Source organism: Malania oleifera, chromosome 6 (assembly GCF_029873635.1).
Source record: "Malania oleifera isolate guangnan ecotype guangnan chromosome 6, ASM2987363v1, whole genome shotgun sequence".
Classification (NCBI taxonomy): domain Eukaryota; kingdom Viridiplantae; phylum Streptophyta; class Magnoliopsida; order Santalales; family Ximeniaceae; genus Malania; species Malania oleifera.
In genome coordinates this window covers 43,120,101-43,191,345 of record NC_080422.1, presented here as the reverse complement: position 1 = coordinate 43,191,345, position 71,245 = coordinate 43,120,101, and the positions used below count along the sequence as shown (strand labels likewise).

The window sequence follows — 71,245 nt, the reverse complement described above, 5'->3', positions numbered from 1 at the left end:
TCCAAAGGTTGCATGAGGAACTTATGCACATGATCAAACACATGTTAGCATTCTCGCCTACTTTCAAAAAGAAAGAAGTAGAAATGCAACACCTTGTGGCTCAATAATGTTCTCTCAAACAAATCCAACAACAACAGCATAGACATGTGGGGATACATCCTCTATTTTTTCCGTATACTTTGGCTTTATCTCTTCTTAGCTAACGTATCAGCTTATATCGCTACAGGCATCCTTCAGAGATAGTGACTCCTTTCTCCATCTCAAAAAGAGGCAACACACTCAAAGGCCAATCCAAACCCAAGGGGTTGGACTAATAGCAGCTCCCACAATACAAAAGAATGATAAGCAAAAAGTTGGAGAATCAAGTATCATATATCAAAAGCCACATATCAAAATTTTGGAGAAAGAAAACTCTATCTCAAAACTTCTTGTTGAAATGGCTAATCCCTTGCAGCAGGATCTAAAAGAAGCACAAAAAGTAGACACTCCAAGATTAGCACTGTCGCACCCCAAACCCGCTAAGTGGGCCCGAGGTGTGATGAGATTATTCACCGTCTCTGATACCATTCACGTAGCGAAGATAATAAATAACCTCAAATAAAATACCAGAGTTCCTATGCCACCCCGATGCCACGTGTTCCAATCACCTGTATCTGATACCATAATTAACATGCACGCAGCAGAACATAAATAAATAACCTCAAATAAATACCAGAGTTCTATATAACAACCCAAAAACGAACACTACAACATCTAGATATTCGTATCCACAACTAGTATTTAAAACATAACCCAGTGCAAATATATCTGTATATATATATATATACTAGTATCTCATAATATCCCAAAAAGAAACCACCAAAAACACAATCTCAGTCTAGGCCTTCAAACCCGATCTCCAGAAGAACTTGAAAAGTTGTTAATCCACTAGGGTGAGACACTTCTCAGTAAGGGTGGAATAAATTATAACAGTGTGTGACAAACAAGTTTTAAAATTTATATATCAAATTAAACTTCTTCTCATACAATATCAATAACAACTGAGAAAACATATCATTAATAACATCACTGACATCTGATATCATACACACATTCAATATGCACAAGTACATAATTTTTAGGCAGGCGAAAGTCTTCGGGGATAGGGAAGATTACCCGCCCATACTAGTAGCTTCCCTCTGCTTTGGTATTAAAAAATAATCTACAAGAGCACTCACCTTACTCAGTAAGCCCTCAGGTGAAGAACTACCTCGCCGCCAGTATACACATCTTTATTATTTTAAAGGCAAAGGTTTCCGAGGATCGGGATGTCTACCTGCCCATACAAGTAGTATCTCTTTGCACTGATACCAAGAAACTACCTAGCAGAGCACTCGCCTTTCTCAGCAACCCCCCGGTGGTATGTTTACCTCACCGCATGCACACACATGCATTCACAATATGTTATATCATTATTATTATGTTTTAATTAAATTCACATGCACAACACATCCACACAGGAATTATGCAACTTATATTTCATCTTCCAATGTCCTCAATACGTGGCCTACATAGAGCAACTGCGTACATATCAGTACATGGCCTACACAGGCACCTACGTACTTTTTATCTACACGTGGCCCACACAAGCACCACTACCCACATAGAGTATATAAAATGACCCACACAAGCGCCACCATCCACACATGATACATAACATGGCCCACACAGGTGCCATTATCCACACAGAATATAACGTCGCCCACACAGGCACTACTCCAGCTTCTGCGACACGTGGCCCACACAGACACTACTATTCACCAGTATTCAATCCCCATGACCTACCCGTCGTACATCAGTAGAACAAGCTCCTCGACCTGCCAATGTCCTACCCCATATAAATGACAATATGACGAGCTCCTCGACCTGCCAACATCATATCATAATTTATATCTAAGCAATATAACAACCTCCTCATGCCAACATTATATTGAGATGCACATGAATAACCACACCAGTTAGTTCACACATACGCATCAATACATTACTACACATGTATCCAACATATCCACATTCCCACACAGTACTCCAACAGATTAATACATTTCCACACATAAGTCAAACATAGCAATTCATTCATTATGTCATAATCATTCCAAACATCCCCACATGCAAACCCAAATACCACAGTAATTCATATTCAATTTATTAGGAAAAATTGTTCCCATGTCACACGAATTTAATATAATATGTAATTATCCTAAATATAAACCTTAAACAAAATCATTATTTTCTAATACTCAGACGGTTCTAAAAAGCATATAGATAAATAATAAATTTTATACGCTTGTAAACAAAAAGTTCACCTTAATAAAATACTGATATAATTTTATTCCCCCTAACCTAATTCCCTGAACCATGCGTGTAGGGCTCCCAAAATTATACCATCTATAGTAACCGGGAAAAATAAATTTTAAAATAATAATAATAATAATAATAAAATAAAATAAATTGATTAAATTAACAAGTAAAATGAATAGTATGATAAGGAAAAATATATATATATATATATATACATATAAGTTATTATGATATATATGTAATATATATAAGTTAAAGGTATATATATATAGTTGTACAAGCTTCTCCAAGAAGCTTTGCTTTAATTCTGCGAGTTTTCATTTTCAGGGTGTTGAGTTAAGAACCCTGCAGGTGCAGGGGAAATTTTCTTAGGGGTATTTCAGGAATCAGGTAAAGGGATAAACTAAGCTAGTTTTGTTTTGAGAAAATGTATGTATATGTATATATTTAGCATCTAATTTGCAGAAAATGTATATATATTTATACATATGTTTTATATTTGCAAAATACTGTGAAAATGATCGTATGATTGAATATGTGAAAATCCGTTTGTGTGGCATGAGTATAAAATGTATGAAAAACTATTTTATGAGAATGTGATTATGGCACGGGTTTTTATGATGGGAAAACTGGCATACGGGCTGAGATATTTTTATATGTATATGTGATTTATCGGCGTACAGGCCGTGCTATGTGGATGAGATTTGCTAGCGTACGAGCTGTGCTATGTGATTTTCCAGCGTACGGGCCAAGCTATGTGATTTGCCAACGTACGGGCTGTGCTATGTGATTTGCTGGCATACAGGTCGAGCTATGTGATTTGCCAGCGTACGGGCTATGCTATGTGATTTGCCGGCGTACGGGCCGAGCTATGATAAAATGTGTAATTTCGGCGTACGGGCCGATGATTTTAATGAAATATGTATATGTGAAAAATGATATGATTGATTTGATAATTATTGATATGAGATATCCATGTATCACGATTTTTAGTAAATGTATATAATATCAGAACCTAGTTGGCTTGGTCTAAGCTAGCACTTGCATGGTACCGTTGCTATGTGTCCATGGTCCTCGTGATCATGATATCTGTGTTAACGCCGCTCTACGGAGTGGTGTGAGATTGGATGGTCGATGTGGTTATTTTCAAGAAGTGTGCTGTTATCGCACCTGGTGTATGGACCAGTCTGGGTAGACCCATCGGACCTACAGACTACTATTTGACATGACAATGGTCGGCCAACCATTGTCAGGTCCTGCCTTCGGGCCACCCAACCCAGTCATGTGGGGGTAATACATGACAACAGTCAGCTAACCTACCAGGATTTTTTATGTTATTATTATTATGAGATGAGATATGTTATGAAAACACAGTATGTTCTGCCATGTTTTGATTTACATATAAGTTTTCTCAAATTTGATAAACAATACTGAACATGTTATGTATGATATATGTTGAACACAGAATACTCATGTTGCCACACACTAGTATTAGTTTATTTCCCTTATTGAGAGGTGTCTCACCCCTAAATCTTATTAACTTTTTAAGAGCCCCTAATAGGCGAGCGGGAAAAGCCCTGCTGACCTAGTGCTGGATATTTGCCCTTTTTGAAGGGTAAGATTCTTTTTGTAGGGATAGTTAGATTTCGTGGAAAATGTCCCTAGATATGATTTTTGGGATGTATATACTGGGATACAGTGATTATAGTAACTCTGGTGTTGTAATACACATTGTGATGTATGATATGATGGTATGTATATGATTATACATTTTCTGCTGTGTAGGCTTCTGCTGTATGTTCTGATGTATCCCTGGTACCCACGGGTCCAGGTGGATTGTGACCTGCTGAGCTGGAATGTGAGATGTGTGGTATTGATTTTATGATGATATTATTATAAAAAAAATATATGTGGAAAATGAGCAGGTCGTGACACCCGCGGTGCTCACCTGAACCCTGATTCAATCAAATCAACCCCAATAAAATATTATTTTAACCTTTCCTAATTTACAATAATTAAATAACAATTAATTTCTAAATAACTCATTTATCCTAGTTTTGGGGCTATGTCTACAACGACCCCACGAGAAATATGTTCCTTTAGACTTGTAAAGAATCATCCCTAGATTCTCGTGGTGGTGTCTGATCGTCAATTTGGCTTAAAATTTAAGAAAAATTGAGGTAAGAATGAGAATTTGCCTTATCCTAGGAGATATGTCTACGTTGCTCCTATGACAAATCCACTTCAGTAGAAATGTCAGTGGCGGAGAATGGAGTCCAGTGGTATTTTCAGATTTTCAATTGGCCGAATATTTGCCAAAAAAATTGAGAAGAGAGTGAAGTGAGCAGAGGAGTGGGAAGAAGGAAGTGATCGCAGTTGGGGAGGGCACTTTGTTGTCTTCGCAGGAAAGAAGAAAAGAAACCTTCCTAAAGCTTGTTCAAGCTTCAGAAACATCACTTTTAATATATTTACATATCTTATATTATAATATTATTATTTTATATACTTATATACATATATATATATATATATTCCTCATATATGTATTTAAGCATGTATATATATATATATATACACATAATCCTCAAATTTCTTAATTTAATTAATCTTTTTAATATTAATTAATTAATTAATTATTAATAATAAATTTTTTTTTAAAAATTATTATTATTATTATTATTATTTTGGTAGTTATAGTTCCAATTTATACAACCCCAAAAAAGGAGTATAACAAAATTCTCCATATTACATCACTAGAAAAATATCAAAATATAAACTAAACATATATCTGTCCTTATAACCACCCAAACTTTCCAAAAAGAAAACTAACCCTGCCCTCTGAGCTTTCTAAGCTTGATCATTTGAAGGACCTAAAAAGATAATAATTCACTAGGGTGAGACACCTCTCAATAAGGAAGGAATAAACTATAGCAGTGTGTGGCAGAAGAGTTTTAATACACACACACACACACACACACACACACACACACACACAAAATAAACTCTTCAATTAATCAACATCAACTGGAAAGGAGCATACAGATTGTAGTCACACAAACATAACCAATATTTATAGCGAAAGTTCCCGAGGATTGGGAAGATTATACGCCCATACATGTACCTTCCCTCTACTCCGATACCATTTGTAATCATGCCCTTTAATTCGGGTGTGGCTACAACCGATACCGATCAGGGCACTCACCTTTCACAGAAAGCCCTCAGGTGGAGAGATTTACTTTGCCATAAATATTCATGCAATAAAACTCACATACATCACCACTTAACCACACAGAATTATAATACACTTCAATCACATCCACATAGGATTACTACGCAAATCATTCCCAACCCTTATCGTTCTCAGTTTGTGGCCCACATAGGGCTACTTCGTACTCCCCTATATGTGGTCCACATAGGGCTATTATGTGTATCATGGTACGGGGCCCACATAGGGCTACTGTATACTACCATGTACGTGGCTCAAATAGGGCTACTGCGTATGTCATAGTAGATAGCCCATATAGAGCTATTGCGTACTACCCTTTATGTGGCCTACATAGAGCTACTTTGTATGTCTCTGTACGTGGCCCACATAGAGCAGCTGCGCACTTCTCAGTACGTGGCCCACATATGGCAGCTGCGTACTTCACTGTATATTTATGTTCACAATAGATAGTGTCCACCCAAATAGGTAGTATTCACATTCGAACAGTATTCACCACCAAACAGTGTTCACAACCAGACAGTATTCTCAATCAAGCAATATCCACATACAAGCAGTATTCACAAACAAACAGTTTCCATAAGTAGACAGTTTCCATAAGTAGACATTATTCTCAATTAAACAGCATTCACAACCATTTAATTATATAAAGGGTTAACCTCATGCCACACAATTTTTCCCAAATTATAAATTATAACCAAATCATTATTTTAAATTGAATGAACCATTAGAAAATCATACTGTATATATACGACTTTTTATACTAAAAGGTAACCAGTTCAAATTAAAAGAAAGCTTGGTATACTTTATTTCCCCTTACCTTTTCCTCAAAAGTCTGCCCAAATAAAATGGAAAACGGAACCCTGTATTCCAAAAATCCTAACATAATCAATTCAACCCCAGAATATTTATCATTTAACATTTCCTAGGTCCACACACTCCCAATAATTAATTTAATATTAAAAATATCCTACTTACCCAAATTTTGGAGTGGTGCCCAAGAACTCCAAATCAAGTTTCTGCTCTGATTAACTTGGAGAGAATCACCCCAGGAACCTCATCGTGGTTTCCGTTCGTCGAATTGGGCTAAATCTGGGCTAGAATCGAAGAGAGAATGTGGTAGGGCTGAACCCTAGAGAGAGAGAGAGAGAGAGAGAGAGGAGAGAGAGAATTTTCACGCTAAAATGGATCCAGAGCCTATTTATAGGCTAGTGTTCGTCGACGAGTCTAAAAGGTTTGTCAACGAACCAAAGAAGGACATTCGTTGACGAGAACATTGGGTTCATCGACAAATCATTTAAAAAACCCGAATTTTCCCTACTCTCGGTAATTCCTCGTCGACGAGACATGTGTACTCGTCGACGATACCAAGTAGGACATTGGTCGACAAAGAAAATGAGTTTGTCGACGAGTCCTTCCTGATGCCCCTTTTTAAATGTTTTTCCCCTTCTTTTCTTTCTCTTTATTTTTTCACTTTTCCTTTATTATTTTCGTTGTTATTATTTTTTTGGGTCTCTACAAGCACTTCTTATCATAACATATGATGAATGATGAGTCCCTAAAATGCATGATTTTAGACCCTCATTTACCTTTGTTTATCCTTGTTTTATTATGTAATTACTCAGAGTTATCATTGTTCATAGCTATGCAAGGTTTGTTCGTCTTTCCAGGAAAAATAGGTTAAAACCGAGGAATTAGGCATACGAGAAGCTAAAGGAGAATTGAGAGATACACAAAGCTTAAATTAGATACTCAGCCAAACTCCTGAAGCTCCAAGTCATCAAAAGACAATAAGGCTTTGCTCAACGAAGTGGTGCGACCAGCAGTATAAGGGGGCAACTAAGTCTTTACTCGCAGGTTCCTAGGTTTAAATTGAGGAAGAATTACTGCAAGGATCAACCAAGTTCTTGACCAAGTGACTATCCATGGTGACCATGTCGAGATACTGAGTTAGAACTGAGATCAGAATTACTTGGAGCCTCGACAAACTGTTCGACTAGAGAGACCATGAAGAGCGATTATGTCAAGTACTTGAGATTCCCTGGAGTTTGAGATCCTGCAAGTCTCAACCATCAACTTGACTATCAAGAACCCATGGTGTGACTGAGTCAACAATGGTGAAGATTCAAATCCCTACTTTCTCGAGAGAATTGACCAAGGCGTGCACAAGGGAAGCATGGGAGTGACTTGGTTAAGAGCAACAATCTTTTCGTGAGATTTGCTGCAAACTTTCCTAAACTGAAAATCAAACCTTGTAAACCCTAGAGCCTATAAATAATCGCTTCAAAGATGAGCTCTAAGTTCCTCTTTGGCCTCTCTTAGGTTAGTGACAGACTTAAGATGTCATTGAGAGTCATTGTAGATTAGTTAGAGTAGATTTCAATTCCTATTTCGGTGTGTGCATGAAGTGTCTGATGGCCTGTGACAACCAACGATGTTTGTGTAATCTTCATGTATATTACACGATCACTCTTTTGTACCTTTTAGCATTATTGATAGAAGTTTTGAATACTAAAGGGATGATCTTTTACATGCTTTCTTTTTACTGCTTTCATTTAAATGTTTTCCTTTACCGCTTGGTTGTGATGAATGTTTGGTTGACAGGATAAGCACTTCTACAGCTTCAGTCAGGTACACGTATTGGACTACAGTCTCCAATAGAGGTTCTCGTGATCATTGTGATAGAGTATACTCTAGTTCTCAACTGTGCTCCAGATGGTTGGTACACCCTTGCTACTCTATGCCATCGAACGACTCCTTGGATTGTTTAGCCGGGTTTCGGTTAGTTTAATGCGGTAAACTCACTGAACTTAAATTACGCAAACAACATCCCAGGTGTCATTCATGATTAAGCATTGCTTTGTAGGAGTAAAGTTAACTTAGATTTACATGCTTTAATTTACATGCTTTCTAGTAGTTGATAAAAAATACCCTGAAAAATATCATCTTTTACTTTTCTTTTACACAAGGCTACAATAGATTAATTTGGAAGTGGTTTGATAACTGTGCTTTAAGTCCCTGAGGATCGACACCCGACTTCCCCACTTTCTACTAAACTTGGGATTAAGTTAGGTTTTATAAATATCATTTTTGGTAGTTAAGGACCCCAAGCATTGGCGAGCCTACCAAATTTTGTGTGATGAGTCCCTAAAGTGCATGATTTTAGACCCACATTTGCCTTTGTTTATCCTTATTTTATTATGTAATTACTCAGAGTTATCATTGTTTAGAGCTATGCTAGGTTTGTTCGTCTTTCTAGGAAAAACAGGTTAAGACCGAGGAATTAGGCACACGAGAGGCTAAAGGAGAATTCAGAGACACACAAAGCTCAAATCAGATACTCAGCCAACTCCTGAAGCTCCAAGTAATCAAAGAACTATAAGGCTTTGCTTGATGAAGTGGTGCAATCAGCAACATAAGGGGGGAACTAAGTCTTTACTCTCAAGTTCCTAGGTTCAGACTGAGGAAGAATTGCTACAAGGATCTACCAAGTTCTTGACCAAGTGACACTTCAGGGTGACCACATCGATATACTGAACCAGAATTGAGATCAGAATTATCGATAGCCTCAACAAAGTGTTCGACTAGAGAGACCATGAAGGGCGACTATGTCAAGTACCTGAGATTCCCTGAAGTTTGAGATCCTGCAAGCCTCGACCATCAACTCGACTATCAAGACCCTATGGCACGACTAAGTCAACAATGCTGAGGATTCAAATCCCTGCTTTCCCGGTAGAATTGACCAAGGCGCGCAAAGGGGAAGCATGGGAGTGACTTGGTCGAGAGTGACGATCTTCTGCGCGAGATTTGGCACAAACTTTCCTAAACTGAAAGTCAAACGTTGTAAACCCTAGAGCCTATAAATAATCGTTTTGAAGATGAGCTCTGGGTTCCTCTTTGGCCTCTCTTAGGTTAGTGACAGATTTAATATGTCATTGAGAGCCATTGTAGAATAGTTAGACTATATTTCAATTCCTATTTCGGTGTGTGCATGAAGTGTCCGACGGCTTGTGACAATTGACGACGTTTGTGTAATCTCTGTGTATATTACACGATTACACTCTTGTACCTTCTAACGTTAGGGACAGACATTTTGAATACTAAGGGGATGATCTTTTACATGCTTTCTCTTTACTACTTTCATTTAAATGCTTTCGTTTACCGCTTGGTTGTGATGAATGTCTGGTTAATAGGATAAGCACTTCTACAGCTTTAGTCAGTTATTGGGCTATAGTCTCCCACAGAGGTTCATGTGATTGTTGTGATAGAGTATACTTTGGTTCTTGATCGTGCTCCGGAAGGTTGGTGCACCCTTGCTACTCTATGCCATTAAAAAGCTCCTTGGATTGTTTAGCTGGGTTTTGGTTATTTTAAAGCGATAAACTCACTGAACTTAGATTATGCAAACAACATCCCATGTGTCATTCATGATTAAGCATTGCTTTGGAGGAGTAGAGTTAGGTTAGTTTTACATGCTTTCTAGTAGTTGATAGAAAATACCCTAAAAAATATCATCTTTTACTTTTCTTTTACACAAGGCTACAATAGATTAATTTGGAAGTGGTTTGATACCTGCGCTTTAAGTCCCTAAGGATCGACACCCAACTTCCCCACTTTCTAGTGAACTTGGGATTAAGTTAGGTTTTATAAATATTATTTTTGGTAATTAAGGACCCAAGCCTTGGCGAGCCTACCAATATTTGGCGCCGTTGCGAGGGCCTTAGCTACGATTATAAGCCAATTTCCATTTTAGGATATTGTTACTTTGTTTTTTTTTATTTACTTTCATTTTATTTTTGTTTGCTGATTTTGAAGTCTTAAATATGTGTCTGTCAAGTGTGTATGCTTGGTTTGCGTTGTTTGGATCCTGAGATTGTGCCCCTAGACCCCAATATTGAGAAATCCTATAGATACTCTAGGAAACCTACCTCTAATCTTGAGATTGATGATTCGTTTAAACTGAAACGCATGGCTGAATGACCACCAGTTCCTATTGAACAAATCCCAAAACCCCGAGCTACCTGCCTACCTGTGGTAGAGGAGCAGCCCCTTTGTCCTCTTAGGGACTACTTTGTACCTAATGCATACACCTCGCTGTCTTGCATTCAGTTCCTAGATGTCCAGGTGGCACAATTAGAGATTAAGACTTCTATCATCTTGATGCTACCCACCTTTCATGGGAATTCTACAAAAAAAATCCTTACTAGCATCTAAATGAATTCTTGAAAATCTACCCCATATCCATGTACCTAATTTTAGTGATGATGCTCTTCATCTTAGGCTCTTTATGTTCTCTCTGAAGGATAAGGCCAAACATTGGCTAACTTCCTTAGAACCAAACTAGGTGGCCAACTGGGCCACCATGCAGCATGAATTCTTGAAAAATTACTTCCTAAATGGGAAGACGAACTAGCTTCGAAAAGCCATCACAAGCTTCTCACAGGTGGATGGGGAACTCTTTTTCAAGACTTGGGAACTTTTTAGGGGCCTAATCTGTAAATTCCCACATTCATTAGGTCCCCAAGTGGCAATTAGTTCAAACCTTTCATGAAGGATTAGATGAGATAGATAGGTCGATGGTTGATGTGTCATGTGGAGGTACTTTCCTCACCAAACATGAGAATGAGACTTGGGTTCTCTTTGAGAACCACGTGGACAAGAAATTACTTTACTCTCTCTCTCTCTCTCTCTCTTAATCTATTGCCCAACTAGAAGCCTTTATAGGGCAACTAACTCTTTTTATAAACTGCAGAAATAAGAGTAAGATGTCAAATCAGCTTCTCGTACATCCTAGAGAACTAGGCGTTGGACCATCATCGTGTCATGAATAGGCCCAGGTAGTAACCACTTTGCGAAATAGTGGAGTGGTAAACAAGAGGGTAGAAGGGAAGTTAAGAAAGGGTAAGGGTAAGAAGATGATAGGGGTAGAACTTGATGATGAATTATACTCCTCTAACTCGGTGAGCAATCTAGAAGTTTTCACAACCTCTAGTAGAGAAACATTGCCACCCTTTGCCCCTCCAGTACCATATCTTGTTGTCCTGCAGGCAAGTTTGAAATCTAAGAAGGAAGAAGTTGAAGATTCTATGATGAACGCCTATAAAAAAGCAAAGAGCAACCTTCTCCTCTTAGATATTATCAAACATATGCCTAACTACATTTAGTTCCTCAAGGAGTTGTGCACCCAAAAGCGTAAATCAGTGGTGCACCTGAATCAAGGAGTCAAACAGACCAAAACCGTAAGCTTAATTTCTCTAGATTCTACTCCTCTCAAGCTTAGGGACCATGGTGCTGCCACTGTCTCCTGTATAATAGGTGCATGCACTATTGATAGGGCCCTTTTGGATTTGGGAGCAAGTGTGAACATACTACCCTACTCGATTTATCAGGAAGCTAGTTTAGGAGATTTGAAGCCAACCCCAGTCACATTACATTTCTCTGATAAATCTACAAAAAGACCTCAAAGTATTATAAAGGATGTTTTGTAATGACCTAAAAAATAATGATATTTAAATATTAAAGAGAGAGGGAAATGGAAATAGAAACAGAAGGAGGCAGTAGGCTATGTTGACGAGGGAGGAAGTTCGTCCATGAGGGAGGAAGTTTGTCGACGAAATTATTAAAGGACTCGTCGACGAGGTGACGTGTCTCGTCGACGAATTCGGCTCTATAAATAGTGAAAACCCAAATTTTTCAGCAATATTTGGCGCAAATTCTTTCTTCTTTCTCTGTCTACACCCCTCCCTCCTTCTCTCTTTGGTTTCAGGCCCGTTTTATGTCAGATTGAAGATTTGAAGTCACCACTATGCTCCTGACAAAGTTCTCTGCAAGTTTACTAGAGCTGGTCGTTGGTGGAGTTGGCTTGGATTTCGTCCCAATCTTAGGGTAAGGCATTTTATTTGCCTTTCCCTCAGTTATAAGAAATACAATACATGAAGAAATACTGATGTTTTGTTCTGGGGGAATTAATTTTCAGGGTGTTGAGTGGAGAACTCTGCGGGTATAGGGCCAGAATTTAGTAGGGGCTTTTTAGAGTTAAGGTAAGGGAAATATGCTATGCTAGGGTTTTAAGAATATTAACAGAGTTTTCATAGATACATATATACCAGTTATTATGTAGTTTCTACAGAACGAATGTTTTAATGTTGTGTGGCCTGAGTAGATATTTACCTGATGTAAAATTTATACAGTACTTTAGCATATCATGTTATATAGCATGTATATACATTTATTCACATATAATTAACAGATAGATTTATATAGATTTTATTCAGTTCTGTATATCATAGTTTTTACAGAGTGCTATGTTTTCCTGAATACCATAACACACAATTTATAAAGACAGATTATATAGTTATAGCATCGAGATGCCACAGTTACTCAGATTTTACAGTACAGAATTATAGCGTTATGATTATTTTGGAAACATAATGAAAACAACAAAGGTATATATATATATATATATAGATGTACTTATATAGTATCAGATCCCTATGGAGTTATTATAGACAGATATAGTTTATAGAGCACGATACCGTTGCTATATACAGATAGAGGGCAACCACATATCTTAGATAGTGTGTGGGTACTGTCTAACCATGCTCGGAGAGAATGTAGCTCCCCAGTACACTGGGTAAAGGGGGCCGATTAGACGAGGTAGCAGCCAGTCCCGCGCTTAGGAGTGGATGCAGTTTGGCCGGGCTGAGGTAGTGTAGAGTATGATGACTTACCTAGAGGACTGACCAAGTTAAGTCCTGCCTACAGGCCGCACAACCCTGTCATGAGGGGTCAAATCATGACATACATAGTCCCAAGGAAAGAACACAGTTATATATATATATATATATGTACACAGTTTTATAGTTTTTATTGTATGTAGTATGTTATAGTAGTATGAATGATAGAAAGCTCAGATAATACAAATGTTTTAAGCTTTTATACATGTGTTTTATAGATTTTCCAAATCATGCAGTTTTAAATATTATTATTATGATTTTATGACTCGGTCGCCACACACTAGTAATAGCATATTTTCACTTACTGAGTGTCGACTCACCCCATTACTTTAACATTTTTCAGGTGAGCCAACTAGGCGAGTAGATCAGGCTCGCAGGTAGAGATCACTTGGTCACCCTAGTTATAGGGTAAGTTTTATGTAGGGTTTTGTATTTTTGGGTAGTTGACACTAGAGAGAGAGATGTATTATGTAGCTATGGTTGAAAATACTGAATTCTGGTATTGTATATACATGTATATGTGGTTATATGATTTATGTTTTTCCACTACATAGGGGTGTCCCTTACATGCAGGTATTGGAGTAATTTATTATATAAAAAAAATGGTGAAAATTTTGAGGATGTTACATGTTTAGTCAAGGTTGATAAGTTCTTTTACCCTGTTGACTTCCTTGTCCTAGATATGGAACTTATCGGCCCATCGCAGTATTCGGTCCCAATCCTTTTAGGCCAACCATTTTTAGCCACTCCTAATGCCTGCATTCAGTGTAGGACATGTGTCATGGACAATTCCTTTGGCAACATGCAACACCAGCTTAACGTGTTCCGCACTCCACGACGCCAACCTGACAAACTTCCTTTTAGGGATGTCGACATGATCAATGAAGGTGTTGAGCATGATACACTCCCGATTCCGTTAGGTGATTCCCTTGATAAGAATGTTGGAAATGGTGTGATCCTAAGAGGAGGGGGGGTGAATTGGGTTTTAAAACATTTTGGCTAATTTAAACTTTTGCTGATTCACCACATGTCATATCTCATTCAATGTACATGCATGTATGTAAAAGAATTTTAACAATGAAAGCAAACATACACATGTGCAGTTTATCTTATTTAAATCAAATGTGTGTAGGCAAATAATTATGACATTAAATAAACATTTATACACATGCTGAAATTAAAGTGTAAGAATTTAAATAAGATAGAGAGACACATAGATTTATTATCGAGGTTCAGCCAATACTACTTACGTCTCCGCTTGAGCATAACCCCCAAGGATTACACTATCCCTGCTCACTTAAACGGGCGGAGCATAAACCTTTACAACCTCTCCTTATGAAACCCCAGCTGAATTACCAGGCTAAGCCTAACTGGTCTCCCTTACGGGGCAGAGACACCCCAATTCAATTTTCGGGTCGAACCGAACCGGTCTCACTTACGGGGCAGAGACTCCTCAGTTCAATTAATAGGATGAGCCCAACCGGTACAATAAAAATATTTTTGTACATAATAAAATGTTTTTAAATACAAGTAAAGATGTACTCGTTTAAGCTCTACAATGCACTCTCTAATATGATATGATTTATGCTTAGTAGAGAAAGAGTGTTTATCAAATAATATTTGCACAAATAAAATTTATGTGTGTATAAAAGATATAATCTCTAATAAAAAAATTTTGCAAGTAAAAACATTTGGAGAATTTGGAGTTTAAGCCCAAGAAAAATATTTGTGCAATAGGTAATTTCTCCCAATAATATTTATCATGAAAATAATCGGAAGAAATTTTAATCAAACTCTAAAAAATGATTTTATGAAAAACAAAGCTTATGCAAGAGTGGATGATCAAAAGTAAATGCCCACATGAAAATTTCTCTTTTAAAGATGATTTTGCAAAAGTTAATAAGTGAAAGAGATTTTGCGGGAGTATAAAAATAATTGCCCCAAAGAAATAATTTAGCAATGAAAAATAAGTTTGGGGGAACTTTGATAAAAATTAGCCCAAAGGATTAGAGAGCAAATTTTGGCTAATTAAAGTTACTAATCAAAGCAAATAAAGGGGTATTTATAGTTTTTCAGGAAATTTTGATCGTTAGGGACACGCTTGGTGTTTAATTAAAATTAAGACGTGATTAGATGAAAAAATAACCCAACCTAAGAGGTTTGGTCGTCTGGTGCCTAGGGTCGGTCGCCCGAACACTTACAAAGAATAAAAGTGATTTTTTGGGTTCGGTTTAATGTGGGCAACGACCAGTTGGCTGAGCCAGGTGATTTTCCAAAGTTTTGTGGTTTCGGTTGCCCGGTGAACGGTTCGGTCTGTCGATCTTTTAGGCTCGGTCGACCAATTCATTTTTTAACTATAAATTTCGTCGCCCGAGGACAGTAGAAAAGTCAAGTTCCATGGTTCAATCGACCGAGAAAGATATATTCATTTTATGGTCAGTCACCCGAGGCATGGTCAACAAGTTGACTTTTGGCTTACGGTGTGTTCGGTCGACTAAGCTGATTATAATTAGAGGGGTTCGGTCGACCGAGACTTTTTAATTAAGCCTAAAAACCCAATGTCAGTCGACTGAAGCTTTGTTTTTGCCCCGATTTTGACCCTAACCAATTTAAACCTTTTTGAATGAATTTAGTTGTTAAGAAAAAGGTTTTCTGTGAAGTGTGTTGGTTCCTAGGGATTGTCTACGGTCTATCTAAGCATTAAATCATATGATGCAGGATGTATGCATTTATTACAGACCAAAATATAAAAACCTAAATGCATATAAAAATTAAATAAAATATGTCTTCTTCTTCACTCTTCTGACATCATGGAATGCGCCTGAGTGTATAGTCTTTACATCCTTCAAGGATTCCATTGCTAGTCTCCTTATATGTGTGTTGAATTATAACCTGTTTAATTACTAAATGCACACATAAGAAACATGTGCTTTGTCAACATCAAAATAGGGATCGGACTCAAAAAGTCAATAATCTCCCCCTTTTTGATGATGACAAACATACCAGAGCAAAATGGGTTTAGCCTGAAAAGCACCCCCCCTAAGAATTTGCATAATTTAAAAATGTAAAAAATATAACGCAAGCATATTCACAAAAGAAGACATTTCAAAACATATGCATTTAAGTTTTGCATTGAAGCACATGCTCAGATATTTACCCCTAAAAGAAAACTTCCCTTTTGGTCATAACCATTTTGCGCATAAAAAAAATTCTCCCCCTTTTTGCATCAACAAAAAGGGCTAAGTTAAGTAGAAAACATTTTGATCATTTAAAAACAACTTAGCAAAAGAGAACTCCCCCTTTTAAAATAATTTTTATGTTTCTTAGAAAACTCTCTCCTTTTTTGGTATAGGATTTAGGCATAGAAAATTTTGAACTGTTTAAAAAAAAAAAAAACAATTAAGCACACAAAATAGTTTAATTGGTCATTTAAAAGATTAAAATTACATGTAAATAAGATCAGGCCAGAAATATCCTCAAACCATTGCAATTTAAGCACAACGTAAGACCCGCAAAGGATTTGAATTTAAAGCATTCAGCATAAAAAAAGTAGGTTTGTGCATAAGATTGATCTAACCAGTTTGCATGCATTTCCATGTAAGATCCATGAACCAGTTATGCAACACCCTTAAAAATTTTGAAACTTCATGACATACAATTTTTAACACGGAATAGCACAAGTCGTGAAGGCATTTAAGCACACAAGCAAGAGATAAAATATAATATATATATATAAGTTCAATTCTTTCTTATATAAATGTATATATATAAATAAATATATATGAATATATATATATATATATATATATATATATATATCCCCTTATGATTTTCAATAAACAAAGGGGGCAATGCTTGCAATCAAAATAAATTAAATACTTAAAGTTCAAGCAAACAAATATTTTCTTGGTTAAGCATCTATGCACACTTCATAATATAACCAAAGAAAATCAATCACATAAATCCCAAAAGACTTGGATCATGTGGAGAAATAAAGAACTTCTAGCAAAGGAATATATTTTCATTTAAAATATTGAATAAGATCATCATAATTGATCACAAGCCACAGAGATTTCAAAACAAATCTAAGCTAAAAGTGTGGGTTAACATGATATGATATAACTTTTAATTTAATATGCTCCCCCTATTGTTTTGAATCCTAGCTTAGATGTTTTAAAGTGCTTATACCAACCAAAGATTAATTTCACTAGTACTCCAAGTCGTATAAGCACTCACTTTTACAACATTTAAAACAAATATACTAGATTAAAATTTATTCATTTTTCCATTCGACCAGTATAATACTCCCTTCTGGAGGGTTTCCGGGGATACCTTGCATTTGTGAAAGAAGCACTGGAGGAGGGACCTAAGCTGGAGAATATCCCAGTGATAAGGGAGTTCTCATAAGTGTTTCCTGAAGACTTACCGAATTTGCCTTCATATCGTGAGGTGGAATTCGCCAATGAGTTAACTCCAGGGATGGCGCCAATTTCTAAAGCTCCATATAGAATGACTCCAACTGAATTAAAGGAGCTAAAGGAGCAGCTACAGGAACTTTTTGATAAAGGGTTCATCAGACTGAGCGTATCACCCTAGGGAGCGCTGGTGTTGTTCGTGAAGAAGAAAGATGGGTTGATGAAGATGTGCATCGACTACAAGGAGATTAATAAGGTGACGGTGAAGAATAAGTACCTGATACGTCGTATTGACAAGTTGTTTGACTAGCTAAAGGGCACACAAGTTTTCTCTAAGACTATCTGTCATCCGGGTATCATCAGTTGAAGGTGAAATCAGAGGATATATTGAAGATAGCTTTCCGAACCCGATATGGCCATTACAAATTTCTAGTTATGCCATTCGGTTTGACTAAAGCACCTATAGCATTCATGGATTTTGATGAACAAGGTGTTCAAAGAGTACTTAGATCAGTTTGTGGTGGTGTTCATCGATGACATCCTAATTTATTTGAGGAGTCTTGTAGAGTATAAAGCTCATTTAAGGCTAGTCCCTCAGGTACTCAGAGAGAAGAGGTTATTTTCTAAATTCAAGAAATGCGAGTTTTGGCTGGAACATGTTGCATTTTTGGAACATGTAGTGTCCAGGGAGGGGATTTCAGTGGACCCAAGCAAAGTAGAGGCAATAGTTGATTAGGCGAGACCAAAGAGCATGCATGAGATTAGAAGTTTCTTAGGTCTTGTTGGGTATTTTCGCTAGTTCATTGAAGGTTTCTCTAGATTGTCAGGTCCTTTGACACAGCTTACAAGAAAGAACAATAGGTTTGAGTGGACTAGTGAGTGTGAGCAGAACTTCCAAGAATTGAAGCAACGACTAGTCACAGCCCCAGTGTTGACCATTCCATCAGGGGGTGGTGGCTTTGTGATTTATAGTGACACATCTCAGAAAGGACTCGGGTGTGCCTTGATGCAACAGGGAAAGGTTATTGCATACGCTTCTCGCCAACTCAAGGAGTACGAGAAGAACTACCCTATGCATGACTTGGACCTAGTAGTAGTGGTGTTTACACTAAAGATCTGGTGGCACTACCTATACAGTGAAAAGTACGAGATCTTTACTAATCATAAGAGTCTCAAATAATTTTTCACCCAAAAGGAGTAGAATATGAGGCAACACAAGTGGCTTGAATTGATAAAGGATTACGACTGTACCATTAGTTACCACCTAGGAAAAACTAATGTGGTAGCTGATGCTTTAAGTCGGAGTCAGTGAATGCGTCAGTCTCAACAATTGGGGTCAACATGAGATCAATATGGATCTGAAAAGGTTGGGTATGGAATTAGTGGAAGGAAATCATCAGATGTTCATTGCTAGCCTGGTAGTTCAACTGACCTTACGGGAAAGGATCAAATCAGTTCAGATGAAAGATGCAGAGCTGGCAGAGATTATGAGTCGAATACATGATGGGTTGAATGTAGATTTCAATGTCTTAGATAACAAGGTGTTGAGATTTCACACCAGGATATGCGTACCAAATGATCCTGAGATTAAATGGACCATCCTAAAAGAGGCACATCACTCTCTTTGTACAGTGCAGCCAGGGAGCACAAAGATGTACAGGGATTTGTGGGAATCTTTTTGGTGGTCTAACATGAAAAGAGAGATTGCCCATTTTGTCGAGCAGTGCTTGACGTGTCAGTAGGTGAAAGCCAAGCACCAAAGGCCAGCGGGACGACTTCAGCCACTTGATATTCCTAAGTGGAAGTGGGAGCATATTTCGATGGACTTTGTATCTAGGTTGCCTTTAGCGGTGCATGGGCAGAATGCTATCTAGGTTATCGTCGATCGGCTGACAAAGACTACGCACGTCATTCTAATCAAATTCAGTTATTTATGAATAGGCTGGCAGGGCTTTATATGTAGGAAATTGTACGACTTCATGGCGTCCTAGTTTCCATTCGAGATCCACGGTTCACTTCTAGATTCTAGAAGAGTTTGCAGGATGCCTTGGGATCTCAACTCACTTTCATTACCGCGTTTCACCCGCAGATAGATGGGCAGTTCGAGAGGACCGTTTAGATTTTAGAGGATATGTTGAGGGCGTGTGTACTGAATTTTAGTGGCAGTTGGATTAGATATCTGCCATTAGTTGAGCTCACATATAATAACAGTTATCAGGCCAGTATCGAGATGGTATTATATGAGGCTTTGTATGGTTGTCGGTGCCAATATCCGTTGTATTAGGATGAGGTAGGCGAGCAGCAAATTTTGGGGCTGGAATTAGTTCAGCAAACCTTTGCGAAGGTTGAGCTTATCAGGGAGAGGATAAAAGCAGCACAGAGTCGGCAGAAGAGTTATGCAGATACTCGCCGATGGGAGCTAAAGTTCGAGATTAGGGATATGATATTATTGAGGATTGCTCCGATGAAGGGAGTGATGAGGTTCGGAAATAAAGGCAAGTTGAGCCCTCGGTATGTTGGGCCATTTGAGATCCTGGAAAGGATTGGCCCAGTTGTCTATCGAGTGGCGTTACCTCCAGCATTGTCTAGAGTTCATAACGTCTTCCACGTATCAGTGCTGAGGAAGTACGTGTCATATCCTTTGCACGTGATAAATTATGAGCCTTTGGAGATTGAGGATGCTCTAGCATGCGAGGAGGTACCAATTCAAATTCTGGATCGAAAAATACAAAAACTGCATACTAAGGATATATCGTGAATGAAGGTACTGTGGTGTAATCATGTAGTTGAGGAGGCTTCTTGAAAGCTAGAGATAGAAATACGCCAGAAATACCCACAACTTTTCAGAGGGGATTAGTGTTAGACAAACCAGTACTGTTGCACAGGTAAGTGTTAGATTTATTTGCAGGTTAAGTAAGGTAAGTGTGTTTAGTTTGTTAGTTGTTTATAAGTTTGTGTATGGATGGTCTCTGGGAGAGTTTTGTATGATATTGTAAACTCCTGAGACATTATGTGTAACCATAGTATACCTCCGCCATAAGTGAGGGTGATTAATAAACTTGGGATGGGGCCACTATGTCGGTGGTTACCGACTCTTCTATAGAGATGGATTGTGAGTTAAGGGTGTGATTGGTGGTAGTTAGTAAATTTCGAGGACGAAATTTTTATAAGGGGGGAGACTATAGAAACCCGAACCCAGGAAATAAGGAAATAAATAAGAAAAGAAGTAAGGAAATTTTTAAAGGGCAAACAGCATGATTCGTCGAAGAACTCCCTATTTTCATTGATGAAGTCCCTTATGCGATTCGTCTATGAAGTTTAGGCATCATCGACAAGAAAATGCTGAGAAGAATTTCAGGCTTAGGGTTCGTTGACAAACCCCTCCTTTCGTCGACGAACATTCATCTACAGTTTATCGATGAAGGCACCATTTCATCGACAAATGCGACTGGGTCAACGGTCTATAAATAAGATTTTTCATTTCTTCTTCATTAATAAATCACATTTCTCTTTCTCTCTCTCTCTCTCTCTCTCTCTCTCTCTCTCTCTCTCTCTCTCTCTCTCTCCCTCTCTAAATTGGTGCCTCACTCTCTCTCTCTACAATAATACGCTATTTGTTGCCCTAATCGACGATTGGAGGTTACCACGAGGATCTGGGAGAAATTCTCTGCAAGTCTAGCGGAATGGATTCTTGAACGGGGCCTTTCTAGGCATCACCCTAAAGTTGAGGTAAGGGTAGAAATAGGTTGTTTATTTAGCATTTAACTGATTAAAAAGGGGTGTATGGGCCTGGGGATGGTAAATGATTGATATTTTGGGGAAATATGTTTTCAAGGTTTTGGAGCCCGCATCGTTGTAGGGTGGGCTATATGAGTGTTGTAGGTTTTCTCTCTCAGCAAACAGGTAAGAGGATTAAGTTAAGTCTGGAGTTTTATTAAAGTTGAACCGATCAAAATGTTGTATATGTATATTTATGTTTTAAGTTGTTATTTCGAAAACCAACCATTCAAAATGGACTTTTCAAACCTAAGATATATGATATGGTGTGGAGACCCAAAGAATTATAGTAATTAAATAATAAAAGAAAAGAGAGAAAACGATTTTTCAAAAAGGGACTCAGCAGGGTCTCGTCGACGAACGCGGGGCGCTCGTCGACGAGCAGCCTTCTTGGGCTCATCGATGTGGACTCGTGTCTCGTCAACAAAAACTTACCAAGAGGGGTTTAGTAATGCCTGAATTTCGTTGACAAGGGTTACAAGTTCGTCAACGAACTCCCTTCATGGACTCATCGACGAGGTGACGTGTCTCGTCGACGAATCCGCATTTTATAAATACACTAACCTCAGGATTTCAGTGTGAATTTTTCATGCAAAACTCTCTCTCTCTCTCTCTCTAAACCTCATCTCTCTCTCTCTCATTCTCTCTAGATTTCTGGCTTTGTTCTTTGCCCGTTCGATGATCGGAAGCCGCCACACTACTCTTGAAAAGATTCTCTTCAAGTCTGCTGGAGTAGTTTGTTGGTTAGACCAACTTGGGCACCATCCCAAAATCTGGGTAAGTTGGTTATTTTAAGTTTTATAAGGTATTTGGTGCTTTTGGACTGAAGAAAATACTTTAGATAGAATAATACTGAAGTTTTGTTGGGAAAAATGTAATTTCAGGGTATTGAGTTGGGAACACCATAAGAGTAGGTTTGGTTAATTTTGTAGGCTTCACAGTAAGTCAGGCACGAAGATAAATTAAGTCAGCATTTTTTATAAAAATATTTATTGTTATACGACATTTATTTTCAAGAAAATATGTATGTTATAGAATTATGTTTGGAAATACTACTGTTGTACATGGAAATGGTTTTAACACATTTTATAAGAAAATATGATTTTAGAACAAGTTATGAGTTTAGAAGGCTACTTACATTTGTGTGGCATGAGTATAATATTTCCATGAAAATTATGTTATATTGAAATATTATGATTTTTCCAAGATAAGCATGTTATAGCAGTTTTCAAGAAAATCATAAAAACAGTACAGAAACTATGGTTTTAAAAATATTATGTTTAACAGTGCAAGAATTTCATGTTTAACATGTTATGTTATGTCAGCGCCGGTGCCATGTTTTTCATGTTATGATGTGACAGTGTAAATGTCGTAATTATGCATGTTATGTTAAGATTCAAGAAAATATTATCATGTCATGTTTTACTCTAAAATATGAAACTGCTATGTTCAATATCATGAAATGTATTATATGTTATCAGAATCCGAATAGCTTAGTTTAGTTTCACGAAGCACGGTACCATAGCTATATGTTCACGTTTATGTTTATGTTAGTGTTACAACACATCTTATGTAGAGTGTGAGAGATGGCAGTCGATGTGGCTTCATAGTAGAGTTGTAGTTCCCCTGGTAGCCCGGAACAGGTGGAATGGGCCCATCGTACTTACACACCTATGTTTGACTTAGCATGGTCGGCCAACCATTGCTAGGTCCTGCCTTCGGGTTGCACAACTTTGTCATGTAGGAGGTAAGACATGACAACAACTAACTATCTATCTTGGGTAATATTTCATTATTGTATAGTCCTATAAGATGATTTTCCTGTACAGAAATTTAGTATGTTAACCTATGCTATGACAAATCATGTTTTATTCAGATATGATACAAATTGTTTTTACAAGATATGAACTATGTACTACTTATATGTACAACACGAAAATACTCATGTTGCCATACACTAATATTAGTTTATCTCCCTTATTGAGAGGTGTCTCACACCAGCATTACAAATATTTCAGGAAATCTAGGTAGGAGGGCAGATAAAGCCCCGCAGCAGTAGAAGTTGATCAAGCTACCCTATCAGTAGGGTAAGTGGTTGAGCTAGGGTCAGATGGGTATTTTTTTTTTTAATTGAGACCCTAGGATACTTTTTGGTCTTTTTGTGGATGACTGTATATATATGATAGATTTAGTATAACTCAGGCATTGTGTTTGGTGTTGGATGGTATGTATGTAATTTATGTTTTCCGCTGTTTAGGTATCAGAGATGTATGATAGGTATATCCCTGGTACCCATGGGTCCAGGTTAATCATGACTTTGACAATTTAGCAGGTTATTAGAATTATTATAAATGTTATTATGTGGAAAAGAATATATATGTAGAAAAATAGGTAGGTCATTACATATGGTATTTTGGGTAAAAATGAACTGTGGAATGTTGGTTTGACATTATAAACTAAATATATTGTGTTTCTCGGTTGCCTACGGGCTATGTTTAAAATATTGAAAGTGTGTGGCAGGTGAATGATTTTATGGTTTATCGTGAAACCGAATTTGAGAATAATTGTGAAATATACTGGGACTATTTGCAAAATACTAGAACTGTTTATAAAAATACAGGGATTTGATATAGTGGCTGCGAATCGAGTTTTATATGACATTCGTGAGGGTCGTGATTATGTTTAGCGGCTGTGAGCCGAGATATATATGATGGCCAAGGGCCGAGTTTTATAATATGATAGATTTTATATGAAATGGGTTTAAAATACAGTTTTTATTACTTAAATTACATGTTATGCTTTAGGAACCTTGAGGACCAATTATATTATGAGCATGGTAACGTTACTAGAGATTCAGTATCTGGCCATGTGCGCCCACACTATTCTGGATAGAAGTGTAGGGTGGTTTTAGCCTATTAGCCTTAGTAGAGGGTGTACCTTCCCTAGCACTTTGGACCACAAAGTGGTAAGGCAATCGGAAACCCAAAAGCAAGTTGCGGATGCCTGCAGTTGGAGTTAGCAGCAGATGAATGATTTGACTTAGTTTGGGTTGATCACCCAGGCTTAGTCCAGCCTTTGTGTCACACAACTCGTACCATAGGAGAAGTAAATGGTGTTTAGTCCCAGGGAATGTCTTTTATGAATATATGTAGATTTATGTAAATGATGTTATTTATTTGTTGAATTGTTTATACCATGGAAATGAGATGAATATTTTCAACTATGGAAAGTGAGCACAATGTAAAATAGCTATTTTTGATTAAATTAAGGATGAATGCTTTTTGTAAACACGAAATGCATGCTCACCACACACTGATATTAACTTAGTCTCCTTTATTGAGAAGTGTCTCATCCCAATATACAAATTATCTTTTCAATACCATCTCGAGGTTGACTTTAGTGAACTCTGGGGCGGGGTGATAGTTAGTTAGTTTTTGTGAGTGTCAGTAAGAACTCTGTTGTATATAAATTGGGTTTGAAGCCCTGAGGATATAATATGGGTGCATAGAATGAGTTGTTTTGTTGTATTGTTTTATGGAAGATAATATGAATAATTTGAGACTATTGTGTATAAGGTTAAACTCTGGCAATGGTTTAAGAAGAATATTTTATTTATTTCTGCTACAATTATATAATGATTATGGTATCAAGAACACATATGTCACTAAAGTAGCACCCCGGGCCCACGTGACAAGTCAAGGCGTTACAGGTTTACCTGCACCACATGTAGAGACCCGAACGAGGATATAAGGAACATAAATAAGAAAAGGGAAAAAAGGTAATTTTAGCAGGCTTCATCGACAAAGCCAACGTTCTCATCGACGAAGGCCCTTATATAGTTCGTCATCAAAATTCAGAGCCTCGGCGACGAAAAGATCCAGAATGGTTGGAAAATACCAAGCTAGGGTTCGTCGATGAAGGAAGAGGTTCGTCAACAAAGAGACTTCTGTGGTTCGTCGACGAAGGCGCCACTTCGTCGACGAATTTGACCGATCAAGGGGGCTATAAATAGAATTTTTGTTTGCTTCTTCATTAAGAAATCAAAATCTCTCTCTCTCTTCGATCCTTCGCCATTCTTCGCCCATCTCAATGATCTAAAGTTACAACGATGATTAGGGAGCAAATATCTACAATCTTAGCAGAGCAGATTTTTTATCTCGTGAAAAGTCAGGATTCGATTTTTCGAGCGTCTCTGTTTATTTTTAGGAAATAGGTAAGGAGATTAAGTTAAGTAAGCTTTTTAATGAAATTGAACCATTTGAAATGTTTATGGAGTAAGTATATTTATGTTTTCAATTGAAGTTTTTAAAACCAATCGTTCAACAGATTCGTTTTCAAACCTAGGATATACTTTATGGTATTTTGAGTATAAACAAATGGTGGGAAGCCTGATTTTATGTTTTAAACTTTATATGTCATGTTTTCATGGTTGCCTACGGACTATGTTTTGAAATACTGGAAACTGTGTGGCAAGTGAATGATATGTATGTATTTTTATAACTGAAATGATGAATGTTTGTGAAAATACTGGAACTGTTTATGAAAACGCAAGAAGATTTGTATGATGGCCACGAGTGTAACGCCCCGAACCCTTACACCCGAGTTCGGTGCGCTATACCTGATAAAATCCTAATAATCCTTAATCCGTAATATACATACGCAGTGAAAAACATAAACATAATCTCCATACAACATATACCATAATACCGTAATACCATAATTTTCTATTTTCTATCTATAAATCCATAAAAACCAAGCATCACCTACATTTCCATAAATACATACTCCATAACATTCCAGTATGTTCACAAATATTTTTTTCTCCACAAACTTAAAACATAAAGACATAAAACATAAACATTTCCATTCCCAAAATATTATCAACATATACCATGTTTCTATAGTCCTCAAAAAAGCTAAATACCTTCAAGCTCCCTAAGTCCGATCTCGAGGATGTCCTAAAAAGAAAAATCATATTCGGGTGAGACACATCTCAGTAAGGGAAAAAATACAAATATTAAAACAGCGTGTGGCCACATGAAGTAAATAGATATCATTTTAATACATTTGCAAATCATTATCATAACATTGAAATCGTTTTCTAAACCTAATCAAACACATGTAGAAATTTAGCCCACGAGATTACTCAAGGATAGGGGTGATTACCCGCCCATACAAGTAGCACCCATCTGCTCTGATACATAGGTAACCCTAAGGTCACAACTAAAGCATACCAAGGCGCTCTCCTTACTCAGTAAGCCCTCAAGTATTAACTTGATCTCGTTCTCATGCATTCAACAATAGTTTACTGGCAAAGGCGCTAAGGATAGGGAAATCTACCTGCCCATACAAATAGGTTCCCTCTGCCCTAGTACGTTATGTAGCTATTGCCACATCTGAAGCTACTAGTGCACTCGCCTTTCTCAGCAAGCCCTCAGGCGAAGAGTTTGCCTCGCCCAATCGTAAAATGTTCTACGTACATACATACTTATAATATCATAATACATCATTCCGTTCTGTCATTATACATTCATACACATTCATTCATGTTCATAACTTAACTTTGCATTTTGTTTCACTTTAAGTGACTCTTTCCCATTTGTATCATTCACATTTGTCATTTCATTTCATTGTCATTTCATTGCATAATATTTTCATTTCATTCCTTCGTACTACACCTGGTCTTTAGCCATCATTTGTTAGTCCACATAGAAATGCGCTAGAATCTACTAACATGGCTGTCTTTCAGTTGTCTTACATTTACATGGTTGCATTTAACATGCACAGGCAACATTGTCAATATCATATTTTATTCTCAATACTTTACTTATTTAGCCTGCATCTCATACATTTAACATATATTTGTACAGAATCTTATGCCACACAGTTTAACAATAAAATTCATATGCATTCCTTACAAAATAAGTTAACCCATAATTAACCTTTATATGCTGAAAATACATTTCATTTCTTACTTAATTCCCCAGAAAATTCCTTTTCACTTTCATTTATTTACTTTCACATATACATAGCTACATAAACAATCCTAAGCTCAGAAAACATGAATTTCATGGCTGGCATTTTAAACCCACATAAAAAAACATATTTATTTAAATAACATATAATCCAATTTAATTCATGAAAAACCTGATTTAATACATTTATTTCCCCCTTACTTGACTTTCAACTATGCCTGTAGGATCCTCGAACCGATACCCACACAGCGTTCACCTGGACCCTGAATCCAAAAATCCTAACTTAATTAAAATAAATTTCAATTAACTCAAATCTTAATAAAAACATTTATTTACTATTTCTTAGGCTCCAAATAACAATATTCCTTAAGAAAATCTCAAAATAACTAACTTACCCTGATTTTGGGATGTTTCCCAAACCTCACAACCCAACAATCAACTCACATAGCCTTGAAGAGAATGATCTCACGAACCTTGTAGTAGTTCTAGATCGTCAAACCGAGTCAAAATCGGCCCAAATTCGAAAAGAGAAGGTTGGGAGATTGTTTTCTAGAGAGAGAAGGAGAATTTTCCCGAGTTCCATGTTAAAAAATGAAAGAATTTCAATTTATAGGCAGGGCTTCGTCGACGAGACACATGGGTTCATCGACGAGGCGCTATAGAGACTTCATCAGCAAGAAGATACCTTCGTCGACGAAATTCAGAGTTCCAAAATTCTCTCTTGGGATTCCTTCGTCGACGAGGAACTAGTGTTCGTTGACGAGCTTAGAAGGACACTCGTCGACGAATACAGGACATTCGTCGACGAGGCCTGCTTTCCTTCTTAAATCCTTCCTTTATCCCTTATTACGTTAATCCATTTTATTCATTATATTTTCTAATTATTTTAAATTTCGGGTCATTACATTCTCCCCTCCTTAAGAAATTTCATCCTCGAAATTTTACCAACTAATTATGCTTTCACATTACTTGAATTCATATACTAACTACCATCATAAAAACTCAACATACATATCATCACATAAATCATTCAATCATTTCCATTAAATAAAATTATCATACCTGCTTCTCTAATGGCATCCTCCTCAGCTCGAAGTATGTACAGCCGAGGGGGACCACCTCTTCCAAGCGATACTTGCTGCTTTCCCCGGTCCTAATTCTGAGCAGCTACCATAGGCAAGGGTTCTCGGCAATCTTTCCTATGGTGCCCTAACTTACCTCACCTATAGCAATTCGGAGTGTCATACTAGCATTCATCCATATGCCTCTTATCACACTTCGGACATATAGAGCCCATTGCTTCTTTCCCCTTCTTTGTTGATCCCTAACTGGCCTCAGACTGATAACTAGATGGTGCAGTCTCTTCTTCTGCTCTGAAGGTTTAGTGCTGCCCTGGATACTCCTTTCTAGCACCAAAGCTTTATTAACTAATACTGAAAAGCTCTGGACCTGAAACCCAACCACCAGCTCGTAAATTCTGCGTCTTAGGCCTTTCTCAAATTTCCTAGCCTTCCTTACTTCATTCGGGACCAGAAATGGAGCAAAATGCGACAGTTCTATAAATCTAGCCGCATACTCCGCAATCGTTATATCCCCTTGGGTCAGATTAGTGAATTCCTCAATCTTTTTCTCTTTGACAAACGAAGGAAAATACCTGTCAAAGAACAGCTCCTTGAATCTCTCCCAGGTAAGAGCTATCTTTACGACCCTCTGATCCTCTAGCAGCTTTGCAGAAAACCACCAGCCCTTCTCCTCGCCAGTCATCCTGAAGGCGACATAACGGACCATCTGCTCATCCGTGCAGTCGAGTACAACCATGAGCTCCTCTATCTCCTATACCCAATTCTCTGCTGACACAGGATCAGGTCGTCCTGTAAAGGTTGAAGGGTTCATTCTCATAGACTCTTTTATATTGCAACCCTGTCCTGCAGGTGGACAATTCTGTTCCTTTGGATCCTTCTTCATTTCTGCTTTAACTTGACGAACGATACCCCGCAATACCTTAGAGGTATCTATTTATTCCTCGCTAGAGGTCACTGAATCCTCCCTTCCTTCAGCCTCTACATTCTTATCTCCACAATCCATCTTGAAAATAGGACAAAAAAAAAGATAAGAATTCCATATCATAACTCCAAATATCATAATCATTAAATTAAATCCAATAAAAATCCAAAATCTCCATATAAGGACCAATCTCATAATTCAGAAATAAAAATATCAAAGGTTTACCGTGGCTTTTCTGAGGCCGTCAACTACTTCAGAAATATCACAGGAAATGGTCGATGTATTTTCGCCTCTAAATTACAAAACACAATCCTATACTTCCCTACACCATACCTACTTCTCAATACCTAACCTATTCATCTTCTATTTTCATCCTAACTCATTCCTATACTCTAGTATAAATCATTTCCTAAATTTTCAAAATCCCCAAAATCATTGCTCTGATACCAAAATGTAACGCCCCAAACCCTTAAACCCGAGTCCGATGCGCTATACTTGATAAAATCCTGATAATCCTTAATCCATAATATACATACGCAGCGAAAAATATAAACATAATCTCCATACAACATATACCATAATACCGTAATACCAAAGTTTTCTATTTTCTATCTATAAATCCATAAAAACCAACCATCACCTACATTTCCATAAATACATACTCCATAACATTCCAGTATGTTCACAGACATTCTTTTCTCCACAAACTTAAAACATAAAGACATAAAACATAAACATTTCCATTCCCAAAATATTATAAACATATACCCTGTTTCTATAGTCCTAAAAAATGTTAAATACCCTTGAGCTTCCTAAGCTCGATCTCGAGGATGTCCTAAAAAGAAACAATCATATTTGAGTGAGATACATCTCAATAAGGGAAGAAATACATATGTTAAAACAACGTGTGGCCACATGAGGTAAATAGATATCATTTTAATACATTTACAAATCATTATCATAACATTGAAATCGTTTTCTGAACCTAATCAAACACATGAAAAAAGAGATTTAGCTCACGAAATTACTCAAGGATAGGGGTGATTACCCACCCATACAAGTAGCACCCCTCTGCTCTGATGCATAGGTAACCTTAAGGTCACAACTAAAGCATACCAAGGCACTCTCCTTACTCAGTAAGCCCTCAAGTGTTAACTTGATCTCGTACTCACGCATTCAACAATAGTTTACCGGCAAAGACGCTAAGGATAGGGAAATCTACCCACCCATACAAATAGGTTCTCTCTACCTTAGTACGTTATGCAGCTACTACCACATCTGAATCTACTAGTGCACTCGCCTTTCTCAGCAAGCCCTCAGGCGAAGAGTTTGCCTCTCCCAATCATAACATGTTCTACGTACATACATACTTCTAATATCATAATATATCATTCCGTTATGTCATTATACATTCATACACATTCATTCATGTTCATAGCTTAACTTTGCATTTCGTTTCACTTTAAGTGACTCTTTCCCATTTGTATCGTTCACATTTGTCATTTAATTTCATTGTCATTTCATTGTATAACATCTTCATTTCATTCCTTCGTACTACACCTGGTCTTTAGCCGTCATTTGTTAGTCTACATAGAAATGCGCTAGAATCTGCTAACATGGCTGGCTTTCAGCTGTCTTACATTTACATGGTTACATTTAACATACACAGGCAACATTGTCAATATCATATTTTATTCTCAATACCTTACTTATTTAGCCTGCATCTCATACATTTAACATATATTTGCACAGAATCTCATGCCACACAATTTAACAATAAAATTCATATGCATTCCTTACAAAATAAGTCAACCTATAATTAACCTTTATATGCTGAAAATATATTTCATTTCTTACTTAATTCCCCAGATAATTCCTTTTCACTTTCATTTGTTTACTTTCACATATACATAGCTATATGAACAATACTAGGCTTAGAAAACATGAATTTCATGGCTAGCATTTTAAACCAGCATAAAAAAAAATATTTATTTAAATAACATATAATCCATTTTAATTCATGAAAAACTTGATTTAATACATAAATTTCCCCCTTACCTGACTTTCAACTACGCCTGTAGGATCCCCGAACCGATACCCACACGACGTTCACCTGGACATTGAATCCAAAAATCCTAACTAAATTAAAATAAATTCCAATTAACTCAAATTTCAAGAAAAACACCTATTTACTATTTCCTAGGCTCCAAATAACAATATTCCTTACAAAAATCCCAAAATAACTAACTTACCCTAATTTTGGGATGCTTTCCAAACCTTACAACCCAACGATCAGCTCCTACAGCCTTAAAGAGAATGATCCCATGAACTTTGTGGTGATTCCGGATCATCAAACCGGGTCAAAATCGGCCCAAAATCGAAGAGAGAAGGCTAGGAGATCGTTTTCTAGAGAGAGAAGGAGAATTTTCCCGAGTTCCACGTTGAAAAATGAAAGAATTTCAATTTATAGGCAGCGCTTCGTCGACGAGACACATGGGTTTCATCGACGAGGCGCTATAAAGATTTCATCAATGAGAAGATACCTTCGTTGACGAAATTCAGAGTTCCAAAATTCTCTCTTAGGATTCCTTCGTCGACGAGGAAATGGTGTTCGTCGACGAGCTTAGAAGGACACTCGTTGACGAATACAGGACATTCGTCGACGAGGCCTGCTTTCCTTCTTAAATCCTTCCTTTATCCCTTATTACGTTAATCCATTTTATTCATTATATTTTCTAATTATTTTAAATTCCGGGTCATTACAGCGAGGGCCGAGTTTTATATATATATGATGGCCGTGAGGATCGAGTTATGTATATGATGGTCGCGAGGGCCGAGTTTTGTATTATGTCAGGTTTGATATGAAATGAATATGAAATATGGTTTTATTACTTAAATTGCATGATATGCTTTAGGAACCCTGATGGACCATTATGTTATGAGCATGGTACCGTTGCTAGGATCTATATATGTGACCATGTGAGCCACACTATACTGCGAGAGTGGTGTGGTGGTTTATGCTGATTAGCCTCGGTAGAGGGTGTACCATACTTGGAAGCCCGGACTTTCAGGACACAATAGGGCAATCGAGGCACGCAAGTAAGTTGTGGATGCCTGTGTAGTCAAAGTTATGACGCGGATGAAAGTTGACTTTGTCTGGGTTGATCACCCCAAAGCTTAGTCCAACCTTCGGACAGCACAACCCTTGTCACGCCTTGAGCTTGCAAATAGGTCCCAGGTGTGAATATAGTTACCTAACCTGTCTCTGTATCAATTAAAACATACATGATACAATACCAAACGAGGGTCCGACCCCGTGAGGTACACGGATGCCCTTAAAACATAAACATACGCATCCATACTCATCAAATATACAGCGAAATACGGTCTTTCTATACATGTACAGTACCATACCAGAGTCTATACAAAGCTATGATATACATTCCCATAATTACAAAACATACCCCGGGTGTCTACAAAAACCATTACGACAACCCGGTTACAAAAAAAAAAAAAAACACTCATACCTAAATAGGCACTAACAGCAGCTAACGACACCCCCGCTTCCAAATGCTAGAATGCTAATTACGATTACGTGAAGGACTTGAAAATATTTGTACGTACATTCGGGGTAAAACACCTCTTAGTAAGGAAGAAAGCAGGTTATATCAGTGTGTGGCATACCAGTGTTATTTTACGTAAAACATAACCCCATACAATACGATATAGTTTGAAAACATTTCCATACAGTTCTATGCAGTTCCAGTATTTTTACAAATCCATTCCAGTACATACGATACCCAAACATACGGTTAGTGTCGTCACACTAATACGCAACTACTTTATGAAACCCGAAACTTCATAGTGATTACGTTGCTAATATGAGCACCCAATATCCAATGGAAACCAAAGCCCCACAACGATACTGTTGCCACTACGGTGTAGCGCACACCTATCGGTGACCAATCGAAACATACAGATGATATTTTACACCCTCAGATATAGAGCCGGACACTCTCCCCCACGGTTTTGACACCGGTACATGGCGCAGCGTACAGTAATTAGTCGCCAGATAGCGGTTTTAGCGTACGATAATTAGCCGCCACTAGCTGATTTCACAAAACCTGGAATCATTTTGGAACTCACGTTCCTATACTCATCAGCGTACGGTAATTAGCTGTTACATAGATGTTTTACAAAATACCTGGAACAATTACATACAACCATACATTCCACACTTATTTGGTTTATGGAAAATCATATCATTTTCCAATTCAAGCATACAGTTTTATACAAATATGGATATCAGTCATCCCAATAATATAGTTTAAACAAAACAAACGGTTTTCCAAATAAAGCAGAGATGATACCCGAAATCCCCAAATTTTTTAGAAAACTGTAACCCAAAAATCCTGTATTTTACCTGATAAATTTCCCCAAATAAGTTACCAAAACATACATACGATCGTAACCCATAGGTTTACCAATCCCGATTTCAAAAAGTAACTGATATAAACTGAATCCCCTTACCTTAACCCAAATTCCAACTACGAGCTCTACAGTCCCCAAAATTACGTACCGAGATTCCAAAACCTATAAACCACAGTAAAATACATGCTTATAACTCATACTACTACACATATTTTGAATCAGAAAAGAAAACCGAGCCTTACCTCAATTTTGGCCCAAAACCCGAAACTACTTGAACCGAGATTCCGATCAACTAAATACGTAGAGAATCCTCCCGTGATCTACGTGGTAACGTCGGATTTACGAATCAGGAAAAGAATGGTGAAGAAACCTAGATAGAGAGAGAGAGAGTTCTTCAAGTTCTAGAGAGAGAGAGAGAGAGAGAGAGAGAGGATATTTTGAGATAGCTTAGCTCCAAAGTAATGGAAATTGATATTTATAGCCCTTGACTCGGCCGCCCTCGTTGAGGAAATGGCGCCCTCGTCGACGAGCCTATGAATTTCATCGATGAGAACAGAAGGGACCAAGCCCATGAGGGATTAGGTGCGTTACACCACATGTGTCTACACACATACATTTAGAAAAAAAATTAATTATTTAACTTTTTTCGTTTGAATAAAAAAAATTTATGTCGGTCCAAGAGTGTGTCTAGAGGGGTGGGTGAATAGACTATTTCGCGGATAATATATTTTCTACAAAACAATAAAATTTGGCAAGATACAAGTGATTTATATCACAATTATTTGCAAAATAATTAACACAAGTAAATAAAGTAGATGAGAGAGAGAGAGGGAGAGAGAGAGAGAGAGAAGAGCTTGACATTGTGATTTTAATGTGGTTCGACACCCAACTTACATCCACACCTTGAGACTAACTCAAGGATTGCAAAATCCACTATCCAATCTTCTTTCAAGATGGATAAGCCTTTACAAATCAAGAACAAATTTCTACTGCTCACCAAGAGTCAAATTCACGAAGTTCCCCAAGAACCTTTTTTTAAATGGTCCACTAAGAACCTATGGTTCACCAAGAACCAATTTACAATCACAACAAATTTAGAAAATATAGAGAATACTCCTTTTTGAGCTGATAATACAGTGTAAATCCTCACACTACACTTTTGAGCAATTGATATTAAACAAGAATAAAGAGCAAGAGAGTTTTGAGCAAATATGATAACCTAGAATGAATGCAACAATCAAATGTTCACTTATAATGATCCAAGAGGTTGTGTAATAAATGCAAGTACCTTGTATTTATAGCCAAATACCCCAGCTAGCCGTTATTTGAACGTTGGGTGTGAAACCCATTTGATTGGCTCGAGAACTAGCCGTTTTAATGCTCGTTGGTTCAGTGGCTTAATGCAAATCATTGACGAGTTGCTGGGTGAAAAAACATAATTAGCTACTGGAAAAATTTGTCAATGAGTTGCTCGTATTCGTCGATGATTCACCCCAATTTGTCGACAAATTATCCCTAATTGTCGACGATTTGACTAGGCTGAAAATTCATTTAGCTTCTGGTTTAAATAGTCGACGAGTAAGGTCAATGAGTCGACTAATTGCCCTGTTTTTCAAACTAATATGCCTTTTGATGAATTCAACCAAGTTAGGACAAGTGTGTATAAAATATATTAAGTCTAATGATGATTTAAACTTGTCCCTATGAACTTCCAATAAATTATAAGATATCTTGTATATGAAAATGTTTTTAAAGACTCATTTTGATATCTTATGTACTAGTATGAATTAGTATGCATATGAAAGCTGATTTTTGATGTTCTATACTAGATTGAACTAATACGCACATGTATTTGCTAAACTCTTGCTAGTTATTCTTACTAACATCATAAGCATAAGAGTTACAAGAAATCCTACCTCACACTCAGCCCATTACATATGTAAGACTTTATAAGGCTTCATTTGGTTGTGCTTGGGGTATTCCTTGTGTAAATTTTGACCATTGCTTCATTGAAATTCACCTTATCCTTGTGCTTGCTCAAGTATTGACCTGATGCCCTGTACTAAACTAGAGTGCACAGATTAGTTAACTTGAGAGTCACGAATGGGTTGTTATCATAAAAACCTACTAGATTGGGATACTTTAGCCACTAAGGCTAAAAATCCAAATTGAGGATTATGCTTAATTAGAAACATATAGAAAAATAAATATAATGGTTTTTTATAATAAAAAAAATATGCAAGAAGATGAGCTGAATATATTGGCATAAGGAAAACAAGCGTACAAAACGGCAATAAGCTCAACTCCTAGTCACAGGTCAAATTGCAAGAAAAACAACTATACAAACAAAACCAACTGATAGAATAACATTAAACAATAACTAGAAAGTTCCTTCATGCCTACCAAGTCTGAAATTGTTATAATGCTCAATCTTGTAAACTATAGTTCCTTCATGTTTTCTAATGTTAAAATCTTGCAAAATCTTCAATTTAAAATCTTTTCATGATTTCACCAAAAAAAAAAAAGAAACATGATCCCTATCTTCAGTCGAATCATTGCAAATTTCGCCCATAGGGTTTTTAATAATCCTCCATCTATTCAATCTATCAAGAGTATTGAGCCTCTTCAAAGTTATTGACCAAGCAATGAAACAAAACCTTAGGATATTCTTTTTAAACCGAATGGTTGAGCTCCAAGCAACTAAATCCTTTTTATATCTAATTAATTTCCAAGTTTAGCTGAAAGAAAAAATACCAGTGAAATTGTGAATCCAACTGTATTATCTTTTGTACATGAGAATAAATTGCATGCAAAGGTTATTCTTTTAGCTCAACTTGGAAATTAATTAGAAATGAGAATAAATTGCATGCAAAGGTTATTCTTTATACCATGTGCTATGGCTTGAATCCATAGTCAATCCTATTTTCAATAGGAGCAGTTGATAATTGAATCCAAAATTTATTTTCTCACTCTTTTCACACTATTACGGATACGAAAAGAAGGCTCGACTCCAAGTTGTTCAAGAATAGTGGCATGACATTAAGTTTTTCGGCCCATTGACTTATTTCGGTGAGGGCAAGAAAGGAATATGACTCAATGATAGAGTGCCTAAGTGATGTTTCAATGTTCATGAGAGAAGGACTTCCTCCTTATTTTTCAAACAATGTCTTGCCATTTCCCATCGTTTGCGCTTCCCTTCCCCATGTGCAAGAAGTTCCTTAACAACCTACGAGAGTCATTCCTCAGAAAGCCTTAGGACACCCGCTTAAACCAACCCTTAACACTGCCACAACCCATTCAAAGAGCATTTATCCTGCAACATTTGTAGAAAAAAGAACTGTTATCGAACAAAAGATCTAGCAATCTCTTGTACTCAGCTCCCCCCCTTGAATCAGGTGTATATTATTTGATTTGAGAGTAGAAGACAATATCTTTTTCCTGGAATAACCAATAGAAATATTCCCTTTAGTGGTGAAGGATAGTAGTGACTTAAGACAAATACCAATAGGAGTTGGATCATACATTGCTATGAAGCATCCTAAAAGCAGGAAAACTTACTTTCACGTGGCAAGATTAACCATTTTACCCTTATGAGATTTAAAAAGTCTTGTTTGCTGTTGTCAAGGCGTCCGCTTTTCCTTGAAGGAATAGAACAAAGGGACGACCAATAAAACTCTTTCGAAGTCACATATCTTCTTTCATGCTACCTATTCAACATTATAAAAGAGCATCCTTGGCCAACTCCATCATTTGTTTTCATAAAATTTAATAACATTTATATTACTTGAAATGCATAATTCAAATGTCAAATGATTATTGGAGTTGACAAGAATAGGAGATAAAGGCATTCCATCGTCATGAAAGAAAAGAAAGGTTTTTTTTCTTCCAATCTTTATTTTGAACCAGGTCTAGGCTAGTTGTTCTAACCTTTAAAATATTTTTCCATATGCTTGAAATGTTTAGATTTGGCTTGACTTTTATTTTTTTAAACATATTGTTAGGGATGAATTCTTTTAAATTAGAAAAAGTTTGAATTGCTTTTACTACTTACCTAAATGAAATAATGATTAAATCATCATTGCTCTATTGATGCAATTGCCTAAATTTAGCATCGTAGCTATTAAAAATGTTTCTATATTAAAAGGCATATGCATTATCAATTTAAAATTAATTTTAATAATTTCTAGATATTTTTTTTTAAATTAAAATTAATCATAAATAAATTTAATTTTAGTAATTTTAAAATTATTTTAAATATATTTTATTTTTTTAATAAAAAATTATACTCTTTTTTTGGGTGAAAAGTTGCCTTCTCATTTGTAATTTTGTTAAAAAACAACTAATTATTCCTGGCTTAAAAGAAAATGCAGAAATAAATATCAAACGCGGCGTCGTCAATACGGGAAGGTCAAGGCGTAGTCCAGCACGACCTGCCCCTCTGCTGGAACGATCGAGCTGGTGAGTTTTCACTGCATTTCTAGTTCCAGGTGCTTTCTAGTCAAGCAAGCGTCGATTCAGAGTGCGAGTGCGAGTGCGAGTGCGTGCTTTGGTGGTGAAGATAATGGCGGAATCAAACATGGTACACTCGCCGGCGGTCACGTATTTCTCCGTTCTCTCGCTCCTCAGTCTCTGCCCTCCCTTTGTCATTCTTCTGTAAGCCCCTACAAGCTTCCTTTGTTCGTTCACTTGATATTTCAATTTGCACATCTTATGATTTCTTGTGGTTAATTTCGATTTATGCTAAAAAAATTTATATTCTCTCGATGGTAGATTCAGCAATGTCTCACGATTGTAGATTCCATTGTGTCCTGGAAGTTGTTCTCATGTTTGGATCTTTTGCTTTCTAGATTTGTTTTTGAAACTTATTGTAGGAATTATGTGGATCTAGTCAGGTAATTACAATATTCAGACACTTCGGATCATATACTTTTATTTCAATATGCTGATACTTTGTGCAGATGGTACACAATGGTCCATGCCGATGGGTCTGTTTCCCAAACTTGGGATTACTTGAAACAGCATGGACTACGGGGGCTTATAAACATTTGGCCAAAACCCACTGCTGTAGCATGGGAGATTATTGCCTGTTTTGCAGCATTTGAGGCTGTACTCCAGCTATATCTACCGGGAAAAAGAGTTGAGGGCCCAATTACTCCTGCAGGGAATAAACCTGTCTACAAGGTACCATATTCTTATTGTTAGATATGGAAGTGTTATCAATTATGGTGTCCCTATGCTTATACATAATTATTAGATGGTTATATTGATAAAATATTGGCGTTGATCTTTCCACAAAAGGATAAATTTTCGAAACATAGTACATTGACTTTGCTTGTAGTCACTTATTACGCTGCCATTCACAGTATTATTTCTCGTGCTTATGCAGGCTAATGGTTTGGCTGCATATGCAGTAACATTGATTACTTATCTTGCCCTTTGGCGGTAAAGAATTTCTTCATTATAGCCATTTTTTATTCTTTTCAATTTTCTTTAGAGCCTGATATTTTTATTTTCTAGTATGGTCTTGTAGAGGTGCTGATATGCTGCTGACTGTGACTGATGCATGTACTTTTACTCCCTGGGATGATTTTTTTTTTCTTTCTTTAATTTTTTTATTTATTTTGGGGCTAGAACACAGGATCTTTCTGGTTGAGTCTTTCCATCCATACTTAAGTTTTTCTTCAGTATCTGTGCGGTTTATTAATGATAGAAGCTCTCATGCTATTATTTATAGGGCTGATAATTGGTATTATAGTTTCTTTCTTTTGTTCTTTTTGTTGATGCATGAAGTATTATTGGAATCTTGGGCTTCCTTCCATCTGATAAATAATTATCCTAATATTTGCATGGCATGGAACTATTCTTATTTTTGTATCTCTGAAAAAATGGGATCCCAAGCCTTTTTTTGTCCCTTACACTTGCTTTTCTCCCCAGTTTTTTCCTGCCTTTTTATGTTTCCACTTGCATATTATTTCAACAGTCATTATGGAACTGGTCACCCTTATCCTTTTACTCGTCTGTGTGCATCTATGTTCATCCATATCGTGTTTGTCATTGTCCTGTTTTATGTGTCTTGTGTGGCATCTGTGCATGCATGCTTTGTTCTTCTTTCTATATTTTTATAGGCTAGTAATTACCTGTCTGGTTTTATTGGACAATGTGCCATCAATCAAGTTGATGTTTTTATTTGTCTTCTGGTTTTCAGGTTTAGAATATTCAACCCTGCAATTGTGTATGACCATTTGGGAGAAATTTTTTCAGCTCTCATTTTTGGAAGCTTCATTTTTTGTGTTTTCTTATACATAAAAGTAAGTATCTATTATTAGTTGTCAAAAAAAAAAAAAAAAAACGAAAAACAAAAGTAGGTAGCTATGATTCTTTTTGTTCATGCAAAGTCTGTTTATGTTTCTATTTCTCATTCTTTATGTCTACAAGGGTCATGTGGCGCCGTCTTCCTCTGATTCTGGTTCATCTGGGAACATCATAATTGATTTCTATTGGGTGAGCATCTTCGGCACTCTAGTTTTAGAATTTATACATGTATTTATCTTTTCATGTGGATACAGAATTATGTGATATGCGAAAGAGTAGAATTAGAATTGGGGAAAATGGAGGACTTTGTTTAATAAGCTTTTAAGTTTATTATCAATTAAAGTTTTAAAAATTAATTGAACAGGTTAAAGGAAATAGATTTTTTTTCTCTTAATTTAATGGAAATTGCTTGATGACATGGTAACACAGTGGCTGTTACCCTTTCTGGCCTCAGATTCGTCTACAGTGTGCTGTTATTTCAATGATTTCATAATTTAGGTGCCAGTTCCAAACATGGGACTTTGAAACCTTGCTTTCTCCAGCATTTATATATGATTGCAAGGGATTCCTCTTCCCATACCTGGTGTTCAGAAGGTTAAACTGAATTGAAAGGGAAGATGATAAGCAGAGACCTCTAAGTATATAGTTAAGGTTATTTTAAAAGGTTATTGGGCCAGACATACCTTTTTGTTTCTTTAAATTATGCATGCATTTCATAAGAGCATAGTTTGAATCTTAAATGTATTTATAATGCGTGGTGATACAAGGTTTTGGTCCTTTTCAGTACATGTTATGGGGCAATTCAAAATATGTGAAACATCTATGTTTATTGGGGGAGGGAGGGTGAGTGGCGGCTTGGGGTATCTTGCAAGACTTCTGAGAATGTGTTGTTAGGAATGTTACCTATTTGGGAACTCATGTGAATCCTACATGGCAGGTATCTTGAATTCCTTGGGAACAAATAGCCCCAAAATGTGGATGTTTACAGAACTCGAGGTAATCTTGGATTCCCGTCGAATCAACTTTATGGGACCAAAGTATCCCTACCATTTCATTGCCCTTGAACAAATTTGCCCCTTATTGTTGATTAATAATAATGCCACTCAATTGGGTTTTGTGTGGGTGTGGGGTGGAGGTGGCTCTCTCGCTCTTGCTATCCCGTCTCTCCTCTCTCCTTTTTCGAAGCTCTTTTTCACTTTTTAATTTGTTTACCTATGATATTTTCATCCTATGATAAACGATGGGCCTTTAATGGGGCGAAGGCCCACTGTGGATTTTGAAAAACCAGATTCATAAATTGCTGGGCCTTTAAATAAGACCTATTAATCTGAAGTACTTAAGAGGGCTATTGGACCTCAGGAATCAGGGATCCATTTTAGCAGGTTTGGAGAATGTTCCTGTATTTGAGGATGCGGAGTGGGTAAGGAACAGCAGTATAAGGACGGGATTCTAACTACTGTTGTGGAGGAGATTTACTGGAATAACTTAGAAGTTTGTTTGGATGGGAAGGACTTAGAGGCACAACAATTGCTGGATAAGATGGGTCTATGGTTGTTTGATCCTAGAGGTAATGAATTTCAATTGGATGGGGTTAAAAGCAAGATGAAGAAGGGACAGCAGGAATCAGCAGTGTGGTTCAAAGGGGTGGCTTTCTCATCTAGTTCTTTCACGTGTTTTCTTTTTCCCTTTTCTTTTGCTGTTTTTTTTATTTTTTTATTTTTTATTTTTTTATTGAGGATTTCTTGTTCTTTCTTTTAAATTGTAATTTCTTCCTCTATCTTAATACAAATTTTATATATAATAATATTATCATTATTATTATTGTTATTTTTCAATACTACTGCTACTGCTGCTGCTACTACTACTGCTGTTGCTACTGCTACTGCTACTGCAGCTACTACGAACAACAACAAATACAAGAACAATAATAATACTCGTTTTTGTTGCTGTTCTTGTTGTTGGTTTCTGATTATTATAACATATATTATTAAAGATCATTATGATTATTATTCTTATTATTATATACATCACATTACAAGAATGCAGGTACTATTATTATCATTGCAAGTCAAGGGTAGTTTGGTGATCTAGTTGCAATAACATTAGGATACTTATGCCAAATGCTCTAATCTTATATTCCCGAATCCTGTTGAGTGAAGCGAACAAAAATATTCTTGTGATATAGTAATCCTTTTCCCCACAGAAGCCAAGAAAGTGATTCCAGAAGGGCATTTAGGATTAATCAGAGCCAAATATGCCCCCTTAGATACACATGGCTTTGTTAAGGGTTTTGGATCTATATCCAGTGTAGTTAGTATTGGATGCATATGTGGGTGTAATTGACTATAAAATAGAGGAACTCATTCCTAGATTACTATAATTCATTGGAATGCACTGTGAATTTGCATTTTTGCTGCATGCTTATTTCTATGTTCGGTAAATATCTGTGTTGGGCAAGTTGTGTAACATATGTACAATCTTATCCTGGCGTAAAGAATAAGAGAAATTATTTGTGGATATTTTCAGCCTTTCCTCATGCCACAGGGTTAGGCAGTTAGATGAATCTTATACTTGTAAAATTACACGTGCTATCTGTACAACAGTAGAAGATAAGTTCTTTGTAAGATGGTTTTTAACTCGCCAAATTGAAATGCATATAAATTATCATGTCAAGTTAGGGTTGCAACATGCATGGAAAGTAGTTTCATTTTTTCTTTTAAGTTATGCTGTTTTTATTTTTTTTTTGGGGGGGGGGGGGGGGGGATGTTCCTAGTAAGATGTTATGTTTTTATTGATGCTTAGATCAACAGTAAGGTTGCTACTTTGTGACTAGTTGGTCACGGGTTAAGTCCAAGGAAACTGCGTCTCTGCTTAAAAGCAGGGATAAGACTATGTACACTGTGAAGATCCTCCCCCTACCCTTGCAAAGTAAGGAGCCTTCTAGCCCGATTTCACGAGCCAAGCTTGTTCTAGGCAGTATGCTTGCTTGTGATTGCTTGTCTTGTATGCATAAGATGGATTACAATCATGTACATGGTAGTATAGGTTCTTTCATTGAGTGTTCCATTGCCTTATTGTAAAATGGGAGTACAAATTCCCGGTCAATTTGATGTTCCTTAGTGCCAGAGCTAGAACATATGAAGTTCTTTAGCGGAGGTTGAGTGTTCATCAATCATTGTAAAACTTACTAGCATTTGTAAAGGTCTTTAGCCTACTTGCCTCCCCCGCTAAACACGCATTGCCTACAAAGGTTTTGTTAATGAATAATGTTGCTTCAATGTTTTGTCGTGTGATTGTTATTTGCTTAATGAATTTCTTATGGCTTCTACTGGTGCCACATGACCCTTCACAAGGTGTGAAGTGTTGGCTAGTGACACTCAGAGAGACCCTGTTTTATTGGGGGATCACTCTTAGTTTTAGAGTATTATTATTTAGGGAAGTAGTGTTTTAGTTTATTTTAATATTTTAAAATTATTTTCCTTGTTCTTCAAGCACCGTAAGCCTATAAAAGGCTTCCATGTATTAGTTTTAGGGAAAAAATGCATTGGCCTCCCCTAACACTCCCAAGTTTAGTCAAACCTCCTAATGCAATGTGCAAACATGAGCTATTTTATGTTCTAATTATTGTATTTTCGTTTCTTATTTTATTTTATTATTTTTAATACAAAACAACAACAACAACAACAGCACGAAGCTTTAACTCCCACTAGGTGGGGTCAACTATATGTGTCCTTCTCCGCCAATTCATCCAATCGAGGGCATTTTCCTCCACTAGCTTAAGAGCTATTAAATCCTTCCTCAGTACCTCATTCTAGGTTATTTTAGGCTTATCCCTACCCCTTTTAATACTATAAACTATAACTAACTCACTCATCCTCATAGGTGCACTACTAGACCTACATTTCATATGCCCAAACCATCTAAGTTGACCCCTCCTTTATCTTACCTTTGACCACTACTCTACGTAGTTTATTGCGTATATGCTTGTTCCTTAATTTGTCTTTTAATGTTATACCATTCATCCACCTTAACATTCACATTTTGACAATATTTACTTTTGTACATGTTTCTTATTTGCCCTACATTTTGAACCATAAAACATAGTTGACCTTATAACTGTCTTATAGAACTTTCCTTTAATTTTAAGGGTATTCTACGATTAGACAACATGCTCGACGCACTCCAATTTACCCAACCTACTTTAACTCTATATCTTGCATCCTCTTCAATGTCCTTTTTTGCTTGCATGATAGATCCAAGATATCGAAATCTGAAAGTGCTATTAATTTCATGATTATCAAGTTTAATCTTCTCTCTAATGCTCCTCCTTGCGTCACTGAAATTACATTTCATATATTTTGTCTTATTCCTACTTATCCCAAAACCTTTAGACTCTAAAGCGCAATTCTCCAAAATTTTAACTTCGATTCCACTCCGCTCCTACTTCCATCAATCAAAACAGTATTATATGCAAATAGCATACACCAAGGGATCTCGTTTTGGATATTCCTAGTGAGTTCATCAATCACCAAAGTAAAAAGATAAGGACTCGAAGTGGAACCTTGATGTATACCTATTGTGATTATAAATTCTCTAAATTTCCCTCCTCTGGTCCTAACGCTAGTCGTTACTCTATTATACATATCCTTAATGATCTCAGCACATCTATTGCATACTCCTTTCTTTTCAAAAACCCACCAAAGAACTTCCTTAGGTACTCTATTATAGGCTTTCTCTAGGTCAATACAAATCATATGCAAGTCCCTCTTCTTTTCCCTATTTCCATTTATCTTTTTGAAAGATAATTACAAGACCCAAGGGTTTTATCGTAAAGAAATTGGGGAAATTGAAAGAAAGGAAAATAGAAAGAGAAAATAGGGTTGATCACTTCGAGAGGATCTGCCTCCAAATCAGCCAAAGGTTATGAATTTTGTTATTGTTTGAATGAATAAGCCCTATAGAGATGCATATATATATATATTGGAGTAGGGAACCCTACTCTTATTAGGAATGTAAAATATCCCAATCCAATTCCTCAATGTGCTCAATCCTAATTGATTTGGAAATATTAACACATTAAATATAAATCCCAACATTAAATAGAAACCTAATATTAAATAAAATTCCAATTGATTTGGGAATTGTATCACATTAATTAGAAATCCCAATTGATTCGAGAATCATATCACATTAATTAGAAATCCCAATTGATTTGGAATCATAACATTAAATAGAGAATCCTAATTGTTTTGGGAATCCTAACACGTTAATCATAAATCCCAATTGATTTGGGAATACTACCATTCCCCCCTCCTTCAAATCAGCCTTGTCCTCAAGGCTGAGCAGTAAGAAACTTCGAGAGTTTCTTCTCCAAGGATTGATAAGTTTCCTAAGTTGCATCTTCAAATGGTAAGTGAGACCAATGAATTAAAACTTCTGTGATGTCTCAACTTCTACGTTTGACCACTAGACAGTCTAGAATTGCTTGTGGTTGCATTTGAATCTCACAATAGGTGCAACATTGGTCAAGTGGTGCTGCACAGTAATTTGCTCCTCTAACTTCTTTTAGAGGCAAAAAACCGTGAAAAATTAGATGTACCTTAGAATCTGTTGGTAAGTAAAAACAATAAGCAACAGGACCTATACATACTAGGATCTTATAAGGTCTATAGAACCGAGGAGTCAACTTCATTGAAGAACGAATAGTTATAGATATCTGTCTGTAGGGCTGTAGCCTGAGAAATACCAAATCTCCCACTGAGAATGCCCATGCCCTTCACTATTGTGCTTATCAGCTTGCTGTTTCATATGAGCTTGAGCTCAACAAGATTTTCCTTGAGGAGCTAAAACACTTTGTCTTGATCATGTAACTTTTTGTCAACTTGATCAATTCTGGATGATCCTGTTGAATACCTAGCAATAATAGGAGGCGGTCAACCATGAACAGCCTTGCATGGAGTCAACTTGATGGAGGAATGATAAGTGGTATTGTACCATCATTCGGCCTATGGGAGCCATTGCACCCAAACTTCGGTTTGTCACTAACACAGCAATGAAGATAAGTCTCCAAGCACCTATTAACAACTTCAGTTTGCTTATTTGATTGTGGATGATATGCAGTGCTCATATTCAATTGTGTTTCTTACAAATGGAAAAACTCCTTCCAAAGTTTATTGGTAAAAACTTTGTCGCGATCACTGATAATAGATTGAGGAATTCCATGCAACTTGACTATATTCTCAACGAAAGTACGAGCAACACTTATAGCAATATAAGGGTGAGTTATGGCACAAAAATGAGTATATTTTGTGACATGGTCTACGACAGCAAAAATAATAGATTTACCATAAGAAGATGGTAGTCCCTCAATGAAATCTATGGAGATATTAGTCCAAGCTTCTTTTGGAATAGGAGGAGGCTGTAGCTAGCTTGGATTCACCATGGACAAACATCACATTCTGCCATAAACTTTTTGATTTCACCCTTTATTCCCTTTTAGTAAAATTCCTGAGAAATGCGCTTGTAGGTTCTAAGAAACCAAAATGACCTATAGCCGGTGATATGTGTAATTCTTGCAGTATGGTTTGCTTGTGGGCTGAATTAGGTAGTAATAAAATCCTCCTTTTATATAGTAAGTTTAAAGAGTCCTAAAAGTAAGGAGGAAATGAAGTTGGCTCTTCTTGTAGCTTTTGGATAATACCTCAAGTCTTCGAATTTTGCCACCATTCCTTCATGATCTGTTCAAGAGTATTACATGCCTGTACCGCTGTACATAAATAGCTATAAGTTCAACTTGTTCAGGAAGTCGTGAGAGTGCATTTGCCACCACATTCTTGACTCCTTGTATTCTCATGGTCATAGCCAAACTTAGTGACCCACAATGTTGTTCCATGGAAGATATTTGTTGCTCCAAAAAATATTTAAGGTTCTTGTGATCAATTCATATTTAGACGTGCTCCAATTAAATACAGTCTCCACTTTGTAACCGCTTGCACAATGGCTAGCAACTATTTGACATACAAGCCGATGTGGGATGGAGAAAGAGCCTTACTGGTAAAAGCAATGGGCATCTATCTTGCATTAAAATTTCACCAATGCGAACTCCTAATGCATCAGACTCATTTATAAACACCTTGTTGAAATTTGGCAAGGCAAGAACTAGTGTGGTGGAGAATGCATGCTTAAGCTTGATAGTTCATCGAGATGTCTTGAACAAGTTTATTCCTTGGATTTGGCATCAGGGAACACCACTCACTATACTAGATTTAGCCAATTCGGGTGCGGATGGGGATTCTCAACGTCCTCAGTCCATTTGAATGCATCCTTTTTTAGTAGAGCAGTCAGTGGAGCACTAATATTTCCCTAATCCTTAACAAACTTGTGGTAGTAAGTAGTCAACCCCAAAAATCCTTGCATCATTTTGATTGTTTGTGGAATTGGCCAGCCTATCATCACTTGTAGTTTAGAAGGGTCAACTGAAACACTTTCTTGGGAAATAATATGCCCAAAGTTTCCAGCTTGTGCTCGAGCAATGCATTTAGATTTCTTGACAAGCAGATGATGCTCACAAAGAGTGGTGAGTACAGTTCACAAATGACATAAATAATCGTCTAGAGGTGAGCTACATATTAGGATATCATCAAAAAATACAAGAACAAACTTACGTAGGAAAGGTCGGAAAATGTCATTCACGAGACTTTGAAAAGTTGAAGGTGGATTGGTTAACCGGAAAAGCATAACCAAGATCTCGTAATGGCCACCGTGAGTTCTAAATGCAGTCTTCTGAATGTCATCCTCATGTACCCGAATCTGGTGATAACTTGACCTCAAGTCGAGTTTGGTGAATTGCTAGACACCTCCTAACTCATCTAACAATTCATCCACAACAGGGAGAGTAAATTTATCCTTCACAATGTTCTTGTTTAGTGCTCGATAATCAGCACACATTCACCAAAATCCATCCTTCTTCTTCACCAATAAGACAGGTGAAGAATATGGACTGACACTTGGTTGAATTATGTCAGCATCTAACATTTCTTTTGCTATCTTTTCTATTTATGCTTTTTGAAGATAAGGATAGCGTCATAGCAATAAGGATGGACGTTAGTAGGGACACTACCTAGCAATAAAGGAATGCAGTGATCATCTGTTCGCTAAGGTGGCAATCCTTGTGGCAATACTTGTGGCTCTGCAAATAGGTCACTAAATTTTGAAATAAGAGATTCTAGCCCTTTATCCTGGCTAAATTGATGTTGTAAGCCCCGTAATGCTCGCAGTTGTACAAGGCAACCATGTTGCTCCATTTTAAGGAGCTTTTCCATACGATGGCTTGAAACTATAGTTATGTTACCATAATATTTGTCTTTAAGAGTCACTTTCTTGCCATTCACGATGAACTCCATAACCAGTTTAGAAAAATTCCAAGCTATATCACCTAAAGTCCTTAACCATTCAATACCCAAAACCACTTCATAGTCTTCTAGTGGTAGCAGAAAGAAATCAGCATGCAACCCATGATTTTTCATTGTAAGTTTAAGCTTTGAACATGCTAACATGTCAAGTTCCTTCCACCTACAACCTTCACATCAAAATTTTCACATTGCTCCACAGGATAGTCTAGCTGCTTAACAATTTTAGTGTCCATGAAATTATTAGTGCTACCATATCAAGTGAGATACTAATAGTTGGCATTTTAGAAGCATAAACTGAAGAAGTGATAGACTTATCATTATCATCAGATTCCATACCTTCCTGATTTGATTAAGGGGAGTCATCCGCAACCTCTTTTGGCTCCTCCACTGGTTCAATCATCAAGAGTCATCCCCTTTTGCAACAGTGCGCTCTATGGCACTTATCATCACAATGCCAACACAAACCCTTTGTAGTTTGCTCTTTAAGTTCCTCCTATGTCAATCATTTGTTTGGAGGATTATAAGGAGCAAGTAGCGTGATAGTGCTGTTGACATTTTGTTTTCTAATGGTCCTGTTAGAGTGATGTTGTTCTTCTCCCAACTTGTCTTCTTCTAATCATGCAAAAGAAATTGCAGTGGTCATAGTCCGTGGCCAGTGCAGTTTGACCTCATGTCGAATGTCAGGTAGGAGACCTCCAATAAAAGTACCCACGAGTTAGCTTTCATTCCAATCTTTAGTCTTGTTTGATAGTCGCTCAAATCGTGTTTGATACTCCAAGACAATGCTGGTTTGACATATTTTGGCAAGCTCTCCATCAATATGAGCAGATCCAGTGGGCCCAAATTGGACAAGTAATCTAGAAACAAATTCTACCCATGAAAGCATTCCATAACGAGCTTCAAACCAGTCATACCATTGAATAGCATCGCTATTCAGGCTAATAGAAGCAATCTCAACTTTAGATATTTCTGGAGTGTTGTGAAAGCGAAAGTATTTTTTCAGTCCTAGAAACCCAATTGTTAGGATCATAATTGTCCCACTGAGGAAGTTCCACCTTCATATGAGTAGGACCATGATCACGCTTTCCTTGGTAACCTCCTTCTCGCATGTCTGCTGTTCCCTACAGCTAACGTAGAGGAATTATCTTTTCTCTCTTTATAGAAAGATATAATGAGTAGTTTAGAGAGCGATGCTTGTATCCCTTCAAATTGAAGCTTAAACATATCGCTATGTTTAGCCTTTAGCCTAGCTTCCATTCGGGACTCTGCTGAATTTTTTGATGCCATTGCGTATAAGTGAAGATCAAGAATTCCAAGATTTTGCTTTTGTAAGCGGGTTAATGACATCCACAAGAATGCCAACTTTGATACCAAATGATAAGACCCTAGTGTTTTATCATAGAGACCCTACTGTTTTATCATAGAGAAATTGGGGAAATCAGAAGAAAATAAAATAAAAAGAGAAAATAGGGTTGATCACTTTGAGGGGATTTGCCTCCAAATTGACCAAAGGCTGTGAATTATGTTACTGCTTAAATGAATAAGCCTTATAGGGATACATATATATATATGGGATAGGGAATCCTAGCCCAATTAGAAATGTAAAATATCCCAATCCAAGTCCTTAATGGACTCAATCCTAATTGATTTGGGAATCCTAACGCATTAAATAAAAATCCCAACATTAAATAGAATCCTAACATTAAATCAAATTCAAATCTCAAATAACTTTGGAATCATAACACATTAATTAGAAATCCCAATTGATTTGGGAGTCCAAACACATTAATTAGAAATCCCAATTGATTTAAGGTTTTTACTTTCTAATTTTTGCTTTCTAGGTCCCAAAAATTGTAATTGCAAATTTGCAGTGCAGACCGCAGACCGAATGCCTTATCAGTATTTTTGGCTCGGATGGGGTCTGTGCCTCTTCAGTTCAGGGCTGCTTCATGCCTTGGCATTTGGGCCCTGCATGGTTGCTGGTTGGGCTTGGGATTTGGGACTTGGACTGGGTAAATTGGCTAAATTGTATAGGCCCTTTTCTTAATGGATCAGGTGGATTTCAGGCAGATATAACCTACCCAACCCATTGAACAAGATTTTAAAACCATGTCCAACTCATTTAACATGTGGATTGGATATGAGTCAGTTTTAGGCAGATTAGATTAACGGATTTTATCCATTTCGCCATGTCCAAGGCTAGCTCTACAAGAAGATGGGTCCTTTTGCTGGTCATTTCATCTCCATGACAAATTAAAATTTTCTAGTTTATGTTACAGAGATATAGGGTTCTCACTTGTCTGGGGTTTGTCACTGGAATTGAAGTCCTGAAAGGAGCATCTTCCTTTGAAATCACCCATACACCAAGGTCCTACACACGCACACATCCAGACTCCATGCCCAACCGCCATTAACAGTATTCTTCATTAACGGTCTTCTTCCCAAAATAAATAAAGAAAACCCACCATTAACAGCCATTGCCCTTGGGCAACAACATCATGACTTAAAACCACCATTCCAATCACCACCCAAATTGAATCAAAGCCCCATTTTGCTGCTGGTTACATGGGGAATAGAGGAAATAAAAATCAGTGATGGTCATTGCCCGCAGTTGAGGCAATTGCCAAGAAGAGATTTTTATATCTTTCTCAGCTCCTTTCTATCTCACTTCTAGCAATCATCATTGGTTACCGGCTGCCATGAAGTATGTGTTTCTCCCTTTGGTCAGCTTCAACAGCCTCCTGCCAGAAGGCATGAGGATTGAAAAGAAATTTCACTCATTCTCTCTCTCTCTCTCTCTCTCTCTCTCTCTCTCTCTCTCTCTCTCTCCCCATATGCAATGTGTTCAAGGCACAGCCCAGTTTTCATTGTCATAGATCACTTCATCAAGACATTCAATGTCGGAAGGTAGTTCAAGGTTTCGTTGCATGTCTTCTTCCTGCTAATTGCCATGGCTCTTTCCTTCATTTACTGGCCAAACCTTTACAAATCCATGTCTTACAGTGTTGGGTCAACCTGCAAATATTCCAGTACAAGAACAAGTTTTATAAGACTACTTAATATAGATGATTCCATTCAAATATAACATAGATAAAAATGTTAAAATAAAAAATCATTCACCCATTACTTTCCTCCACTGATGGGGGAGTTCATTGTAATTTTTGAAGTGCCAGGTTATTGTTATTATATTTTGCCTTTAAATTGTTTTGTACATAGGTCCTTTATCAAGTAGTATCACATTAGTAGACTCTGATACTGCCAGTGTCTTTACGGTTTTGAGAGTTTCAACTTTCTACTTAAATTGGCACAGTGCTCTGTTTGAGACGGTTGGCTATTGAATTTCTACTCAAAATTTCAGGGTTCGTGGTTACAATTTAATTTTCTGCCTTTGACCCTAATTGATTTCATTACACCGCTGTCTTCACCAATTAGTTGCTAAACCTATTTGTCTGTCTGTCACACCAAATTGACCCCATCAGAATCTTCAGTTTTGCAATCTTCGCTGCTGTTTGACCTACCTATTTCATTCTTGTGCAGCCACAAGCCCTTGAGTTGTCATCAATGCCTTTGATTGAACAAATCCACAATCGGTATAAGAGACACCTCCAATTGAGCAAATCCAGGCTGATTTTCTTCATCTTTGGCAACCAGAGAGAGTGACTTTTCTTGTTACCCCCTTGGCTGTCTTTGCTGAGCTAGAGATGCAAAGCCTTTTTATTGGAGTTTGTGCTATTACTCCTTGGTCAAGTGACAGGCGAGCCGGTCTCTACTTTTATGTGGATGATCTAGGTATACAAGTATACGACACAAACTCAAACCCACAAAATATTTCTTCTACTTCTTTAGCTAATCCAATCCTCTTATCCCAATCGCTTGCTCCACCTGCTTCTGTAATAGTATTTAATAGGCCCCTTATTAGCCCTATTTCATCCTTAATTGAAACCCCAAGCCTATTAGTTGTCTTACTCATTCTTACATATACGACTTCTCTTGCATGCCAACATGGAAAAAATAGCAAAAGAAAATGGTGACAAAGCACCATTCTGTTGCTTAAAAAATCGCTGACATGCACAATAGGAAATGAATAATAGAAAAGCAGATGAAGAATCAACCTCCCAGGTAGCTACTCACTATCTATAAATCTCTTCTTGGCATGCTTGCCACCACGCACTCATCTAGCAACGTGGATTAAGGAACTAATATTACTTCACCTGAATTGATGAAGGAGATCTAGAAACCTTATTTGTTTGGTTAGACCAAATTGAGAACCTTTTCGCTTGTGAAGGGCGGTTAAGCCGAATGAAATCTTATGAGAAATATCATGGAAGGGGTTGATTCAGCCATGATCCAGAGATGTATTCAAGGTTGTGCACGCTAACTTAGCGTGATAAAAAATATGGAGAAACTCAAAATTTTCTACTGGTATTCTTTTGAGGAAGATGAGTGATGATGCATTATTCAGTTCATTGGTGCTCTTTAGTATGTAAAACAAATCAAGTTGTAGTCGCATGAGTTTCATTCAGTAGATGAAGCCGCTGCTTTTTCTAGGCATGCAGAGTAAAAGAACAAATATTGATGGATACTTGCATTCCTACTGGAATTGTCCTAAGAAGAATTATATCAATGTTGCAGAAAACAAGGAAGATGAATGTGGAGATAGCTCTCCTAGATTATTGGCACAGTTGAATGTTCTGGAATATGGGTGAGCTGTGTAATGTTCTAGCAAGATTGTCTACTACTACTTGAAGCCAAGGTCTTTTTTCAAGTTAGGTTGATTTATGCAGTATGTGTGGAAATTAATTTAATTTATTTAGTATATTTTTGGAAGGGGAGTTTAAGCGCAACAGTAAGGTTGTTGCCGTGTGACCTGGGAGGTTATGGGTTCGAGGTGTGGAAATAGCCTCTTGCAAAAATGCAAGGTAAGGCTGCGTACTATAGACCCATTGTGGTCTGCCCCTTCCCCGGACCTCACATACGCAGGAGCTTTGTGCACCAGCCTGCCCTATATTTAGTATATTTTTGTTTGGGAAATATCTTTAAGTTTCTGAGGTATTCTTGTTTTGAAAAAAAGAAGTATTTATTTATTTATTTATTTGAGATTTTAAAATTATTTTTCCTTTTCTCCCAATATTGAAGCCTATAAAAGGCTTCTATGTATAAATTTTATTTAGAATCAATTTGAAATCAATTGTGGACGTCTATCCAGGATCATTGTGGCTGCAGACCCTTCTGTTGAGTGCATGTTTGTGCCATTGTCCAAATCAAATTATTGTTACCAATGCAATATTATTCTATAATGTGGGACTCATTTCATTTACTCTATTTCATGCTTATTTGTAATGCTTCATCTCTTATCATGTGCTTGCAATTACTGTAGGGTATGGAGCTGTATCCTCGGATTGGCAAGAATTTTGATATTAAGGTTTTTACAAATTGTAGATTTGGGATGATGGCTTGGGCAGTTCTTACTTTGACCTATTGCATAAAGCAGGTAGATGTTCTGGGAACGCTTTCTTCTTATAAACTGGTGCAGAACCCTTGTGCTGTATAGGAACAATGTAATAAAAATAATAAATTAAGATTTGATAAATTATTAAAAAATAAATAGACAAATGTAACCTAAACATGAAGGTCACAGATTTAAGTTATAAAAAGAGCCATCCAAACATAGGGATGAGGATGTGTACGTCATGCTCTCCCCATCAGGTGTTAATATTTTTTTTAAAATTGTGTTGAAACAAGTAAAAAGCATTAATGCTGCGTAAAAAAATGATATTTCCAAATATTGTTCAAATGGATAATTTTCTTTCAAAAAAAAAAAAAAAAAAAACAACATTTCAAATTGTTGAAACTGTAGTTAATTATAATTTTCACCCAATTTGTAAAGTAAAAATTACAAAGACAGTAGCATTGCGTAAATTACTAGATATGCTGTGCTGGATTAATTTGTTTTAGATGAAACCATATTAATATTTTCTATTCATAGTTTCTAGAAACCTTCAAGTAGCAATCCGCTGAATGATGCGATCTTAATTTTTTTGCAACATTTATGGAAACAATTTAGAAAATTATAATTGGAATTATAAAATATTAAAATTTCAAATTTCTTTTAGTTTGTTTCTAGTTTACTCGTGGAGTTGGTTTTATGAAAAATGGTGGACATGCAGTGGTGGAGCCAAATATTGTTGAGGGTAAATGTCTCAATTCAAGTTAACATATCTGTATATATATAGATAGAAGAATACAATATTGCAAATTATTTTGTGAACAAACATTTCCTTATCTTTTAAAAATCAGATAGTATATATATAGATAGAAGAATACAATAGTGCAAATTATTTTGTGAACAAACATTTCCTTATCTTTTAAAAATCAGATAGAACATTCTTAAGTACTAATATTTGCTTTCAAATTTTATGAAAATCTAGCATAGATTAACAATTAAAATATAATTCAGAATAACAACGTTTTATGATTGAAATTTTAGCACTGATAAGCGGGTTAACATTTTTCTGTATTTAATTTATAAAAGTAATTTTGTAGAAAAAACATCTTATTTAAGCGCAATTCAAAACATTCCTTAAAGAAAATAAATACAATCAAAATTAGATAAAATATATTTATAAAATCAATTTTAGATGTGTTAAAGTCTGAACCTAAAAAAGAAACTCTACTTAGCAAAAAAAAGAAAGGGCAATGTATATATGTAATGTGTATAGAAGCACAAATAGTGTTATGTACACAAATATTATTATCTTTTAGAACTAAGACAAGTATTTCTAAAAAAAATAAATAACTTTAATAATATTAGATAAATCTATTTATTTAACATTAGAAGCACCCTCCAAATAATAAATTTTAAATTTATTTAAATTTTTAAAAACTCATATAATGATCATTAAATAAACAAAAAATAACAATAATTAAGATTTTAGATAGAAAAAATCACAATTTAGAAATCGCTATAAAGTTATTAATATTTTTATGGGAAGAAGTCATATTTTGAGTTTTTTACAAAATAAAAAATGATGAAAAAATACTTAATTAATTATTTTTTATCTATAATGTTATGTAAATATTTAAAATTCAATATTTCTCATAATTATAATGAGAGTATTTGTGTCATATTAGATCTTATATTTTTAAAGATTTTTTTATGTCCCTATATTTATATGGCGTTATAATAGTTATCTCTCGTTTGTATTGTATAATCTTTAAAAAAGGTATTAATTTTTATAAATAATGATGAATATTCACACTTTAATATTTGTAAATGAAATCATGACAATATAATATTGAATCATTTTAGAAATATATCTAAAATTTATTTAAAATTATAAAAATATTTTACGCAATATTATTCATATACAATCATGTGCAACACACGTGACATATTGACTAATGTAATTGAAAAAGATATACAAGAATGATTGCTTCATTATAGACAGTGAAAGAAATGTTTTACTATCATTAATAATGGATCCATTGTTACGCTACAGAATTTCAAAGCAATAAATCTGTTAAAAGTAGCTGGAAGCATTATTCATTTTAGAATTGTGGTAAAAATAATTTGTAAAATTTTTTATTTTAAATATCTGTCACGCTATCAAAAAAAAAAATTAAATATCTGTCAAAAACAACTGGAAGAATTATTCATTTTAGAATAATTGTGGTAAAAATAATGTATATCATTTTTGTTTCTAAATACTATGACGTGAACAAATTGATGTCAGGTTTAGTGTTTTAAGCTTTTAGATGAAATCAACTAGAGAGAGAGAGAGAAAATTGATGCCTGGTTTACTGTCTTACACTTTAGATAAAGAGAGGGAGGGTCAAAATTTAAGAAAATAACATCTTATTTGTTAACTGTTTTTTTTTTTTGTCCTAACAGTATGAACAGAATGGGAGAATAGCAGATTCCATGCTTGTAAATACTGTGTTGACACTGGTTTATGTTACAAAGTTTTTTTGGTGGGAAGCTGGATACTGGAACACTATGGATATTGCACATGATCGAGGTTTTTATATGCTCCAACTCTTTTGTGTTTTATGTTTGATATGCTAGTTTTTTGAACCATTATTTTTAAATTTAAAAATGGGAGAGCATTCATATAACTCTTGGCCATTCATATCATATAGAAAATGAGGAAGAAATCCAATCCCCATAAATTGACATGGTAATTTCTTGATAAGAATAAATGGTTGAAACAAAAAGAAAAAGAAAATGGTCACATTGCTATTCATGTTTAATTTTTTCACTTTATACCATAATATCCCATTTTGCCTCCAGTCTGGGGCCTGCTCCTACTCCCTTTTGTGCATTGGATTTTTCAAAAAAAAAAAAAAAAATAGCATTGCAGAAGATTGAAAAAAAAAAACATTCTGTAAACAGCGAAAATGTTTTTTTTTTTTCAAATAACAATTATATGAATGTATGTGTGTTGCATTGTTGACAGATAAGTATGGCTGCTGGCTTTATCTGTTTGTATCCAGAGCTTTTGTGTATAATGCACTGCCTGATTTTCTTGACCTAGAACTTAGTGGCTAGAGCAGTTCAATTGTAGTGAACAAGAAATGAATACCATCTGATTATGCCCAAAGGATAATGCGGTAGTTGTAGCACAGCTTTGGGGTGTCGATTCCACAAGGAGATGGAAAAAGGAACACAAATGAGCAAATAAAAAAAAAATAGTAATGATTTTTAAAGAAAAAGACAACTGACTTCTTTTTAGAAAGATTTAAAACTAAGATTATTTTTATGGATGAAAAATCAAGTTTGCAAGAACCAAGGCATCAGGAATCCCTCTCACAAATCAGATAATCAATCTATTTTTAATCCCTTGGTTTTCTCAATTGGAGATTTCACATCCCAAATCCCCAATTGAAAGATATAGAATTATAAATCTTTGATAAATTCAAAAGTAAATTTTCTAAATATTATTCATCTCGTCAAAAACTCAAAAGCTATTAACTTTGTTAACAAAATCTAATGACGACAATATATGCGGAGCCAATATCGCAGCAGAGGAGTAATGTAACAAAATTAATAGTTTGTCTTGAACATATTCATGGATCCTTACAATTCTATGGAAAAAGCATGATTGAATACATGAAGAGATTCAGATATATGAATATTCAAGCGCAAAATAAAACAAATAATAATTGATGAACAACAAATAGAAAATATAAAAACATTGAAGAACAACAATATGGATTAAAAATAAATTAAAATACCTTTATTTGATCAAGTTCATCCCTAGCCAAGGTTAGGGAATTAGTTCCTCATAATAAGATGAATGAAAAATAAACTCTAAAGCGAACCTTCTCAAAATCCAGCCACCACCTCAAAATAAGAGTTTTTGTTTATATAGTTGCCTCCTCAAAACCCAAAAAACGGAATAATATAAAAAGAAAAACGCTAAAAAAATATCCTCTGGTTTTCGAGCTTGGGTTGCGGCTCACTTTTGACCCAGTAAATGTCTGGATTAGCGAAATACCATCTCACAATGAATTGTAGATCTTTTTGTAAGCTTTCCAATGCCACTTGAATCACACCAATCCGATATCAAATGAGAGAGTTATGAAAAAAATACCGAAATATGTTCAGGCTGTCTCTTAGCAAATTTCGGACTTGGATTGCGACCCACTTTTGACCTTATAAAAGTCTGAGTTAGCAAAAGGCTATTTCAGGATAAATTGTAGCCCATTATGTAAGGCTTTCAACCCAACTTGAATCGCCTAAAACCGACATCGGATGAGATAGTTATGATGAAAATACTGAATGGTGCGCAGAGACTCTTCCAAAACAGGATTATATCATATCCAATATTCTTTCCTCCAATCTAGGTGGTTGATCTTCTTCATTTATGTTAAGGGTTGATTTTCAAATCTTCTTAACTTCATTCCTATGATAAAATTCATTGAAAATTAATTAGAATTAAAAACTTTATAAAATGAAGATCAAGTCAGAAACTTACCACTAACATATTCAAATTGTCCTTATAAATTAGCAAATAAACAAGAAAAAGTAATGTTTAGAGTGCTCTTTTATGCACTCATCACCATCTCCTGATTTCCTTTTTGCTGCTGGAATTATTTTCTAGTATAGTGTTGCACTAAAAGTAAATTAAAATAAATTTTGTTCTTTTTTGGGTGTGGGGGACGTGTGCTGGAATTTCGTTTAGTTTAATCAGTCTGAACTTGAACCTTCTTATGTTACAATATTGACATTCCTTGTTAGAATCTAAGTATGTGTCTGTATTTACTTAATGAACAGCTGCATATATGCATGTGGACTTGCGCATGCATGTGCATGTGTTTAATGCTAGGGTGCATATTGTGTTCACTGCTTTTTAGCATTATAAGATTTTTTTTTTAGCTTGGGTAGTTTCATTTTCTTACTTTTTCTCCATCTTGACACTGATGATGAATAACTTCTAGGAGTTTAATGCTGTATTTGCATTTTGGCAGCTGGTTTTTATATATGTTGGGGTTGCTTGGTATGGATTGCATCTGTCTACACTTCCCCTGGCATGTACCTTGTCAGCCATCCTGTAAACCTTGGTACTAAGGTAGAAGAAAAAAAATTATGCCCATGTGTATTATTGTTCACTATTTATTTTAAGTTTTTATTTATTCATGTCTGAGACTTAGTTGTTGACCTTGTGAACCTTATGTTATGTGTTGATCTATCCTTGTAGAAACAAGTGATTCTTTTAAGTTATAGTTTTGAGAATAGAAGAATTCTTTTTCCCAGTAAGCCATCTCTTTTTGTTCATTTTGCCCATATGCAAATTGATTGGGGCATGTCAGTTTGATTGATGGCCTGACCTCATTGGCCAAAAAAACTGGATTTACACAATTTTCCTTGGATATATATATTTTTTTATTTTAAAGATAACTTTTTTTGTGTCTAATAATTTCATTTTTATTATTCCAGCTTGCCCTTTATATTCTTGTAGCAGGCATATTGTGCATATATGTCAACTATGATTGTGACAGGCAAAGGCAAGAATTTCGCAGAACAAATGGCAAGTGCTTGGTTTGGGGGAAGGCTCCATCAAAGGTGTCTGGTCTTGTCACTATTGCCACTTACTGCTAAATACAGCCACCTCCCATTTTGGGTCTATTTGAAAGTTTTCAAAAACTAAAATTTACATTTGGGATGATTTAATCATAGTTCAATTTTTTACAGATTGTTGCCTCGTACACAACCACGTCTGGAGGAACAAAATCCAGCCTTCTTTTAACCTCTGGATGGTGAGTTTTCTATTTTATTTTGAAAAGGTGCCATTGAAAGATAATAAGTACCTACAGAGTTATAAAGGGAACCATTTTTCCGGCCTTTTTTTGTTTTCAAAATTGCCATGATCTTTGACCGAATCTTGTGCTATGTAGATTTGTAGGGATAAATGTGCACTCTATATCACAGATTGCTCAGCCATCGGTGGCCTTTTTTTCTGGACATGTGGTTTTCCAACCACATAATTTAAAAAGACCTCGAGGCAAGTTGTCTTTGTTTCAACTTGTTACATTTTTCAATATTTGGTGCAGGTGGGGTTTGTCCCGTCATTTCCATTATATACCGGAAATATTAGCTGCCTTTTTCTGGACAGTCCCAGCTCTTTTCAGTCACGTAAGCAATTCTATTTTAGGATTAAATGCGATGTTTGCATAATTCTGGTGTCCCATGTAGCTTTTTTTCTTATTTTCTCTTATTGCTGTGGTGCTTCAGTTTCTGCCTTACTTCTATGTGATATTTCTTACCATCCTCCTTTTCGACCGAGCCAAAAGGGATGATGATCGATGTCGATCCAAGTAAGCAAATTACATTGTTTACTTATTATTAAAGCTGCCATTTGTCTTGAAAATGATTTACGACTTCTAGTAATTAGGAATTTGATGTGGTAAATGAGTATGGAATTGTTGCAGTTTGTTTTGACATGATCCTGCTTGCAGGTATGGAAAATACTGGAAGTTATACTGCGAAAAGGTTCCATATCGTATTGTTCCTGGAATTTATTGAGAAGATGGTGTATGAATTAATTAGCTGTGGTTTAATTTATTTTTCCATGGTGATATGCTAGAATATGGGTGACTAGCAAAGCAATATGTATGGTGTTTCCCTTCAATGCTCACCAGGTTGGCTTTACTAGGTGCTTGTAAGTTTTGATACTTCAGCAGCATGTGCTTTGTTGTGTAATATGGGAGCTTTACCTATTAAAATCTATAGAGAGACCTTTATTTATTGAATCTATCTGATTTATTTTGTCTCTCCATTTTTCCCTGAAGAGATGTTCAGCTTGGTTGAATAATTGGAACTGTAATCAAGCCTAGTCAAGTCCAATCTGCAGAATGCCAAGCTCAATTTGAGTCCACTTGCAAATCTGTGGCTTGAAACTCAACTCTAGGTCAACTGAGACTCTAGTTACTAAACTGGAGCTTGGCTTTCGAATGAAACATTATAAAATGAAACTCGAGCATGGCTTGATTTACATACATGTGTTTGCATGTGTGTAAAGCCTGTACAGTAAATACTATGGGGCTCAAAATTCAAATTCTATAGTTCTCACAGTTTGATTATACTCTTTAGTTTACTGCTGTCATAGGTTGGTGCAGTTTGGTTACTCTTAAAAACTTACTATTAATGGGAGGCCAGAGTAGAGCAATGAGGATATGGTAATTCATGGGTCTGCTAACTCCTTTCCCGCCGCAACCAATTTCATCCCAAAGCTTGAAATTTGAACTAGAGATTTCCAGTGTGGAAATTTTATGAGCCTTTTCGCAGTCTTGGACAACCAACTTAACTTGCCTACTGGTGATCTTGTTTCACTCACATGTTGACACGTGAAATTTGAAGCCTACGTCTTTGATCAACTGTAAGAAGAAAATAGAGAAAATGTAAGGAGACGTAGGGCTCCAGATACACGTGATGGCGTGTGAGTAAAACAAGACCACCACTATAGTGGTGGTACCCAAAATTTTCTTAGAAATTTTAAGCTACATGGCTGAAAAGCCATGCTTTAATCTTTTGGCATTGATCTGATCTTTGGCAAGTGAAGATGCCTAGGCATTTGACTTCTGAAGCGAAGGTCCTTTAAAAGGGTTTGAATGCCTCTTGCTCTTCATTTAGGGTTCATTCGTCACCAAAATCCCTTAACAACCACCGCTCAGATTTCTCCAATTTTGAAAAACAAGAGTGTCATGTTTGTAACTTGAATCCAAATGGTTTTTTTTTTTTTTTTTAAAAGAAAATCATGATTTATTTTATAAATTGCTTTAAAAAAAAAAGTGCAATTTCATGAATGTTATGTTTGGGAATATGGAATTTAAATCTTAAATGTACAAATTTGTGTTTTCTTTCAAATTCACATAAATAGTGAACCATTTAAAGAAAAGGTTTTTTTTTTTTTTTTTGGGACAAGTACTTATTTAAAAATTATAGTGCTTTTTTAAAAAAATATTAAAATATATTTATTTTCCTAAAAAATTAATTTAGAAAAGTATATTTTTTAAAAAATAAGTACTTATTGAAGTGTAAATCAAAATTTACTTATTGATACAAGTGCTTAATTTAATAGTTTTCTTAATAAGTGCTTATTTTCTTAAGATATATCAAATAGGGTCTTAATTCATTTTCTCAAAAACTATGAAACTCGGGTGAACTAAATAAAAGTTTGAATTGAAGAATCAAGGATCGGTTATAGTTTCGAGTCAAATGCAACTTGAAATCTTGAATCCAGAGCTAACTAACTTCTTCCTCAAATAAATTGAGGCACAACAATTAATTAGACATATAAAGCTTAAGCACCGTAATAGTGTAAGCCGCAAGAGTGGTAAAAAATCAAAACTTCGAATATTAGCTATGATAAGAAGGTATCATTTTTAAGAATAATGAGTTTTGACAAAGCTTTTCATAAAGATGATTTCATTAAAAAAAAATGCATTATTTAATCATGTCTTAAAGACGATCTCAAGCATGAAATCATGTTTCAACACATACACACACACACATTGCAACATAAGAAAACAAATTTCGAATATATTTGTTCAAATTTTCAAACATTGCTATGTTCAAGTCTATTAAATTTTTAATTGAGTGTAATTAAATTTAAATGGAGCTAATTTGAACTTGAATACCTGAATCAATTTATTCACGCTTATTTGATTCATCAAGCTCAAGCATAGTTCAGTGTTTAGTTTAATTTATTTTACAAATAAATTGATTTGATAAATAAAATAGTCAACCACAAAAAGAAAAAACCATAACTATGTTGCAAGTAAGAGCAAAAAAATAATAATAATAAATTAATTTGTTTTAAATATATAATTCACTTTCCTTATTAATTTTTAACTGTTTTTAAAAATAATTGAATGCATTGGGCACTTTTTAACTGAATATTGTATTAAAGTAAATAAGCATTTAAAGATAGATTAAATGTTATCTCTTAATACAATTTGAATACATACGCAAAAAAGGAACTTTAAAGGCAAGGAGGGATTGGCCATTACACCGGTAGATTTGTTGATCAAGTTTAGGCACACGACATAATTTCGAACTCATTTAATATCATGGTTCTTGATGTGTTATATTATTAGTTTTGATTTTTAGAAAAAAATTAATAAAATTAAATATTCATGATAAAATTTCATACTATAAAATTTAAAAAAAAATAAGAGTTTGTAAGAAAAATGTTATATGCACTCCAAATTTATGAACTCATACTATATCTTATTTACATTTTGATGTCATATGGTATGGGCTCCATTTTTCTTTTTCTTCTAAAATAAATGCTATGATATGTGACTCATATACTTAGTGGGATGCATGTACAAGGAGAAAACATGATGAAATCAGTGTGCTGGGAGGAAACCGTTGACTGTTTGTTTGTTGTCGTCGACAGTTTGTCTAAATATTTAGAGAAGGTTGCTCTCGATATCTTTCCGTCGATGATGTGACTGAAAACTGTCAACGGTTTGGCTCTTTCCGTCGGTGGTTTGACTGAAGCCGTTGGCGGATATGCTTGGGAAACCAATGCAAATTTCAAATTTTGAATAAGGAGATATTAGTTTGGATGAGGTTTGGAGGGAAAACCTCCGAGAACTTTATAAATACACTATTATGGGTGTAGTTGTATTGTAAGAAGATCATTATAAGTGTCTTTTGACACCAAAATAGTAAAGTACTTTGTCAATTGCTCTCATGAATGTAGGCATTATCGAACCACGTAATTCCTTGTGTTGTTATTTTTACTTTCATATATACTACATGGTTGTATTCTGTATTTGGTTTTCATTTATTATTGCATTGATATTTTGCTATGCAAATACAATTTATATAATAAAATGGTATCAGAGCATCGTTGTAATGGCTTTGATTACTTCGTTGCTGAAATTTGACGTTGAAAATATACTAATCAAAAAATTAAAGTAGTGAGATATGATAGAGGTGGTGATTATTATGGGAAGTATGATGAAAGTGGTCGTAATTTAGGTCCATTTGCTAGATTTCTACAATAAAATGGTAAAATAGCACAATATACAATGTCGGGAGCATCTAAGCAAAATTGTATGGCTGAAAGCCATAATCATACTCTAAGAAATGACCAGGTGCATTAGTGACTCTATTCTACCTAAATTTTTGTGAGGTGAAGCAATTAGAACTAGTATGTATGTTTTAAATTCCTAGTAAAGTTGAACCTACCACTCCTTTTGAATTATAAGTAGGAAGGAAACCAAGTTTAAAACATTTACATGTTTGGGGATGCAAGGCTAAAGCAAGACTTTACAGCCCACATGAAAGAAAATTAGACCCTAGGACCATAAGTTGTTCCTTTATTGATTATTCAGAAAGGTCTAAAGGATACATATTTTATTATCCTAATCATTACAGCTAAGTTCTTGGAAGATGAAATTGATAGTGGGAGTCATGGTAAGAGAGATATGGTATTAATTTCATACTCTCTTATGATTGATCAAACTAGTCAAACAAGAGGTCAAATAATGAAAATATACCATTACATGACACAACTACTATGACTCCATAAAAGAAAGTACAGCTAATCAATCATTGGAATTAGATCATTTAAGAAGAAATACAAGAGAAAGAAGATTAGCAATTCTAGATGACTATATTGTGTACTTACAAGAACAAGACATTGATATTGGAAATGATCCTATTACTTTTAAACAAGCCATGAGAGGAAGTAAATTAGAAAAGGGGATAGGCGCAATGAAAGATGAAATGTCATCTATGTATAAAAATTGAGTCCAGGATTCGGTGGAATTGCCTAATGGAGTTACTCCTGTTCAATACAAATGGATTTTTACAATTAAATGTAACTCTAAATGTGAATCGACCAATTTAAAGCTAGACTTGTTGTAAAAGGATTCACTCAAAAGGGAGGAATTGATTATAACAAAACATTCTCTCTTGTTTCGAAGAAAAAATTGTTTAGAATTCTTATGACATTAGTGGCTTATTATGATTTGGAGCTACATCAAATGGATGTGAAAACATCTTTTTTACATGGAAATCTAGATGAAAAAAATTTATATGGTACAACCAAAGGGTTTTGAAGAGCAAAGTAAGGAGCAACTAGTATGTAGGTTAAAGAAATCCATATATGGACTTAAACAACCTTCCCACCAACAGTATCTTAAGTTTTATAATATGATTACTTCCTTTGACTTCAAAGGAAATGACTTTGATGAATTTATATATCTAAAGATTAATGGGAGTAAGTTTATATTTTTTATCTTATATGTGGATGATATACTACTAGCTAGTAATAATCTTGGTTAATTATATGAAACCAAATGATTTCTTTCTAAGAACTTTGAAAGGAAAGACATAGGAGATGCCTCATATGTGTTACGCATCGTAATAGATCTAAGAGAATACTTGGTTTATCTCAAAAAACTTATGTTAAAAAAGTTCTTGAAAGATTTAACATGCAAGAGTGTTCACCAAGTCCAAACCCTATTGTGAAAGGTGACAAATTAGTGAAACTCAAAGTCCTGCAAATGATATCAAGCGAAAGAAAATGGAAAATGTTCCATATGGATCTTCTATTGGAAGTTTGAATTATGTTCAAACATGTACTCGCCCCAATATTTGTTTTGTTGTTGGAATGTTGGCTAGATATTAAAGTAATCTTGAAATGATTCATTGGAAAGTTGCAAAGAAAGTGAGGCAATACCTTCAAGGGACAAAGGATTATATGCTCACCTATAAGAACAATGATTCATTTGAAATCAATGGATATTCTTATTCATATTTCATGGGATGTATTGACTCATTGAAATCAACATTAGGATATGTGTTTATGTTAGGTGGAGGTGCTATCTCATGGAAAAGTATGAAGCAAACTCTCACAACCTCATCTATAATGGAAGTAGAATTCGTAGCATGCCATGAAGCAATCTCCCAAGCAATTTGGTTGAGGAATTTCATTTTGGGACTTCAAATAGTAGATTCCATTTCAAGACCCATCAAAGTATTTTGACACAATTCAACTTCCGTTTCCTTTCTAAAAACAACAAGTGTTCAAGTAAGTTAAAACACATGAAGTTAGATATCTTGTTGTTAAATTAAGAAAGGGTGTGAGATAAAAAATGTATTAATTGAACGTATTTGCACTAAATTAATGATAGCAAACCCATTAACTAAAGCACTAGCATCGAAAATGTATAATGAGCATGTAAGTTCTATGGGTCTAGCTAATGTTATGTAGCTTGTGTATGTACACATTATTGAAATAAAGGTGATGGAATAGTATGAGTTGAGACCGAAGGTGTAATGACCTGCTATTTCACTGGGTTTTTTTTTTTTATATTGAAAAATTTATAATGCTCTAATACCTACTAGATCAAACCAATCCATCAACCTAAACAATAAGAAGCGGAATTCATACAAACACAACCAAGAAAATATATAATACCAGAGTGTTAAAAGGTTCCTCAAAATATACATATAAGACTGTTACCCAAAATACCCTCAACTGGGCTAGGGCTATACATAATTACTCTAAAAAATACTCACTCTACCGGTAGGGCAGTACTAAAGCCCCCCTATTTGCGAGCCTAATCTGCTTGCTTACCTGGATCACCTGAAGAATGTTAAAGTAATGGGATGAGCCAACGCTTAGTAAGACGAAATATGCTATTACTAGTGTGTGGCAGATGAGTTACAATATTGAGAAGATTTGTTTCTAAATAAAAACATATAACTGAATCTGAAAATATAGTACAAATAATATAACAACCACCATCCCATGTTGCTTAACATAACTATATTTTAGGTTTCTATACATAATACTTCTACTATACATAAGTACACCCTCTGTTACTGTAAAACTGTACATACATATAATACCTAAAAACTTCCCTGGATGGCTGTATGTCATGATTTAATCCCTCATGACAGGGTTGTGCGGCCTGAAGGCGAGATCTACCCTAACTGGCCAACCAGGAATAAACCACTATACTCCATTAGTGTGATCAACCCTCCACAACCCATATCTAATGGGGAGCTTGTCCACTCCTAGGCATTTGATCAACCTACTTACCACGTATTATCTGAATAGGTGGTTGCACTCTATACTGAATATCTGTATATAGCAACGGTACCGTGCTCTGCTGTTTGATCCATCAGGGTTTGATACTAAATAATACCTTACTATATACAATCTATCTGTTTTACCATGATTCTATAATATCTGTAATAACCATAACGTTGTGATAAACTGTATCTGTATCAACTGTATTTCTGAAATAAACTGTAAAATTGTATGTCATGGTACTGAAAACTACATAATCATAGTATTCTGAAAATACTATAAAATATATTCCCTGTTTGTATAATCTGTAAAACATAATCCTAAAAATACTGTAAAAATATGTTTCTGTACTATATCCATATTCTCATGCCATATAGAAATTTAAAATATTTTAAACGTATTTGATAAATTGTATAAATTCTTGCTGTGAAATAATAATCTGATAAAAACATATATTTCATACTAAAATCATACTAGTATTACCTAGCATAACATATTTCCCTTACCTGATTTTTTCTAAAATCTCCCTACTATGAAGGGTCCTACACCCGCAGGGTTCTCCACTCAACACCCTAAAAATCATAAATCCCAAAAAAAAACATCATTATTTCTATGTCTATTACATTTCCTACAACTGCTACTAAACCAAATTTTGCTTAAAAGACCTTACCCTGAATTTGGGATGAAATCCAATTTCATCCCACCGACGATCCACTCCAGCAAATTAGGAGAGAACTTCCCCAGGAGCGTCATGGCGGCCTCAGATCGTCGATTCGGCGAACGACGGGGCCAAACCGAAGAGAGATGGAGGTGGAGCCGTAGGAAAGAGAGAGGGAGTGAATTTCTGTAAATTTTTTGCGTAAAAATCCAATTTCTAGCTATTTATAGAGCCAGATTCATTGACGAGACACGTCACCTCGTCAACGAGTCCTGTAGAAAGTTCGTCGACGAACCTGCACCCTCGTTGATGAATTTCAGACTTTCAAAAATCCTTTCTCGGTATCTTCTCATCGACGAGACAGAACTTCGTTGACGAGATCCTAAAGAACCCTCGTCGATGAAACCCCTGTGTTCGTCGACGAGGCTTAGGAAATTTCTTGAAATTATCACCTCCAAAATGCAATGTCGTCGACGAACGCTTTGGGTGCCTCCTTCTGTTACTGTTTCCATTTTCCTCCCTCTTTATTATTTAAATATCATTATTCTTCGGTTCGTTACAGGAGGAGCCCATGGGTGGGCTTGATACACATGGGTGAACGCCAACTTGACCCAAAAACTTAAGCCTATTGGGTCATTGTTGATCTTATAGGTCACACCCGACTTTGATAATGACAAATACTCAGGTATTTGATGGCTTTTAAGTGTATGTGCAAGTTCATTTTAGCAGATCAAGTAATGGCACATGAAAGCAAAGCATGAAGACCCTGAGGATTCTCTTTCATTTTGTAAATTCAATTAATGTAATATGGGTCTATAATAGTAACTAGGTATATGATCTATAATAATCTTCGCATGTTATGCATGTAGGTTTTTGTAAACTCAACATGACCATAGACTGACCTTAGGGTACCGAATGTCATTAGAGCACCCATCGATCGACCAACGCCGAATTTTTTCGGTGTCCTCATAGACCCTAGAAAGACCTTAAGTCCCTACACAAATGCACAAAATAGTCCCCATAATCACTTATAATATCAGGAGAATTAGTTGAAGTGAAAATGGACTAAACAGGCAAAATTTGTGAGAGCTCGGGTGACCGAACCCTGGTAGTTCAAAACTCCTCAGGCGCCCTAACTTTTGAGAAGTCAACAATTGACTTAGGCTTTTAGCGACCAAGCATATTTGTGCATACCGTCCACGAGCTCGTGAACCCTTTGAAAGGGACTCCTCACCAACTCGAGTGACCAAGCTATTTAGTTTAATTTGAGCCCCGGGCGACCGAACACACAAGTTCGGGCTACCGAACCTATGACTGGGCATCCGAAGTTATGAAACAATGTTTCTGACTTTGATTTGGGCCACCGAACTTGAACTCAGGCGACCGAACTGATTTAAAAATCTTTTATTATTGTGTCTATTCAGGCGACCAAACCACAATTCAGCCACCCGAACCTCGCCGGGTTAAAATTAATTTAACTGAGGTAAAAACGGGTTAAGTTGGGTTAATTGTGTTTAAACAATTTGAAACTTTTCTAAGAATTCCCAACAAGTCCCAAACAATTATATTTTTTTCCTTGCCTATAAATATAGGCTCATTTGTGAGGATTAGCAACAATTAACAATTTTATTAGCCAAAAAATCCTCTCTTTTGCAAACACTCTTATTGTCCAAATACTCTCAATTTCCATTCCTTTGATACATTTTGAGATTCTGAGAGCTTATAGAGTGTGCTTGTGATTGCTAGTGAGTGCTAAAACTCTCATTTGCTTGTGTGATTGTTGATATTATTTTTGGGGAGTTTGGCTTAGTTTGCCCCATAGATTTCTATATTATAAATCTTGTGTTGGAATAAACTTACAAGCTTAGGGGTCTTTGCATTGTCATTGCAAGATTCCCTTAGCTTTGATTTTGTTGTGCAAAATATTTTCTACAAGCTAAAATATTTTTCAAACTACTCGTGTGCTTATTTCATTGAAGGAAATTTTTTGAGTTAGTTTGAATATTTGACTAGCATCTTTGAAACTCTGATTGAACATTGAGATTTGATATAAACTTGTTTCAAAGATACAGCTTGTTTAAAACATTCTTGAACATTACTGTGATCATATCTTGTTGAGTATTAGTTGGATATATATTCACATCACTGAGCTTACATTACCTATATTGTTGATGTGTATGTGATTGCGCTTATATTGGGTACATATGCTTTACATGGGAGCATAATCACTGTACCAATCTTATTGTGAAAAATAATGTTATATTTCCAAGTGTAGCCTGAGGGGGCTTGATCTAGCCCGGAATGATCAGGTTGGGGTTAGCCCTGTGAATTTGACCTAGGGCCTTCTTTGCCCCGCAAGGAGAATTTGTAAATGTTGAGATCAACCCTATGCTAATTGACCTGATTGTATTAGGTGTCGCTCCGCCCGTTAAGTGAGCATTAATGGAATCCTCGAGCTTGCGAGCTAGAGGCGGGGACGTAGGCACAGTTGGCCGAACCCCGATAACATATCGTGTGTGTTCTTTATATTTCCTCAAATTTATTTTCCGCACTTTTATTTTTCAGCACATATATGTTGTATGCTTGATTCATTATAGGTAATGCATGTGTTAATTGGGTTATAATTAAATAGAAAAACCCTAGGTTTGTGTAAAACTGTTGTTGATCTGGTTTAACCTACCTAAAAGTTTTTAAATATCTAATTCACCCTCCGCCTCCTTTCTTGGGAATACACCAAGGCTAACAATCTTGGGTCCAACCATGTATATAAGCACCCATCATCTACTCTAATTTTCCAATGTGGGACAAGCTCACAAGTGGAATTCTCAACAATCTACCCCTCACTTGTGAGTTCTAACAGCTCCCCCTTGAACGGAAATCGTCTCCCTTCTGGGAGTAAGCTCAATTCTCCAACAGTTGCTTAAGTGGGTCTTACCACTGGCGCCTTACGTGTGTCAGATTGCATTCCACGTGCCTCCGAACCAATCCTACCTCTCACATCTTGACCCTATTCGGATCCATCCGTAGCCTAGATGATCCTTATTGGCCTCAACCACACACTTGGTCCTCCAACTGTTAGTACGTCGGGAGAATTAACTTCACGTTTCTACTTTTTACGATGTCGCTCACCTAGAGTTACGAACCGTCGGTTCTGATACCACTTATTTTTGATACACATAGGTGAACGCCAACTTGACCCAAAAGCTTAAGCCTATTGGGTCTTAGGTCCAACCATGTATATAAGCACTCATCATCCACTCTAATTTTCCAATATGGGATAAACTCACAAGTGGAATTCTCAAAAGTACGTGTATAGTATAATGTTTTGGCATTACTATGGGACCAAATTTATGATATGAACATAATCAGTAAATAGTTTATATTTTTCCTCATTTTGACTAAT

At 36.0% G+C, this 71,245-nt stretch overlaps 1 protein-coding gene across 1 annotated transcript; it reads left to right on the top strand.

Moving 5' to 3' along the window:
• The first annotated feature begins 38,220 nt into the window (after nucleotides 1–38,220).
• Nucleotides 38,221–60,876, top strand: LOC131158063 (7-dehydrocholesterol reductase). Its single transcript, XM_058112624.1, has 13 exons — nucleotides 38,221–38,554; nucleotides 38,860–39,082; nucleotides 39,288–39,343; nucleotides 40,107–40,209; nucleotides 40,337–40,402; nucleotides 54,002–54,115; nucleotides 56,516–56,642; nucleotides 59,095–59,195; nucleotides 59,564–59,689; nucleotides 59,819–59,883; nucleotides 60,178–60,259; nucleotides 60,359–60,441; nucleotides 60,583–60,876. The coding sequence occupies exons 1-13, from the start codon at nucleotides 38,463–38,465 to the stop codon at nucleotides 60,647–60,649; spliced, it is 1,305 nt and encodes a 434-aa protein (XP_057968607.1). The 5' UTR covers nucleotides 38,221–38,462; the 3' UTR covers nucleotides 60,650–60,876.
• Nucleotides 60,877–71,245: the final 10,369 nt, after the last annotated feature.

Bases quoted from the DNA above. Each gene is read 5' to 3' on its own strand.
- LOC131158063 (XM_058112624.1), top strand. From the start codon at position 38,463: ATGGCGGAATCAAACATGGTACACTCGCCGGCGGTCACGTATTTCTCC. The intron at 38,555-38,859 runs GTAAGCCCCTAC...TACTTTGTGCAG, and splicing joins CCTCCCTTTGTCATTCTTCT to ATGGTACACAATGGTCCATG. The intron at 60,442-60,582 runs GTAAGCAAATTA...TCCTGCTTGCAG, and splicing joins GATGATCGATGTCGATCCAA to GTATGGAAAATACTGGAAGT.